Consider the following 72,089-nt stretch of genomic DNA (forward strand, 5'->3'; position numbering starts at 1 on the left):
AGGGAGTAGAGAATGGGTGTTAGGAGGCAGGAACGGGCTGGTTAGGTAACAGCTTGGCTGCTGCATTCTCTACTAGCTGCAAGCTCTGTAATTCTTTTGCTGGGTGACCCAGGTAGATGGCATTGCAGTAGTCTATGAACTTCTGAGGGAATGAAGTGCTTGATTCTGGCTATGGTCCACAGACTGAAGAATGAGGATTTGTATGTGGCAGATACCTGATGTCTGTGTCAGCCACATACCAGGACAACACAAAGATTCAGCACATGTTCAGTATTTTCAATTCTGAACACCAAACCATAAATCCAGATGGTTGGTAAAGCTGTAGTCTTGTCCTTTGTTGGGGAGCTTCTATTATGTTTCACAAAGAGTGAGTCACAGCCAACTGGTATCATCCACCCCTGGCGCTCAGCTAGACCATTTAGGATTGGTATTAGGTTCTCAGTACATGGAGCAAAAAGCAGGTAATCAGCATAGCAGTGGTAGACCAGGCCATGATGTCTGATTATATCACCCAGTGGTAGCATGTATATTTTATAAAGCATAGGAGATAGGATTCACCCTTGAGGAACATTGGACGACAGTGATAATTATACTCCAGAAGATGTCAATGGTTCCGTACTTGGGTAATGTCTAATGTGTTCAACAAGAGCGGATTTATTTCTCTCACAGCATGAAAATGGCCTCTCATCTGTGTGACTCTTCTGATGTGTAACAAGATTTGATTTATATGCAAAACATTTCCCACACCCAAAACAGGAATACGGCTTCTCACCTGTGTGACTTCTCTGATGTGGAGCAAGATCTGATTTCCGTGCAAAACATTTCCTACACTCAGAACAGGAATATGGCTTCTCACCTGTGTGACTTCTCTGATGTGTAACAAGAGCTGATTTCCGTGCAAAACATTTCCAACACTCAGAACAGGAAAATGGCTTCTCACCTGTGTGACTTCTCTGATGTCTAACAAGAACTGATTTATGTGCGAAACATATCCCACACTCAGAACAGGAAAATGGCCTTTCACCTGTGTGAGCATGCTGATGAATAACAAAATGTGATCTCTGTGCAAAACATTTTCCACACTCAGAACAGGAATACGGCTTCTCACCTGTGTGACTTCTCTGGTGTATAACAAGAAATGATTTAGTTGCAAAACATTTCCCACACTCAGAACAGGAATATGGCTTCTCACCTGTGTGACTTCTCTCATGTTCAACAAGAGCTGATTTCTGTGCAAAACATTTCCCACACTCAGAACATGGAAATGGCTTCTCACCTGTGTGAGTTCTCTGATGTGCAACAAGACGTGATTTCCGTGGAAAACATTTTCTACACTCAGAACAGGGATATGGCTTCTCACCTGTGTGACTTCTCTCATGTCCAATAAGAGCTGTTTTCTGTGTAAAACATTTCCCACACTCAGAACAGGAATATGGCTTCTCACCTGTGTGACTGCTCTGATGTCTAACAAGAATTGATTTCGATGAAAAACATTTGCCACACACAGAACATCGAAATGACCTCTCACCTGTGTGACTTCTCTGATGTGTAGCAAGAGCCGATTTATATGTAAAACATTTACCACACTCAGAACATGGGAATCGCCTCTCATCTGCTTTAGCTGGCTGATGAGTAATAAGGTTTGTGTTCTGTGCAAAACATCTGGCATCTATAGAACAGGGAAACACTGTATCTACTCTCAGAGCTGTAACAGATGCACCAATATCAGAGTGATCAGGAGAACATTTCCCAGGATCAGAGGAATCAGCTGATAGAGCTGGATGTATAATTGGGGTAATGGGGTTAGCTCCTGGAGAATCCTTTCTACTGTCATTATCGGTTATTTCAGAATCCAGGGATAATGTTAGATGTCCTTCTGAGATATTCCTGCTTGTGTGTCCACCTGCTGGAAATAAAATACATTATGGAAATATAAAATGAGTAGACAAGACCCAGGGTGTTACAGGATACAATATATAATTCTATAACTGACATTTTTTACCTGTAATCATTACTTTTATGTTTATTAAAACAAAAAGCTAGGATGCTTAGACAGGAGCTTGATCAACACTGAAAGCTCATGTGGGATTACTAGAGGTGACATGGACGCTCATGTGAGATTACTAGAGGTGACATGGACGCTCATGTGGGATTACTAGAGGCGACACGGACGCTCATGTGGGATCACTAGAGGTGACACGGGCGCTCATGTGGGATTACTAGAGGTGACACGGGCGCTCATGTGGGATTACTAGAGGTGACACGGGCGCTCATGTGGGATTACTAGAGGTGACACGGGCGCTCATGTGGGATTACTAGAGGTGATACGGACGCTCATGTGGGATCAATAGAGGTGACCTAGACGCTCGTGTGAGATTACTAGAGGTGACATGGACGCTCGTGTGAGATTACTAGAGGTGATGCTCATGTGGGATTACTAGAGGTGACACTGGCGCTCATGTGGGATTACTAGAGGTGACACGGACGCTCATGTGGGATTACTAGAAGTGACATGGACGCTCATGTGAGATTACTAGAGGTGACATGGACGCTCGTGTGAGATTAATAGAGGTGATGCTCATGTGGGATTACTAGAGGTGATGCTCATGTGGGATTACTAGAGGTGACATGGACACTCATGTGGGATTACTAGAGGTGACATGGATGCTCATGTGGGATTACTAGAGGTGACATGGACAATCATGTGGGATTACTAGAGGTGACATGGATGCTCATGTGAGATTACTAGGAGGTGACATGGACAATCATGTGGGATTACTAGAGGTGACATGGACGCTCGTGTGAGATTAATAGAGGTGATGCTCATGTGGGATTACTAGAGGTGATGCTCATGTGGGATTACTAGAGGTGATGCTCATGTGGGATTACTAGAGGTGACATGGACACTCATGTGGGATTACTAGAGGTGACATGGATGCTCATGTGGGATTACTAGAGGTGACATGGACACTCATGTGGGAGTACTAGAGGTGACATGGATGCTCATGTGGGATTACTAGAGGTGACATGGATGCTCATGTGGGATTACTAGAGGTGACATGGATGCTCATGTGGGATTACTAGAGGTGACATGGACATTCATGTGGGATTACTAGAGGTGACATGGATGCTCATGTGGGATTACTAGAGGTGACATGGATGCTCATGTGGGATTACTAGAGGTGACATGGACGCTCATGTGGGATTACTAGAGGTGACACGGACGCACATGTGGGATTACTAGAGGTGACACGGACGCTCATGTGGGATTACTAGAGGTGACACGGACGATCACGTGGGATTACTAGAGGTGACACGGACGCTCATGTGGGATTACTAGAGGTGACACGGACGCACATGTGGGATTACTAGAGGTGACACGGACGCTCATGTGGGATTACTAGAGGTGACACGGACGATCACGTGGGATTACTAGAGGTGACACGGACGATCACGTGGGATTACTAGAGGTGACACGGACGCTCATGTGGGATTACTAGAGGTGACACGGACGATCACGTGGGATTACTAGAGGTGACATGGGCTTTGCAATAATAAAACAGCAAAGAAGAGAAAGTGCTGTCCTGTTTGTTTATTAAGTACAGTAAAGTATGTAAGATAAATCAGTGATATATAAAACACAAAGGTAAATGTATAAAGGTGAATAAAGTAATAAAAATAACAAGTGTATTTGTTGTTAAACGTTGGCATGTATATTATATTGGGGGATAATTGATTCAGTGCTAATAATCCTGTTCAGTAAGAATATATTAATATATTACACCCATACGAGGATGGGATAAATTACACATTTAATAATATTGTGGCAGAGTTTCCTCCAGCGGTAATCTCAATGTAACATCATACTGTATGTATAAACATTTTATGGGGGGGGATTCAGTTCATCGCAAAAACTCCCTAACCAATTAGCCGCAAAAAGTTATTGGTGATAATTCTCCATAGGTTTTTTATTTTGCGCAGAAATGTCTGCAGTGCAGTGTTAGGAGGAACTCGCTTAAAAAGGCTTTTTAGATGTTTCCTACTGTATTGTCTTACTGACCAATAGTTTCTAACTGTATTGTCTTACTGACCTTTAGTTTCCTACTGTATTGTCTTACTGACCTATAGTGTCTTACTGTATTGTGTTACTGACCAATAGTTTCCTACTGTAATGTCTTACTGACCAATAGTTTCCTACTGTATTGTCTTACTGACCAATAGTTTCCTACTGTATTGTCTTACAGACCTATAGTTTCCTATCGTATTGTCTTACTGACCTATAGTTTCCAATCGTATTGTCTTACTGACCTATAGTTTCTTACTTTATTGTCTTACTGACCTATAGTTTCCTATCGTATTGTCTTACTGACCTTTAGTTTCTTACTGTATTGTCTTACTGACCTATAGTTTCTTACTGTATTGTCTTACTGACCTATAGTTTCTTACTGTATTGTCTTACTGACCTATAGTTTCCTTTTGTATTGTCTTACTGACCTTTAGTTTCCTTTTGTATTGTCTTACTGACCTCATTTTCTACTGTATTGTCTTACTGACCTATAGTTTCCTACTGTATTGTCTTACTGACCTATAGTTTCCTAGTGTATTGTCTTACTGACTTAGTTTCTAACGGTATTGTCTTACTGACCTAGAGTTTCTTACTGTATTGTCTTACTGACCTATAGTGTCTTACTGACCTATAGTTTCCTACTGTATTGTCTTACTGACCTATAGTTTCCTACTGTATTGTCTTACTGACCTATAGTTTCTTACTGTATTGTCTTACTGACCTATAGTGTCTTACTGTATTGTCTTACTGACCTATAGTTTCCTACTGTATTGTCTTACTGACCTATAGTTTCCTACTGTATTGTCTTACTGACCTATAGTGTCTTACTGTATTGTCTTACTGACCTATAGTGTCTTACTGTATTGTCTTACTGACCTATAGTTTCCTACTGTATTGTCTTACTGACCTATAGTTTCCTACTGTATTGTCTTACTGACCTATAGTTTCCTACTGTATTGTCTTACTGACCTATAGTTTCTTAGTGTATTGTCTTACTGACTTAGTTTCTAACGGTATTGTCTTACTGACCTATAGTTTCCTACTGTATTGTCTTACTGGCCTATAGTTTCCTACTGTATTGTCTTACTAACCTATAGTTTCCTACTGTATTGTCTTACTGACTTAGTTTCTAACGGTATTGTCTTACTGACCTAGAGTTTCTTACTGTATTGTCTTACTGACCTATAGTTTCCTACTGTATTGTCTTACTGACCTATAGTTTCCTACTGTATTGTCTTACTGACCTATAGTTTCTTACTGTATTGTCTTACTGACCTATAGTGTCTTACTGTATTGTCTTACTGACCTATAGTTTCCTACTGTATTGTCTTACTGACCTATAGTTTCCTACTGTATTGTCTTACTGACCTATAGTTTCCTAGTGTATTGTCTTACTGACTTAGTTTCTAACAGTATTGTCTTACTGACCTATAGTTTCCTACTGTATTGTCTTACTGACCTATAGTTTCTTACTGTATTGTCTTACTGACTTAGTTTCTAACGGCATTGTCTTACCGACCTAGAGTTTCTTACTGTATTGTCTTACTGACCTATGGTGTCTTACTGTATTGCCTAACTGATCTATAGTTTCCTACCGTATTGTCTTACTGACCTATAATTTATTACTGTATTGTCTTACTGACCTATAATTTATTACTGTATTGTCTTACTGACCTAGTTTACTACTGTATTGTCTGACATAGTTTCTTACTGTATTGTCTAACTGACCTATTGTTTCCTACTGTATTGTCTTACTGACCTATAGTTTCCCACTGTATTGTCTTAATGACCTATAGTTTATTTCTGTATTGTCTTACTGACCTTGTTTCCTACTGAATTGTCTTACTGACCTATAGTTTCTTACTATATTGTCTAACTGACCTATTGTTTCTTACTATATTGTCTTACTGACCTATAGTTTCCTTTTGTATTACATAGTAACATAGTATCTAAGGTTGAAAAAACTTAGCAAACGTGTTCGACCCAGACCAAATAGCTGCTCGGCAAAGCTGTATAGCCAAGACACCCCGGGCAGCTGTCCAGGAAGAGCCCACCTTACGAGTAGAGTGGACCTTTACAGATTTTGGACATGGCAATCCTGCCGTAGAATATGCATGCTGGATGGTGAACCTGATCCAGCGTGAAATCGACTGCTTAGAAGCAGGACACCCGATTTTCTTGGGATCATAGAGGACAGAGAGTCAGTTTTCCTATGACGAGCCGTCCTCTTCACATAAATCTTCAAAGCCCTCACAACATCCAAGGCCTTTGAAGCAAATGAGGAGTCAGTAGCCACTGGCACCACAATAGGTTGGTTGATATGAAAAGTGGATACAACCTTAGGCAGGAACTGCGGACGAGTCCTGAGTTCTGCCCTATCTTCATGGAAGATCAGATAGGGACTTTTACTGGACAAAGCCCCCAATTCTGACACGCGTTGAGCAGAAGCTAAGGCCAACAAAGTGACCGCCTTCCACGTGAGAAACTTGATTTCAGCCACCTGTAGAGGCTCAAACCAATCCGATTGCAGGAATTGTAATACCACACCAAGATCCCAGGGTGCCATTGGCACCACAAAGGGAGGCTGGATGTGCAGAACCCCTTTCAAAAAGGTCTGAACCTCAGGGAGGACAGCCAATTGCTTTTGGAAGAAAATGGATAAAGCCGAGATATGAACCTTGATGGAGCCCAATCTCAGGCCCATATCCACACCTGCTTGCAGGAAAAGGAGCAAACGTCCAAGTTGAAACTCCACCGTAGGAAATTTCTTGGATTCACACCAAGACACTTTTCCAAATTCGATGGTAATGTTTAGACGTTACCCCCTTCCTAGCCTGTATCAGGATAGGAATCACCTCGCTCGGAATACCCTTCCGAGCTAAGATCTCGTGCTCGACTGCCATGCCATCAAACGTACCCGTGGTAAGTCTTGATAAGCGAATGGCACCTGCAGCAGCAGATCTTCCCGAAGAGGTAAGGGCCGTGGATCTTCCAGCAGAAGATCCAGCAGATCTGCATACCAAGCCCTCCTTGGCCAGTCCGGAGCAATGATGATTGCTAGAACCTTTGTTCTTCTTACAAGTTGAAGAACTCTTGGAATCAGAGGAAGTGGAGGGAACACATACACTGACGTGAACACCCACTGTGTTACCAGTGCGTCCACCACCACTGCCTACGGATCTCTTGACCTGGAACAGTTCCCCCGCAGCTTCTTATTGAGGCGGGAGGCCATCATGTCTATGTGAGGAACCACCCACCAACTGGTTACCTCCTCGAACACCTCCGGGTGGAGGCCCCACTCTCCTGGATGGAGATTGTGTCTGCTAAGGAAGTCCGCTTCCCAGTTGTCTACTCCCGGAATGAAGATTGCTCACATCACCACTGCGTGCCTTTCTGCCCAGAGGAGGATTCTTGACACCTCTGACATTGCAGCCCTGCTCTTCATTCTGCCTTGTCAGTTTATGTAGGCCACTGTGGTCACGTTGTCAGACTGCACCTGAACAGCTTGAGCCTTGTAGGTGTGCTGCTTGAAGAAGGCTATTGTACACGGCCCTTAGCTCCAGGATGTTTATTGGGAGAAGGGATTCTTGATATGACCACTTTCCTTGGAAGGTTTATCCCTGAGCGACTGCTCCACAACCACTTGGACTTGCATTCGTGGTTAGAAGGATCCAGTCCTGAACCCCGAACCTTCGGCCTTTCAGAAGGTGTGGTAGTTGTAGCCACCACAGGAGCAAAATCCTGGCTCTTGGTGACAGATATATCCTCTGGTGCATATGTAGGTGAGATCCCGACCACTGGTCCAAGAGATCCAGCTGAAAGGATCGAGCTTGAAACCTTCCGTACTGCAGAGCATCGTAGGAGGCAACCATCTTCCCCAGAAGGTGGATGCACTGATGAACCGATACCCGGGAAGGCTTCAAGACATCCTGGACCATTGTTTGAATCACCAATACTTTCTCCACCAGTAGAAACCCCCTCTGCATCTCCGTGTCGAGGATCATTCCCAGGAAAGCCTCCTTGTCGGCTCCAGATGAGACTTTGGAAGGTTCAGGATCCAACCGTGCTCCTTGAGCAGATGTGTCGTGAGAGCAATGGATCTTAACAACTTCTCCCTAGATGATGCCTTGTCAGGAGATTGTCTAGATACGGAATTATGTTCATCCCCTGCTTGCAGAGGAGAACCATCATCTCTGCCATCACCTTGGTGAAGACCCTCGGTTGAAACTGATAGTGATCATCTAACAGTGCAAACCTGAGATAAGCCTAATGCTGCGACCAAATGGGAATGTGGAGGTATGCATCCTTGATGTCTAGGGACACCAGGAATTCCCCCTTCATCAGTCCTGAGATGACAGCTCTCAGAGACTCCATCTTGAACTTGAACTCCCTGAGATAAGGGTTCAAAGACTTTAAGTTCAGAATTGGCCGTACTGAACCATCCGGCTTTAGTACCACGAAAAGGTTCAAATAGTAACCCTTGTTCCACTGATGAGACGGAACTAGAACAATGACCTCGGACATTACCAATTTTCGGATAACTTCTATAAGAATTGCTCTGTCTGTGGCAATGCCGGTAAGCCTGATTTGAAGAAACAGTGAGGTGGGAGAGTTTGAAACTCCAGTCTGTAACCCCAGGACACTATATCCTGTATCCAAGGGTCCAGGCCAGACACCCAGATGTGGCTAAAATGCCGGAGTCTTGCCTCCACCTGACCTTTCTCCAGGCTGTGCGGTCCACCGTCAAGCGGAGGACTTGGGAGTATCAGAAGCAGGCTTCTTGTCTTGGTAGCAGGCTTTTTTCCTTTAGCACGACCACCTCTGAAGAAGGTGAAAGGCTTGTTCTTTCTAGGCCTCGCAGGCCGAAAGGACTGTGACGTAGGTGGTGTAAAAGCCTTTTTCGTAGCCGGTGTAGCTGAGGGGAGAAAAGGAGACTTACCCGTGGTAGCCGTGGCAATCCACGCATCCAGCACCTCCCCAAATAAAGCCTGACCAGTGTAGGGTAGGCCATCCACGCTTTTCCTGGGTTCCATGTCCGCAGACCATTGGCGCAGCCAGAGACCCCTGCGAGCCGAGACAGACATGGAGGAGATCCCCGCAGCCATGGAACCCAGATCCTTCATGGAATCTACCAGGAACCCTGCAGAATCCTGAATGTCACGCAAGAATAAATCAACGTCACCTTTATCCATCGTAGTCAAGTCCTCCTGCAGAGTGAGTGACCACCTGGCTAAAGCTTTAGAAATCCATGCACAGGCAATAGTAGGCCGCAGTATAGCCCCTGATGCAGTGTATATGGATTTGACAGTAGCATCCACCTTGCGATCAGCTGGGTCCTTCAATGCGGTAGATCCCGGGACTGGTAAAACCACTTGTTTTGACATCCTGGAAACAGGGGCGTCTACTATAGGTGGAGACTTCCACTTCTTTCTATCATCCTCTGGGAATGGAAAAGCAACCATGACCCTCTTAGGGATCTGGAATTTTTTCTCCGGATTTTCCCAGGCCTTTTCAAATATAGCATTTAATTCCTCAGAAGCTGGAAAGGTGAGAGGGGCCTTCTTACTGTCCGTGAAAAAGGCCTCCTCTACCTGCTCAGGAGGAGTATCCAAAATACGCAACACATCACGTACGGACTCATCAACTGCACCCCCTTAGCCAGTGATGCCGTCCCCCACGACACATCCCCGTCACCGTCTGCAGTGTCAGAATCGGTGTCTGTGTCATCCTGCATAATCTTGGCAAGCGCACGTTTGTGAGAATGTACCGCAGGGGACCCTGAGGGAGCAGTATCAGACCATACCACCATAGAGGATTGCAATACCTGAGTGACATGCTCAGATCTTGTAACCCTCTCAGAAATCTGAGAAATAGTCCCCCTAAGAGAGGCTAACCACTCCGGTTCTCTAGCTGGGATCTGCGCTACAACAGTGCAATCCTGATTACATGGGATGGGATCTTCCTGAGAAGATAAATCCTCTGCAGCATATGAGACAGTCTCTAGACATGTTTGCTGTTACACAGTACTCACCTCACATACACACAGGGTACTGGGCAGTTCCCCCCCCCCCAAGAATGGCAGAGACAGATAGAGATTGGAGCCAACCCACACACAGCGCTATTACAGGTATAGGGAGACCCTAAACCAGCGCTGACTGTGTCCCTTAACAGGTGACAGAGTCTTACACAGCCTCCCCTCCTTCTACAACCCCTGGTACCGTACAGATAGCTGGAGTTGCACTGGAGGGACTGATCTTCCACTTGCAAGCAGGAAAATGGCGCTGAAACGCTGCTGGGTCTGCTCTGAGAAGCTCCGCCCCTTAATGGCGCTGTCTTCCCGCTCTTCATAGATTATAGTGGCCTGAGGTTGTTTCTGCTGGCTTAGTTCCGCAAAACCCCGACAGGCTGGAATGGTCAGTGTAGGGTCAGGTGCTGGCTCAGGGCACCCCTCACAGCGCCACACCTAGGTACCGCTGAGCCGTCCGGGACCCTGTAGCCGCCATCTTCACACCGACCACTCGCTTGTTAGGGGGGGCTGTGACTCACTCATCACACTTCAGATCTGCAAGGGGGTGGCAGCATGCTGCTGGGGTGAGCGTTCTCCTGTGGTGGGGAGTAATCTAAACCCTCTGGAGCTCAGTGTCCAGTCAGCGGAGACAGTGGCTCAGACCCCGCAGGGTGGACACTGCTCCCCCCCCTCAGTCCCTCGATGCAGGGAGACTGTTGCCAGCAGCCTCCCTGTAAAATAAAAACTCTAAGAAAAACTTTTACTAAGAAAGCTCTGTAGAGCTCCCCTAGCTGTGACCGGCTCCTCCGGGCACATTTTCTAAACTGAGTCTGGAAGGATGGGCATAGAGGGAGGAGCCAGCCCACACTATTATACTTTTAAAGTGCCAATGGCTCCTGGTGGACCCGTCTATACCCCATGGTACTATTATGGACCCCAGCATCCTCTAGGACGTGAGAAAAGACAATTTGTCCATCGAGTTCAACCTATTTGTGGTTTCCTGTGCAGTATTGTTTTTGGACTAAATTTAGTATGATGCTGATGTCAGCCGTTGTGTTTATTCCTTTTTTTTTTAATAACTATAGTGCGTTACTACGCACCATAATCCTGAATTTCATTATCCATTAGGAATTTATCCAACCCATTCTTAAAGGTGTTGACCGAGTCCACCATTATAACTCTCAGGCAGGGAATTCCAAACACGTATTGTCCTTACCGCGAAAAAAACATTTCCCCGCTTTGTGCAGAATTTTCTCTCCTCTAACCTAAGCAAGTGTCCATGTGTCCTCTGTGCTGATCTTACCAAACACAGGTCCCGCGCAAGCTCTGTGTATTGTCCCCTTATATATTTGTAGATGTTGATCATGTCCCCTCTTAGTCTCCTCTTTTCCAGTATAAACATGCCTAGCCTAGCAAGCCTTTCCTCATATTCCAGAGTCTCCATGCCCTTAATTAGTTTGGTCGCCCGCCTCTGAACCTTTTCTAGCTCCAGGATATCCTTTTTGTAGTATGGTGCCCACAATTGTACACAGTATTCAAGATGTGTCCTCACTAGTGATTTATATAACGGGAGTATAATACTCTCATCCCTAGCATCAATACCCCGTTTTATGCATGCTAATATCTTATTAGCCTTCTTTGCTGCACTCCTACTTTGGGTACTACTGCTTAGCTTGCTATCTATGAGGACACCTAAGTCCTTTTCCAGTACAGAATCCCCTAATATTACCCCATTTAGTAGGTAGGTGTAAGTTTTGTTCTTGCTACCACAGTGCATTAACTTACACTTGTCTGTGTTGACGCTCATTCTCGATTGGCTGCCCATGCTTCTAGTTTAACCAAGTCGTTCTGAAGACTCAGCACCCCCCTCCGTTATTTATAACCTTACACAATTTGGTATCGTCTGCAAAAATTGACACCATGCTCCATAGACCTTCTGACAGGTCGTGAACAATAGTGATCCTGGTACAGACCCTTGCGGCACACCACTTAGCACTTCAGTCCAATTTGAAAATGATCCATTAACCACAATGCACTGCTCCCTATTATCTAACCAATTACGGACCCAAGTGCATATTGTGCTCCCTAGCCCTATTCCTTGTAGTTTATAGATAAGACGCATGTGTGGTACTGTGTCGAAAGCTTTGGCAAAGTCTAAAAAGATTACATCCACCTCCTTACCCTGATCAAGGATCGCACTTACTGTTTCATAAAAGCCAAGTAAGTTGGTTTGACATGATCTGTCCTTCACAAATCCATGTTGGTTCCTTTTAATGACCTTATTGAACTTCTGAATACTATCTCTTAGAATACCTTCCAATACTTTCCCCACTAAAGATATAAGACTAACTGGTCTATAATTACCTGGTTCAGCTTTACTTCCCTTTTTGAATATTGGCACTACAGATGGGTCCACATTTATCTTAACCTTTAATAGGAGTAACTGAGACTGGCCAGTCGGACTTAATCCCCTGCTGTAATTACTTAATCCCCTGCTGTATTGTTCTCTGTATTGTATTGCTGCTGAAAACAATAGATGAAGGGTTTATGCCAGGCCTGGCCAACCTGTGGCTCTCCAGATGTTGTAAAACTACACATCCCAGCATGCCCTGCCACAGTTTTAGCCTTCCCTACTAGCAAAACTGTGGCAAAGCATGATGGGACTTGTAGTTTTACAACAGCTGGAGAGCCACAGGTTGGCCAGGCCTGGTTTATGCTAATAAGTCATGTTGTGCCTAGGCGCAGAAAACTAGTCAAGATAACCGTGGATCCATCTGTACTTCAGCTATACGCCAGTCTTTGGGAACCATACCTGATATAACTGAATCTTTAAAGATCAAATATAGCGGCCTTGCAAGTTCAGAGTGAAGCTCCATAAGAACTCTTGGGTGAATTCCATCGGGACCCGGTGACTTACTAATCTTTATATTAATTAATCGGTCACAGACTACATCCTCACATAAATAAGCACTTAGCAGTGGGACATTATCTTTGGTGACATTGTGTGTTAGTCCCTGCATTTGGTCTTCTCTTGTACATACAGTTGAAAAAAAAACTAAATTAATTTGTCCGCTATGTCATTATCATTTTTGATTAAGACTCCCATTTTGTCTTTTAAAGGGTCTATATCAGGCATTCCCAAACGCGGTCCTCAAGGCACACCAACAGTGCAGGTTTTAGTGATATCCAGGCTTCAGCACAGATGGTTAAATCAAAATAACTGAGCTACTAATTAAGTCACCTGTGTTCAAGCCTGGATGTCACTAAAACCAGGACTGTTAAGGCACGTACACACTGGTCGATATATCGGCCGTTCTCTTGAATGGCCGATATATCATTGGACCGTCGGCCAGTGTGTACGGCGATACATCTGTGAACTCCGTCGTTCACAGACGTATTGTGTCGGCCGCGCAGTACAGCCGACAGCCAATATATCTACCGATATATTGACGCGTCGCTGTGTGTGTACGGGGCGGTTGGCCGACCGCCCGTACACATGCTGCGGCGGCCGGCAATGATTGACAGCTGGACTGGGCGGCCGTGTGTACATGCCCGCCCAGTTCATGACGTCAGTCCCCGACGGATCGGGCAGTGTGTATGCTGAACACACTGCCCGATCCGTCCATAGATATATCTGCAGATCAATTGATCTGCAGATATATCTATTAGTGTGTACCCACCTTTAGTGTGCCTTGAGGACCGTGGTTGGGAAACACTGGTCTATACTCTCCTTTAATCTCTTGCTGTTGATATATTTAAAAAAAATGGGATTTGCTTTGCTTTCCTTTGCTACTAGTTTTTCAGTTTCTACTTTAGCCTCTTATTTCTTTTTTGCTTATTTTGTTACAATCCTTGAGCCAGTATAGGACTGCTTATGAACGCTGATGTTGAATGAGACCATATCGTGGTCGCTGTTTCCTATGGGATCCCCTACTATAATATACCAATTCCCCATTGTTTGTTAATACCAGGACTAAGATTGCATTGTACCAGTTGGTTCCTCGATTAATTGAATGAAGTAGATATCATTTAGTGTGTGTAAAAACATATTGCCCCTAGTAGTATCACATGAATGGATTTTCCAGTTTATCTCTGGATAGTTAAAGTCTCCCATCACTACTATGTCTCCTACTCCTGCTGCTCTTTCAATTTGCTTCAGCAACAATTCCTCATCAGACACATTAATACCAGGCGGCCTGTAGCATAACACCAATAACTTTTTTATTGCTTTACCCCCTCATGCAATTTCTACCCATAACGTCTCAATAGTATTACAGTCCCCTCTTGAATATCTTCCCGTATATGAGGTTTTAATAACGGCTTTACATAAAGACATACCCCTCCACCCCGTTTATTTAAGCGGTCTCTCCTGAACAGCGTATAACCCTCTAGACTGACTGTCCAATAATGAGATTCGTCCCACCAAGTTTCAGTAATGCCTATAGTATCATACTGTTTGCTTGCTGCAAGGATTTCTAGTTCCCCCTTTTTTCCTGTAAGGCTTCTAGCATTTACATACATACAATTAAGATCAGTATTTCCCCCTGTGCTAGGGGCATCATTCTCTTTATGCAGCAACGGTGACCCATAATCATTATTAGCTAGTGTTTTGGTAAAAACTTTAATACCCAAGTTAATACTCTTGCCGGCTGCTCTTTCCCTACTCCCTACTCCTCCCCCCTTTCATTCACTACCGCCATCCCCACTATTCTCACTGCATTGTCTTACTGACCTATAGTTTCCTTCTTTATTGTCTTACTGACCTATAGTTTCCTACAGTATTGTCTTACTGACCTATAGTTTCCTTCAGTATTGTCTTAGTGACCTATAGTTTCCTTCTGCATTGTCTTACTGATCTATAGTTTCCTTCTGTATTGTCTTACTGACCTATAGTTTCCTTCCATATTGTCTTACTGACCTATAGTTTACTACTGTATTGTCTTACTGACCTATAGTTTCTTCTGTATTGTTTTACTGACTTATAGTTTCTTCTGTATTGTTTTATTGACTTAGTTTCCTTCTGTAATGTCTTACTGACCTATAGTTTCTTACTGTATTGTCTAACTGATCTATTATTTCTTACTGTATTGTCTTACTGACCTATAGTTTCCTACTGTATTGTCTTACTGACCTATAGTTTCCTACTGTATTGTCTTGCTGACCTAGTTTCTTCTGTATTGTTTTACTGACCTATCCTACTGTATTGTCTTACTGACCTAGTTTCTTAGTGTATTGTCTTACTGACCTATAGTTTCCTACTGTATTGTCTTACTGACCTATAGTTTCCTACTGTATTGACTTACTGACCTAGTTTCTTCTGTATTGTCTTACTGACCTATAGTTTCTTCTGTATTGTCTTAATGACCTATAGTTTGTCTTACTGACGTATAGTGGCTTACTGTAGTCTTTCTGACCTATAGTTTCCTTCTGTATTGTCTTGCTGACCTATAGTTTATTCTGTATTGTTTTACTGACCTATAGTTTCCTTCTCTATTGTCTTGCTGACCTATAGTTTCTTCTGTATTGTCTTACAGACCTATAGTTTCCTATATACATAGTTTTCCTGTCTATGTATGGTAGGTATGGAAGAGATACCTACCATACATAGACAGTATATATAAGCCTCAGCCTCTCCCTTATGAAAATGATAATGAATAAGGTGTATGTGTGGATACCATGCACATGTAACTGATTCTATTTACAGGAAACAATAGGGAGAGCCCACGGCTGTCTGGCATTGTTCTAGATGGTAAAGTATTACACATATGAATATATTTCTTCTAAATAAAATATTTTTCACCCTGATTGATATAATACTGATAGTAAGACAATTCAGTCAATAGTAATCTTTCTTTTAATTAAGTAGGATCAATTTATATGAATTTTTAGTGAATATTTCCTAAAGGTTATAAAGGTTATATTTTATTTGCAATTAAATTAACAAGAGTGCTCCCAAAAAAACGTCCGAACTTACAGTCTATGGACCCAAAGGTATCAAACTTGTCAAATTTCACGAACGTGTGGGCTGAGGACCCCGTCGCCGCTCTGCAAAGTTGAGTAATGGAATTGAATGGGAGCAGCATTTGGAAGGCATGCTGTTCCTTGTAGTGCCAATGGGAGATCCTGGGGGTGACTCCAGGGTAAGTTAGCTCTCTGTCTGGAAGTGTTTTAGTAATAGCCTTTATCATGAGGCCTACTGTGACAAATTACATGGCGCTATGTGGGCACTGCTATTATGTAGGTTAGGACTGCTGTATCAGAGAAGGCATGACGTGGCTCAGCAGCTAAACATGTGTTTGCAAACATTTGTGACTAATTCTCTGAATTTTATTAACAGATAGGTTCAGGTATGGTTACAGGGTAATTTTCAGTATGCGGAAGGGAATTTAGGGGAGGGGATTTGCACCCACTCCTCTTTGTCTGTTGAGTAGTGGAAACACGTCTGGCAGCCGCCCATGAGGCACCCACTGATCTGGTGGTATAAGCCCCCGTCTGAACCGTAACCTGTTTGCCACAGGAAATATAAGCTTGCCGAATGGCAAGTCGAATCCATCTAGACAAAGGCTGCTTAGATGCTGGCACCCCTTCTTTGGCCCATCATAAAGAACAAACAATGGTCCGACTTTCTGAAGGACGACGTAACTTGTACATATACCCTTAAAGCTCAGACAACATCCAAGGACACTTCCCCATCTGCGAGACCCTGAAAAGATGGGACCACAATTGGCTGGTTTACGTGAAACAAACCTTAGGAAGGAAACCTGCTCTTGTACGGAGTTCTGCCCTATCCTCATGAAACATTCAAAGGACTCTTACACGATAAGGCTCCCAACTCAGAAACCCGCCTGGCCGAAACCAAGGCAATCAATAATGTGACCTTCCAAAAGAGATATTTCAGGTCTGTTGGAGATCTCAAAAATTCCAACACCAAAATTTAAGTCCCATGGCGCAGTGGTAGGACGAAAAGGGGGTTGTATCCTCAGAACCCCCTGTAAAAAGGTTTGAACCTCTGGCAAGAATGCTAACCGCTTGTTGAAATAGTATAGAGAGAAACGAAATTTGAACCTTCAGAGGGCCTAGCCTCAGTCCTACATCTAGACCGGCCTGAAGGAAAAGTAGAAGTCTGGATAAGTGGAAGATCGTTGAATTCCACCCACATTCTTGACATAAGTCCATGTACCTCTTCCAAATCCTGTAGTAGTGCATGGCTGTGACCGGCTTCCTAGCGGCAAACACTGTAGGAATGGCCGTTCTTGGTATCCTTCTGTTTCTTAAGATCCGGGTTTCAATAGCCACGCCGTTAAATGCAGCCTGTGCAGGTGTGGGTGTTGGAACAGTCCCTGAGATAGCAGGTTCTCCCTCTGAGCTAACCGCCAAGGATCTTCCACTAGTAACCCTCGCAGGTCTGAGTACCAACTCTTGCGGGGCTAATCTAGTGCGATTAGAAATGCCCACACTCGTTCTCGTTTCAACCGTTTCAGAACCCTGGGTATGAGTGGGAAAGGTGGAAAAAATGTAAACCCTCCTGTAACACCAAGGAAGTGTTAATGCGTCCACTCCTTTTGCTGCTGGATCTTTTGTCCTGGACACATATCTAGGCAGCTGATGGTTTTGCCAAGACGCCCTTAGATCGACTTGAGATAGACCCCATCTCCTCACCACCATTTCGAAAATCCGTGGATGTAGGCACCACTCTCCCGGATGCATGTCCTGGCGGCTGAGATAATCTGCTTCACAGTTTTCTACACCTGGAATGAACACTGCCGAGAGGATGATGTTTCGCCTTTTTGCCCACAAAAAGATCTTTGTGGCTTCCTTTAACGCCATCCTGCTCTTTGTTCCTCCTTGATGGTTTATGTAAGCCGTCATCGTGACATTGTCCGACTGTATCTTTAAGTGTTGACCCATGACTAGGTCTGCGGCTAAGAGAAGCACATTGTAAACTGCTCTCAGTTCGAGAATGTCTATGGGTAGGCTGCTCTCCTGTAACGTCCATCCTTTATGTCCATGGATACCATGACCCCTCCATGTTCTAAACCCACAATAACTGGCTGGATTTATTCCATCTTGAATCTGCAAACCATTAGGAATTTGTTCCACTAGGACGGCACCGCAACCTCTTAGAGTGGCGTCCGTTGTCAGGATCCTCCAATCCCAAATGCCGAATCTCTTGCCTGCTGCGAGATTCTTGTGCAACGACATCCAAATCAAGTAGGTTCGTATGTGTGGTGGAAGCTGGATTCTTCGATGTAGAAGCCAGTGCGAACCTGCTCCCTGAGCAATGAGTTTCATCTGGAATGGTCAGGAATGAAGTCCGCCGTACCGGAGAGCTGCGAACGGCGCCACCCTCTTCTCGAGAAGTAGCACAGAGGTGTAGAGAACCCGTCTGTGTCCTTAGTACCTGAGCCACTAACCTCTGTGGGTCCTAGATCTAGTTCTCTGGTAGGAATACTCTTAATTGTATCGTGTCCAAGATGAAATCGAGGAAATGAATCTGTAGAGTTGGCATGTGGTTGGATTTCTGGAGGTTCACAATCCACCCATGTTGAATGAGAAATTGATGAGATGCCTGAGCATCCTTTATCAGCTGTTTCTGAGATGAGGCCTTGATCAGTAGATTGTCTAGATAAGGTATGATCGTGACCCCTGTCTCAATCCTGTCACCACTATTGCTTTGATCTTTATAAAGATTCTTGGAGCTGATGATAGACCGAATGGCAGGGCACTGATTCAGTAGTGATCCCACACCGGGGCAAATCTTAAGTAAGCTTGGTGAGGGGTCCAAATCGGGATATGAAGGTATTTTGCACTACCAAAAGTTTTGAATAAAATCCTGTTCCTCATTGAGGATATGGGACTGGCGACTTAACCCTTTGTATGCAGGAGTCTTTGAAGTTGCCTCCTGTAACGCTCCTGCTCACAACGGGCACCTAGGCCCTCGCGCTGCAAATAAATGGACTGTGTGGACGCTCTTGTAACTATCCTGTAACCCTGGGAAATATCTGGATGATCCAGACGTCTGGTGATGTTTTGGTCCAGGCGTCCCGAAAACCTTCCAACTCTGCGCGCCCCAAGGGGGACCCCAGGTGAGCAGGAAAACCATCATACCACGGGTTTGTCAGCAGGTCTGTCCTGCTTTTCTGGTGTCGACTGTGAATGACCTCTACCTCTGGTTCCACGAGTCTGTTGCTCCAAAACCTCTTCTGGCTCGGTACGACAGCGATCAAATGAATTTAAACACTGGTCCCGAGCAACCTCCTCTAACGTGTGACGTGGTGCTCGAGTAAGAAGTAGGTAGAAAGGTAGATGTCACTGCAGTTGCTTGCGAAATCCACTTGTCTAACTCATCAAACATCATCTAACCCCCAAATGGAATAGCCTCTACTCTCTATAAAAGGGGAGCGGCGGAGGAGCTGCGCTGCTAGCCTACCAGGTCTTAAGTTATAAGGCAGCAGCGTATGAGAAGCCGCTGCTGCTCGTTCCCCCGTCATCTTTTCCAGCCCTCCGCGCCCTCGTACTAGCGCCGATGGTGGGAGGAAGTGTGCAGGGGATATAGCCCGGGTCCCGGCGAGTGCAGGAGAAGCTGCGGCTGCAGCCATGAGAGATATGTCGTTTCAGCGGGCGGCGGCGCTCTTTTCAAGCGCCCCGCTGTGTGTTTAAGAGGCGGCGGTATACGCTGCTGCTGACAGCCGCGCTGATTCTCCCTCAGCCCTCTGTCGGTAGAGGAAGGAGGGCGGGGGAGCTGACATGAAGCGGGAGTGTATAGCCGGCCAGGGAGTGTTTCAGACCGATTGTTCTGTCACAGCGGCAGCGGAAGGAGGGGGCAGCGGGGAAGCTGCGCTGCTGAGTCCCAGGGCTAAGAGCCAGAAGGTAGCAGCGTTGTGTGCGGTCCGTGGGAGGAAGTCTGTCAAACTGCCTCCTGGATCCATGAAGAAGCTATGGTTACCGTATGTTTAACTGTAACTAGGGCCCCTTTACAACCAGTACTCACTGCTGACTCTGTGCTCCGGATTTTCTGAGGAGAGATGCAGATCCCCTTTAGTAGGGATCATTGTCTCTCTATTCTTAAGACTTTCGTCCCCCTTTACATTAGGTTAACTTAGTCTCAGTACTGAAATGGAGGAGGAGCTCCCTTCTTGTGCTTGTACCTCCTTGGCACAATTTTTCAAACTGAGGGATGTGAAGGGGGAGGAGCCGGCTGTGCAGACAATACTAATTTTTAGATTGTGCCACACCTCTGGTTGCAAGCTTCACACCCCTACTGTATAAGACTCCAGTGTCCCCTAGTGGATGAAAGAGAAAGGATGTTTACTTCTTTCTTTCCCGACCGCTTTTCTATGCAGAAGGGAAATATCTGCTGTTTATTGAGAGATGCTCCCTGTAAGGAATATAGAAATTTGCCACTTGTAGCTGAACTTGCAAAAGACCCCTCCCAATTTGCATCAGTTAAATTAAAGTCTCCCATGATTATGACTTCTCCCTTTAAAGCCATTTTAGTGATGTCCAACAATAGATTCCTATCCAAATCCTGCCCCTGGCCAGGTGGTCTACAGATCACCCCAATGCGAATAATGTCCTTCTCCACGGTTTCTGTGGTGACCCAAAGGGCCTCAGATTTTCTTCAATGTTTTGTATTAATTGAAGTAGCATTTATGCTTTTTTCCCACATACATTGCTACCCTTCCTCCTATACTGACCATTCTATCCTTCCTAAATAAATTGTATCCTGGTATAGCTATGGCCCAGTCATGATTCTCATTGCACCATGACTCTGTAATTGACACAATATCCAGGTTATCCTTGGTCATTATCACAATTAGCTCTGGAATTTTGTCTCCTAAGCTTCTAGCATTTACACACATAGCTATAAGAATTATGTCTGTGCATCTGTTATTAGTAGCCATGTCCAGACAGTACAAAATAAATGACAAGTTTAAAGTTGAAATTACCTGTTTGGTGATGTTGCTCTGTATTTGGCATTTGTTTTTTTAACTAATCAGGAATCACACTCTGTCCTTTACACCACGACTACATCTCGCTAAATGTAAAGATATAGTAAACCTGACCACAAATGGCCAAATAGGTCTACTATATACAAGGAGTTATTTAATACGTGCATCATCTAACAAAATGAAGGTTATTTAAGGTTGCTAAACTGAGAAATTTAGATCCCATACAAATTAGACGCTACACAAAAAACACAATACTACTTATATATGATCCCTAAAAATAAACTTCTGCTTGTTAACTTTTAATAACACTATAGTGATGTGTGTAATAACTCTCTTCATCTGATGTTTGTCATGGATAGCCTTGTGTTAAAAACACCCAACTGAGAACAGGGCTGATGGCGGAGGAGGGCGTAGAATAAAAGATTGCTGTAGTGACTGAGCAATGAGAATATGCGACTTCTGTAATAAGTGTTTATTACTCACCTGTGCTGATATCTGTAGGGATCACCTCCTCCTTACACTGCTGATCACCCCTCACATACGTCTCTTCTTCTCCCTCTGTATATTCTGCCTTCATATCAGTCACATATGTCTCTTCTTCTCCCGCTATGTCTTCTGCCTTTATATCAATCACATACATCTCTTCTTCTCCCTCTATATCTTCTACCTTCATATCAGTCACATACATCTCTTCTTTTCCCTCTGTATCTTCTACCTTCATATCAATCACATACGTCTCTTCTTCTCCCTCTAGATCTTCTGCCTTTATATCAGTCACATACGTCTCTTCTTCTCCATCTATATATTCTGCCTTTATATCAGTCACATACGTCTCTTCTTCTCCATCTACATCTTCTGCCTTTATATCAGTCACATACGTCTCCTCTTCTTCCTCTATATCTTCAGCCTTTATATCAGTCACATACGTCTCTTCTTCTCTCCTTATAGCTTCTGCCTTTATACGAGAAAGATGTTCTACCTAAATAACCCAGAAAATACAATGGCATTTGCATATTGTTTGATTAAATTGAGGTGAAACAGTATAATATTAATGTACTATACGCACACAGCTTCTCTGAACATCATATAGTGACAGTCACTTTGGTGTATTGGATGAGACCCTAAATCCCACCTACCTGATCCTCCTGTGGGGTCCTGTGATTCTCCTCTGTACAATCCTGGGAATACAGAGGACGGGGACATCTCTCTGGGGTATCTCTGTTACTGGGCCCATCTGTAGGAGACACACAGTGACTGAGAACAGTGTATATATGTGATTATCAGATGATGTGTGTATATAGGGGCCCCCATACCTGCTCTCCCCTGTACAATACATGACAGTCTCCTCTTACCAAGTGATGTGAGGGGGTGGTGATTCTCCATCATCACGTCCTTGTACAGACCCCTGTGCTCTTCTATATACTCCCCCTCCTGCATGGAGACATAGACAGTGACATCCTGACACCTTATAGACACCTGACACACAGTGATACAGTCATCACCCAGACACGTCCCCTGGTGTTACTGTATAATGTCCCATTCCCAGCAGTCACCTCTCCAGTCATCACCTAGACACGTCCCCTGGTGTTACTGTATAATGTCCCATTCCCAGCAGTCACATCTCCAGTCATCACCCATACACATCCCCTGGTGTTACTGTATAATGTCCCATTCCCAGCAGTCACTTCTCCAGTCATCACCCAGACACGTCCCCTGGTGTTACTGTATAATGTCCCATTCCCAGCAGTCATCTCTCCAGTCATCACCCAGACACATCCCCCGGTGTTACTGTACTCCCAAGTCTCCTCAGACCCCAGTCATGTCCCTGTATTATTACTATAGATATAAGTGATGTCACTGTGACACTCCCGATCCCCTCATCTCCCCAGTCATGTCCCTGTATTATTACTATAGATATAAGTGACGTTATTGTGACACTTCCAGATCCCCTCACCTCCCCAGTCATGTCCCTGTATTATTACTGTAGTACCCTAGTGATTTAAATGCCTTGGGACACTATGAGGGGCAAATCAATTAATGAATGTGTAGATCTATAAGGTAATAGAGATGCTGCCAACTGATGTATACCATATATGTGATAATAACTTGGATCTTTCTAGTGATCCAATAATGTATAGTGTGTTTACGCATGTTATTATTCTGTGCCTGCTGAAGGTGAGGGGACTCTGGTTAGCGCGCAGTGTGCGGGGGAGATCAAGGAGAAGCTTCCAGAGGTCCCGTGTGCTGAGAGAGGTGGCTGGGCGCGTGTAGCGGTGGTTTTGTTGGTGGGCTGACTAAGGGGAGAGAAAAAGGCTGGCGGCTGAGACGAGGGAGCTTACAGGAAGACGGTTCCCTGCGAGTGAGAGAGCCCCTGTGGGGGAAAGGAATTGGATGTCTCCCGCTGCGGGTGAGAAGCGCTGTGTTAATTTCCCCTGGTGGACGCCGAGCAGGGACGTCCCGGTGGCTGGATGTCACGGAGAGTGCTGGGAGGTAGAGCACTGGCGGGGCAGGCTAGTACATGGGAGGAGACCGCAGTGCAGGCAGCAGCTACCAGGAGTCCAGCAGTAGCAGACAGTTTACCCCCGAGGCAGAGCTGAGTCCCTCATCCCATCCAACCCACAGGAAGAGCCCGGTTGCTGGAGGAGGCGGAGTCGGAGGGAGGTCCAGACCGGGCACACTATCATTGTAAGTGCAGGATGCCCCCATATAAATCCTGCTAATCTGCATACTCCCCTATCATCCTTTAACTATTAAAGTACCAGCCCCCAGCACAGTAGCACAGGGACCAGCAGCATCGGTGGATCTGAGGAGTATAAATAGCACCTCTAGAGACTTCATATCCATTAGATAATGACCAGCAGGGTAGCAGTCATAGAGTGCGGTGGTGTATAATGATGAAAGCAGCTCGGAGAGGGCGCAGGGTCACCTAAACTTGGAAATGGTACACTGGGGAGACTAAGCACCCCTCACCTATCAGAGACAGGTCCCAATAACCAGGACTTCTGTATGTTCTGGAGCCACCCCCATGGATCTACAGTGGGGCTATACTTATACTGGGACAGGTAACACAGATCATCACCCCACTATATGTAACGAGTAGACCACGGGTGTCAGGGATTCCAGGGTGGAGAGCTCCACGTACTACCTTCCTGTTTCAGGTTGTCTAGGAGCGCTCCAATTAGATCTTCCATGGAAACCATGCTATTCATTGCCGTGAAGTAGGCATTGCTCAACAATTGTGAGGACAATTGCTCCAAGTGGATACCCATATAACCAAGAGTACTTCTTATACACAGACATGAAAGGGCCGCAACCGTGCACGATTATAGTAAGAGAACCCGGGTGGTTTTTCAAACGCAGCCCCACAACTTTCTTATGGAATCACATTTTTTATATTACATGCATTACCTTATGTATAGGTGGGGTATATTATTATGTATAGGTGGGGTATGTTATTATGTATAGGTGGGGTATATTATTAGAACGGTTCATGGTTTGAGCATTATATGATAGAACTGTATAAAGTGGCCTATAACTTCTTGCATATTAAAACTAGTATACTTACGGGTGGAACTGTCTCCGTATCTGTGGAAGAGCCTGAAATCACAAAGGAAAGGTAAGATAGGTAAATGTGCATAGTCCTATCTGGTTACATCACATACTAATGTTATAGGCGACCACTACAGGGGTAGTTTATTTCCTAAGCAATTAGAGTATTGGGCTCTGAATAGCTTGGGTGGAGGCACATTGCACTTATACACTGTACCCCCAGGTAAAAGAGGGGTTATATTACTATAGATATGTGATGTCACTGTGACACTCCCAGATCCCCTCACCTCACCAGTCATGTCCCTGTATTATTACTATAGATATAAGTGATGTCACTGTGACACTCCCAGTTCCCCTCACCTCCCCAGTCATGTCCCTGTACACTCCCAGGTGTGTGATATACATTTGCTTCATACTAAGCAATATTTTCAATCCCCAAAATTACATATAATAAAATTAATAATAATAACAACGACACTAAAGGCTGCACCCCAGTATAAAAATAATAACAGATGTCTTTAAAAGCAGGACACATCAGGCCATTCCTCCTGTATTGTAGGACATCACCAACACTCCCAATGTATAATAATAATACCTGGACACCACAAGCCGCTGTCCCTGTACAATAACCGTACACAAAAACCTGCTCCCCCTGCAGTAGCGGATCTTGCCACGGGCAAGCAGTACTTTTGCCCGGGGCGCCGCCTTCCGGAGGGCGCAGGGCGCCCTCCGGAGGGCGCCGCACCAGGGCAAGATCCGCTGCTGGTGTGTGCCCCTTGCTGCCCGCTGCCCCCGGCCGTTGCGAAGGTAAACTAGATGCGTACGCGTCTAGTCTCCCTTCCTGGAGAGGTCCTTTGCTGTGCGCGATGACGTCATTGCGCAACGCACATCATTTCAGCTGTACAGGGGGCGTAAATGACCACGCCCCCTGTACAAAGCCACGCCCCTAAAGCCGCCCGGGGCGCCACAAGCCCCGGAGCCGGCCCTGTCCCCCTGTATAACACTAATAGCAACAGGACACCACAGGCCGCTCCCTCTGTATAATAATAACAACAACAGGACACCACATGCCGCTCCCCCTGTATAATAATAATAATAATAATAACAGGACACCATAGGCTACTCCCTCTGTATAATAATAACAACAGGAAACCACAGGCCGCTCCCTCTGTATAATAATAACAGGACACCACAGGCTGCTCCCACTGTAGTAATAATAACAGGACACCAAAGGCTGCTCACACTGTATAATAATAATAACAGAACACCACAGGCTGCTCCCCCTGTATAGTTAGACGCCATTACCTGATCTCCACGGACACTAGGAGGCTGCAACAGTCGACGAAAACTCACTTCCTGTATGTGGAACGCACAGTACGGAAGTAAGATGGACCGCACAGACAGGAAGTAGGGTATGATTGGCACAGGCCGCTTACTGGTTGCTGGCCCCTCCCCTCCTTCACCCCGCCTACAGCCCCGCCCACTGTAACGATTTTACTGTACATATCATCAGTGCAGGAGGCCGGCGGCCATTTTCTTGTAGACCAGTCCGGCAGCAGCAATAGGTTCCCTGGCCGTGTAGTGACGTCAGGAGCGGCGGCCATTTTCCCCTGGTCTGAGCTCCGCCTTCCTTCTATCATTCCCACAAGGCAGCAGGAGCAGAGAGCAGCCATTGCTGTGTCTGGCAGCAGGTAATGATATTATTATTATTATTCTATAGGCTGAGCAGCTCTGGTGTCAGGTTCTGTACTACAGGGGGAGCAGCCTCTGGTGCCTTGTTATAGTGCAGCTGGAGCAGCCTCTGGTGCTGCATTATCCCTGTACAGGTGGCTGACACTCTAGTGTCCTATTACTGTAATACAGGTGGCGCAGACCCCGCCGTTACCGTAATACAGGCGGCGCAGACCCCGCCATTACCGTAATACAGGTGGTGCAGACCCCGCCGTTACCATAATACATGTGGTGCAGACCCCGCCGTTACCGTAATACAGGTGGCGCAGACCCCGCCGTTACCATAATACATGTGGTGCAGACCCCGCCATTACCGTAATACAGGTGGCGCAGACCCCGCCGTTACCGTAATACATGTGGTGCAGACCCCGCCATTACCGTAATACAGGTGGCGCAGACCCCGCCGTTACCGTAATACAGGTGGCGCAAACCCCGACGTTACCGTAATACAGGTGGCGCAGACTCCGCCGTTACCGTAATACCGGTGGTGCAGAGCCCACCGTTACCGTAATACAGGTGGCGCAGAGCCCGCCGTTACCGTAATACAGGTGGCGCAGACCCCGCCGTTACCGTAATACAGGTGGCGCAGACCCCGCCGTTACCGTAATACAGGTGGCGCAGACCCCGCCGTTACCGTAATACAGGTGGCGCAGACCCCGCCGTTACCGTAATACAGGTGGCGCAGACCCCGCCGTTACCGTAATACAGGTGGCGCAGACTCCGCCGTTACCGTAATACCGGTGGCGCAGAGCCCACCGTTACCGTAATACAGGTGGCGCAGAGCCCGCCGTTACCGTAATACAGGTGGCGCAGACCCCGCCGTTACGTAATACAGGTGGCGCAGACCCCGCCGTTACCGTAATACAGGTGGCGCAGACCTCGCCGTTACCGTAATACCGGTGGAGCATACCCCACCCTTACCGTAATACAGGTGGCGCAGACCCCGCCGTTACCGTAATACAGGTGGCGCAGACCCCGCCGTTACCGTAATACAGGTGGCGCAGACCTCGCCGTTACCATAATACCGGTGGAGCATACCCCACCCTTACCGTAATACAGGTGGCGCAGACCCCGCCGTTACCGTAATACAGGTGGCGCAGACCCCGCCGTTACCGTAATACAGGTGGCGCAGACCCCGCCGTTACCGTTATTCTATACATATAATGGCATTGTACTATACAGGGGAGCGCTATGTGTTGTCCTACTCTACAGCGGGAGCGAACTGTGTTGTCCTTCTATACATAGAGAGGTGCCTGTGGTGTCGTGTTAGTATTATTATATAGGGTGAGCGGCATGTAATGTCTTTCTATACAGAAGGAGCGGCCTGCGTTGTCATAATATACAGGGGTAGCATCCTGTGTTGTCATAGTATACAGGGGGAGCGGCCTATGTTGTCATAGTATACAGGGAGAGCGACCTGTGCTATCATAGTATACAGGAGGAGCGGCCTATGTTGTCATAATATACAGGGGTAGCATCCTGTGCTGTCATAATATACAGGGGGAGCGACCTGTGTTGTCATAATATACAGGGGGAGCATCCTGTGTTGTCATAATATACAGAGGGAGCGGCCTGTGTTGTTATAATATACAGGGGGAGCATCCTGTGTTGTCATAATATACAGAGGGAGCGGCCTGTGTTGTTATAATATACAGGGATAGCATCCTGTGTTGTCATAATATACAGAGGGAGCGGCCTGTGTTGTTATAATATACAGGGGGAGCATCCTGTGTTGTCATAATATACAGGGGGAGCATCCTGTGTTGTCATAATATACAGAGGGAGCGGCCTGTGTTGTTATAATATACAGGGATAGCATCCTGTGTTGTTATAATATACAAGGGGAGCATCCTGTGTTGTCATAATATACAGGGGTAGTATCCTGTGCTATCATAATATACAGGGGTAGCATCCTGTGTTGTCATAGTATACAAGGGGAGCAGCCTGTGTTGTCATAATATACAGAAGGAGTGGCCTGTGTTGTCATAATATACAGGGGTAGCATCCTGTGTTGTCATAATATACAGGGGTAGCATCCTGTGTTGTCATAGTATACAAGGGGAGCAGCCTGTGTTGTCATAATATACAGAAGGAGCGGCCTGTGTTGTCATAATATACAGGGGTAGCATCCTGTGTTGTCATAATATACAGGGGGAGTGGCCTGTGTTGTCATAATATACAGGGGTAGCATCCTGTGTTGTCATAATATACAGGGGAAGTGGACTGTGTTGTCATAATATACAGGGGTAGCATCCTGTGTTGTCATAGTATACAGGGGGAGTGGACTGTGTTGTCATAATAGACGGGAGGAGCAGCCTGTGGCATCCTACTCTACAGGGGGAGCGGCCTGTGTTATAATATTCCTTTCTTTCCTCACACTCAGTGCTTGACCCATTCCAGTCTGGCTTCCGTCCTCCCCACTTCAGTGAACTGCCCTTACAAAGGTCTGCAATGACCTCCATGCTGCTAAATCCTACTCTCTACTTATTCTTCTTGATCTCTCTGCTGCTTTTGACACTGTGGACCACCCTCTCCTACTGCAAATCCTTCACTCCATTGGTCTGCATGATACTGCTCTCTCTTCCTATCTGTCTAGCCGTTACTTCTCTGTCTCCTCTCATGACTCCACCTCCCCCTACTTCCACTAACTGTAGATGTCCCCCAAGGTTCTGTTCTTGGACCTCTTCTTTTCTCTCTCTATACGTCCTCACTAGGTAAGCTCATTCATTATTTTGATTTCTAATATCATCTCTATGCTGATGACACTCAACTCTATCTTTCCTGTCTCCGGACCTCTCTCTTGCTCTCCTCACTCGAATCTCCAACTGTCTCACTGCTGTCTCTGTTTGGATGTCCCAGCGCTTTATTACACCTAACATGTCTAAGACCGAGCTGATCATCTTCCCACCCTCCCGCATAACCTCACCTCCCACAATGTCATTATCTACTGATGGCACTACTATCTTCTCTAGCCCCCAAGTACGCTGTCTTGGTGTATTCCTTCCCTCCTCCCTCTCCTGTACTCTCCTCCTGACTGGCAGCCCTAACACATACATATCTCCACTCCAATCTACCCTCAATGCTGCTGCCTGGCTCATCTTCCTCACCAAATGTACTACGTCCACCTCCCCTCTCCTACAAGCCCTTCACTGGCTCCTGTTAAAGCTGATTAACTTACAGGACGAAAAAGCAACACCTTATTTCAATAAAGTTCCAGCCGCTGCGGCCGCTGAATATAATCCTTAACCTCTGTACTGTTTACGCACCTTACATACACAAGCTAGCACCGTGTATGCACTATGCGTACTCATGCCGAACGGGCGTAATAAGTACACACTTTGTGTACACAAGCCTACATGCTGTGAGCACAATGCAGCAGCCCGAGTGGCTGAGATACACTTTAAACCTTTAGCAGGAAAGGAACACGACACCAATTGTATTTAAAATATGTTGGGGTCCGACCCACCAACGGTTATTTACTAGCAGGGGGTTACAACAATAATACAAACACAATAAGAGAAGAGGCTACAATCAATGGTACATACGTTTGTTCGCCAGCACCACCCGGTCCTCAATCAATCAAGATAGATGACCTTCAGAGAATGTGTGTGGCCGGCCAGGCAGCTGGGTTTTTATACATTTGTCCAAAACATGATACAATGGAAACTGTAATCTCTTCACCTATAGGTCACTGGGATGGTCATTTACAGTACAGGAGGGGTCATAGGTCGGTTTGAATAGGTGGGCGATGCCTGGTCCGGGTGCAGTTACAGTTGTTCTCCAGTGGGTTCCCGCCGAATATCATGTGTACAGTAAGATATTAATATTCTGTTCCTGCGCATAATTATGCGCAGGAGCGTACTACCTTCTGCAAACTGCTATCGGAATATTGCTCTTAATTTACCTTACAGATGGATACCAAACACCACATCCTAACCTAATTCTGTCCCCTCATATCCTGTAAAGTCGAATCCCTTGTTGTTATACCTTTTACATAAATGAAACTCGCTGGTGTGGTGCATATGGGCTATGTGTAAATTCTGTGCTATGTGACTTAAATACAGAATATGTCTTTGAGGCTTTTCCATGCGAATGCATATGCTACCATAAATACTCATACCACGCGCTAACACGCACGATCGCGGGAGTGATCATACGCAACTTGCAAGTATGCGCACGCACAGTGGAACAGGTACCCGCACGAAGGCCATCTGTGTGAAGTTTTTACGTGATATGTATGGCTGTAATATATTCGACTTCGACACTCTCCTTCCCCTTCAGAATCCAATTCAAACTTCTCACACTCACTTACAAAGCACTCACTCACTCCTCTCCCATTTACATCTCTGACCTTATCTCCCTTTACATCACCACCCGTCCTCTTCACTCTACTAACGCACTTCGCTTCTCCAGCTAACTGATTACCTCCTCCCACTCCTAACTACAAGATTTGTCACGTGCTGCTCCCTTTCTCTGGAATTCTCTACCTCTCCCCATCCGACTCTCTACAAAACTTCAATTGAGCTCTCAAGACCCACTTCTTCACCAAACCCAGCCAACTATCCTCCTAACCCTCTTGTCCACGCTCGCAGTCTACCCCTTCTATGTCACCATGGTCTGTTAGCCCTTCACCTTTTAGATTGTAAGCTCGCAAGAGCAGGGCCTTCTCCATCATGTGCCTTGCCTTCTCTTACTTAGTGTTCACGCTAGGCTGTTTTAGCAGGGTGCAGCGCCCTGCCCGAATTTTTTTTAAGGGCAAAATCCGCCCTGCCATTTCTGTGGCGCCCTGCTAGAACAGCCACCCGCTTCCTGTCCTCCCAGTTTGTAAAGATGCCATGCGCATGCGCACGGCATACATTCGCGCTGTGAGAGAGCTTGGGGAAAGCCCAGCACCTCCATAGGTGCTGGGCATGCCCCAAACAGTGACGCCGCCAGCCGCTTACGCCCCATTTTAACATCTGTGGGCTGAACCACCCACTTTATTACGTGAAATGACCACACCCTTTATTTTGCATGGGCACACCCCTTTTTCAGCGCACACACTTCTGCCTCTCACTGTCCGGCGCCCTGCACAAATCCTAGAGTGAACACTATTACTTACACTATCTTATACTTCATACTCCCTTTGATGGCACCTAACCCCTGTTTTTTTGCATGTACCTTGTATTTGTCCCATATTGTCTCACACTGTGTTTTCTGCTCATTTGTTTATGTACTGTGTAATGGGCACTGCAGATCCCTTATGGCACCATATAAATAAAAGATAATACTAAATTGTTTTCTTTAACTGATAAAATTCACCATTATTGTTTCTTCTAAATACTTTGTATCCATTTATTGTTGAAACATTAGCATGCAAGATTTACAGTATGATCGTATCATTACAGTGACTAGACTGGGGAGGTGAGGGGATCTGGGAGTGTCACAGTGACATCACTAATATCTATAGTAATAATACAGGGACATGACTGGGGAGGTGAGGGGATCTGGGAGTATCACTGTGACGTCACTTATATCTATAGTAATAATAAAGGGACATGACTGGGGAGGTGAGGGGATCTGGGAGTGTCACAGTGACATCACTTATATCTATAGTAATAATACAGGGACATGACTGGGGAGGTGAGGGGATCTGGAAGCATCATAGTGACATCACTTATATCTATAGTAATAATACAGGGACATGACTGGGTAGGTGAGGGGATCTGGGAGTATCACTGTGACATCACTTATATCTATAGTAATAATAAAGGGACATGACTGGGGAGGTGAGGGGATCTGGGAGTGTCACAGTGACATCACTAATATCTATAGTAATAATACAGGGACATGACTCGGAAGGTGAAGGGATCTGGGAGCATCACAGTGATGTCATTTATATCTATAGTAATAATACAGGGCCAAGACTCGGAAGGTGAAGGGATCTGGGAGCATCACAGTGATGTCACTTATATCTCTAGTAGTAATTCAGGGACATGACTAGGGAGGTGAGGGGATCTGGGAGCATCATAGTGACGTCACTTATATCTATAGTAATAATACAGGGACGTGACTGGGGAGGTGAGGGGATCTGGGGGTGTCACAGTGACTACAAAGTGAGTAGTTCCGCAACAGGTTGAAACATAAGACTATAACCTTTGATGGATATTAGTCCCTAACCGACTATATTACCAATTTACACATGGTGTGTTGATTTCAAATGTCGGTGGTGTTCCCAGAGTCAGTAAAATGCATAGCAAACAGGAAAAAAAAAAAGAACAAGCCCACTTGAGGTGAAACGGTCCATTTGGTCCACGTGGGTATTGAGACTGCGCAGCCCATACCCACTCTAGGGGTTCCCCGGTCCAGTAAGCGCCCATTTGGGCTTATTTGATTGTACTCTATATGATTACTTTTAAGTGTAATTTTCAAAGTTGCTGATGTAACATTTGAGTAATTAGTAGATACTGAGAAGTCGTACAATGTGAATGTTTCTATTTGGGTATGATTAGTATCTCACAGGTTACCATTCACTCTCTGGTATAACAGACATGTAATACAACAGCTGATCATCACATACTCCAGGACAAAGGTCCACCTATAATTTTATTATTATCTCTTAACCCTTGTTGGTAAACAGCAATTCACCTGTAAGAAATAAGTGTTTTCTTCTTCTGCACTCGGACGATTAGTTTTTTGAGTGATATACCAGAATGTCTCTGCGGCAGGATAAGCCTCTGTTTTCAGTAAATATATCGGCCTCCCAATTATAGGAGCTGTCTCATTTATCAACCAGGTGCATCCATGGTGCAGATTTTCAACATACAGGGGTATATTTACTAAAATTCGTAATTTTCAGAATGAGGTTAAAGTTCAAACACGAATTACATCGAGTGTGTTAAACTGCAACTTTTTGAATTTTTTCCGACTAATTTACTAAGCTGTCGTATTTTACATTTTCGTGTTTTCCGATGTCGATGTCATTCGTATTTTCTGGCAGTGTTTTACGGGAGTGAATAGTAAAACACTGCCGACATTAAAACAATGAAACTCGGACGGATCTGTGAAATCCGTGCAGGGTTTCATTGTGCATCTTTAAAAAAATAAAAAATAGTTTAAAGTCGGAAAAAAAATGCGTGGGGTCCCCCCTCCTAAGCAAAACCAGCCTCGGCTCTTTGAGCCGGTCCTGGTTAAAAGAATATGAGGAAAAAAATGACTGGGGTTCCCCCATATTTAATCAACCAGCAACGGGCTCTGCGCCTGGTCCTGATGCAAAAAATACGGGGGACAAAAAGCGTAGGGGTCCCCCGTATTTTTTGAACCAGCACCGGGCTCCACTAGCCAGGTACATAATGCCAGAGCCGGGGGACGCTTTTATTGTGGTCCTGGCGGCCCTGGCATTACATCCCCAACTAGTCACCCCTGGCCGGGGTACCCTGGAGGAGTGGGAACCCCTTAAATCAAGGGGTCCCCCCCTCCAGCCACCCAAGGGCTAGGGGTGAAGCCCAAGGCTGTCCCCCCCATCCAAGGGTGGCGGATGGGGGGCTGATAGCCAAGTGTCAAAATTCAGAATATTGTTTTTAGTAGCAGTACTACAAGTCCCAGCAAGTCCCCCTGCAAGCTGGTAGTTGGAGAACCACAAGTACCAGCATGCGGTGGAAAATCCGGGCCCGCTGGTACCTGTAGTACTACTACTAAAAAAATACCCAACAAAAAACAGGACACACACACCGTGACAGTAAAAGTTTATTACATACATGCACACCTCTATACATACATACTTACGTCGTGGCACTCTCCTGATTGGCTGTGTGCTCCTGTAGTGTCAGTGAGCGGCACACGGCAGAGATACAATGTAGCGCCTATGCGCTCCATTGTATCCAATGGTGGGAACTTTGCGGTCAGCGGTGAGGTTACTCGCGGTCAGTTTCTTATATGATTCTTGAATTTAATTTATGTCACAATTTGGTCATTTTGTTGCCAATAAGACTGTGTAACCCTGGATTGCCAACCTCACGCATATCTTTACCCGTAAAACTTGGCTAGCTCCATTATCATCTTTCATTTTCTCTATTCTTCTTTCTCTTTTTTCTTCTCTTTTCTTTATTCTAAGCGTGCTCTCTCATCCGGTTGGACAGCAGAAGCTCTTGTTTCCTGCTTGGTAAGAGTACTCACTCATTCAGCAAAGATTACTGCCATACTCCATAGGATAAGCTCAATCTCTTCCGATCTTGGAAGCCAATCTCCGGTAGGCCTGGTCAGTAATTGATGGGGAGACCTGCAATGAATACCAGGTGCAGTAAACCTATATGCTGAACAGCAGAAGGAAACTACCCACCTACCATCTATTTTCCATCTAATTTTCACTGTCTACCTGGACACTCTATGTGAGACCTTCTTTATAAAAATACGAGGGGTATGTGATATGGATCCGTTTTAGGTATCATGAACCCCCACAACAAAGGGGATACCCCATACTAATTGCCCCCCTTCTGCAAGGGGCATTGAGAGATACGGGCTTTGTAACCAATGTCTTTTTGATGATCACACCTCAATAGTGTTCATTCTAGCACCCTGCACCTTTCAAATCCTGTGCAGTTCCTCTTTGCTGCCTGAGGTGTCGCTCTCTGCTCTGGTGCTTCTCAGCACACACAGGCCTGTATCACAGCACTGACTAACAGATCAGAGTATGCTGAGAAGCACCACAGCAGAGAGCGACACCCCAGGCAGGAAAGAGGAACTGCATTGATTTTGAGAAGTGCAGGGTGCTAGAATGAACACTACCTCAAGGAGGTACTAATCCTTTGAATTAAAAAGCCTTATGCTAACACCACTGTCTCAACGTAGAGCAGCAGGTGTTTAAGTACCCATAGAGGCAACACTTTTACTCACTGAGATCTATGACTTGTACCGTTGAGAGTGATAATAGTAAGGAATTATTTGCAACTATACAGACCGCTGAACGATGAACCCTGTGGGGATAATTAATCTGTCTTGTGATACTGAGTATAGACAGTGACATTCAAGTAATTATTTATTAAGTCAAATATTTTCACCTAGGCAGTTATTCATTATCAAGTGCAACTCCATCTATGGGGTGCCAATTATGCAAAATAAACTGTTAATTTGCATATATACATAAAATAACGCTTTGAAGTTGTGTGCTACTTAATATTATTTTAATATTGAATTAAAAGTTACGTTTTATTGTTTGACTACAATCATAAGAGTGCCCCAACACAGAGTCTTTCTTTTTTCTTTTTCCTTTTTGGTGTCACAGTGACATCACATATATCTATAGTAATAATACATTTACATGACTGGGAGGTGAGGGGGTCTGGAAGCATCACAGTGACATCACTTATATCTATAATAATAATAATAATAATAATAATACATAGACATGACTAAGGAGGTGAGGGGATCTAGAAGTGTCACTGTGACGTCACTTATATCTATAATAATAATTCAGGGACATGACTGGGGAGGTGAGGAGATTTGGGAGCTTCACAGTGACATCACTTGTATCTATAGTAATAATACAGGGACATGACTGGGGAGGTGAGGCGATCTGGGAGCTTCACAGTGACATCACTTATATCTATAATAATAATAATAATACATAGACATGACTAAGGAGGTGAGGGAGTCTGGGAGCGACACAGTGACATCGCTTATATATAGTAATAATACAGGAACTGGTAGCATCACAGTGACATCACATATATCTAAAGTAATAATATAGAGACATGATTGGGGAGGTGAGGGGATCTGGGAGCGTCACAGTGACGTCACTTTTATCTAAGGTAATAATACAGGAACATGACTGGGAAGGTGATCTGGGAGTATTTACAATGATATTGATGTTTCCCTCATTTTGCAGGATTACACAGTAGTGAAGAAGACATCCAGCAGCCGTCCCTGTGTATCAGGAGGACTGAGCAGGACCCAGAGCCCCATCACGGTGCCTCCACCTCATTTACTAATACATGAGAGACACAATGACCAAAAGATCTTGGAACTCACCAACAAGATCATTCAGCTTCTGACTGGAGAGGTGACTGCTGGGAATGGGGCATTATACAGTTACACCAGGGGATGTGTCTGTGTGATGACTGGAGAGGTGACTGCTGGGAATGGGACATTATACAGTATCACCAGGGGATGTGTCTGGGCGATGACTGGATGGGTGACTGCTGGGAATGGGACATTATACAGTAACACCGGGGGACGTGTCTGGGTGATGACTGGAGAGGTGACTGCTGGGAATGGGACATTATACAGTAACACCAGGGGATGTGTCTGGGCGATGACTGGAGAGGTGACTGCTGGGAATGGGACATTATACAGTAACACCGGGGGACGTGTCTGGGTGATGACTGGAGAGGTGACTGCTGGGAATGGGACATTATACAGTAACACCAGGGGATGTGTCTGGGCGATGACTGGAGAGGTGACTGCTGGGAATGGGGCATTATACAGTAACACCAGGGGATGTGTCTGGGTGATGACTGGAGGGGTGACTGCTGGGAATGGGACATTATACAGTAACACCAGGGGATGTGTCTGGGTGATGACTGGAGGGGTGACTGCTGGGAATGGGACATTATACAGTAACACCAGGGGATGTGTCTGGGTGATGACTGGAGAGGTGACTGCTGGGAATGGTACATTATACATTAACACCAGGGGATGTGTCTGGGTGATGACTGGAGGGGTGACTGCTGGGAATGGGACATTATACAGTAACACCGGGGGACGTGTCTGGGTGATGACTGGAGAGGTGACTGCTGGGAATGGGACATTATACAGTAACACCAGGGGATGTGTCTGGGCGATGACTGGAGAGGTGACTGCTGGGAATGGGGCATTATACAGTAACACCAGGGGATGTGTCTGGGTGATGACTGGAGAGGTGATTGCTGGGAATGGGACATTATACAGTAACACCAGGAGATGTGTCTGGGTGATGACTGGAGAGGTGACTGCTGGGAATGGGTCATTATACAGTAACACCGGGGAATGTGTCTGGGTGATGACTGGAGAGGTGACTGCTGGGAATGGGACATTATACAGTAACACCAGGGGGTGTGTCTGGGTGATGACTGTATCACTGTGTGTGTCAGGTTCCTATAAGGTGTCAGGATGTCACTGTCTATGTCTCCATGCAGGAGGGGCAGTATATAGAGGAACACAGGGTTCTGTACAAGGACGTCATGATGGAGAATCACCAGCCCCTCACATCACTGGGTAAGAGGAGACTGTCATGTATTGTACAGGGGAGAGCAGGTATGGGGGCCCCTATATACACACATCACCTGACAATCACATATATACACTGTACTCAGTCACTGTGTGTTTCCTACAGATGGGCCCAGTAACAGAGATACCCCAGAGAGATGTCCCCGTCCTCTGTATTCCCAGGATTGTACAGAGGAGAATCACAGGATCCCACAGGAGGATCAGGTAGGTGGGATTTAGGGTCTCCCGAATATACCAAAGTGACTGTCACTATATGATCTGTAGAGGAGCTGTGTGTCTTATACACTGATATTATACTGTCTCACCTCAGTTTAATGTGACTGTATGCAAATGTCATTATAGTGGTTTTTTTTTTTCTTTTTAGGTAGAACGTCTGTCTGATATTAAAACAGAAGATACAGAGGGTGAAGAAGAGACGTATGTGACTGATATAAAGGTAGAAGATATAGAGGGAGAAGAAGAGACGTATGTGACCGATATAAAGGCAGAAGACATAGATGGAGAAGAAGAGACGTATGTGACTGATATAAAGGCAGACGATACAGAGGGAGAAGAAGAGACGTATGTGACTGATATAAAGGTAGAAGATACAGAGGGAGAAGAAGAGACATATGAGACTGATATAAAGGCAGAAGATATAGAGGGAGGTGAAGAGACGTATGTGACTGTTATAAAGGCAGAAGATATAGAGGGAGAAGAAGAGACGTATGTGACTGTTATAAAGGTAGAAGATATAGAGGGAGAAGAAGAGACGTATGTGACTGATATAAAGGCAGAAGATATAGAGGAAGAAGAAGAGACGTATGTGACTGATATAAAGGCAGAAGATATAGAGGGAGAAGAAGAGACATATGTGACTGATATAAAGGCAGAAGATATAGAGGGAGAAGAAGAGACGTATGTGACTGATATAAAGGCAGAAGATATAGAGGGAGAAGAAGAGACGTATGTGACTGATATAAAGGCAGAAGATATAGAGGGAGAAGAAGAGACGTATGTGACTGATATGAAGGCAGAAGATATAGAGGGAGAAGAAGAGACGTATGTGACTGATATGAAGGAAGATATAGAGGAAGAAGAAGAGATGTATGTGACTGATATAAAGGCAGAAGATATAGAGGGAGAAGAAGAGACATATGTGACTGATATAAAGGCAGAAGATATAGAGGGAGAAGAAGAGACGTATGTGACTGATATAAAGGCAGAAGATATAGAGGGAGAAGAAGAGATGTATGTGACTGATATAAAGGCAGAAGATATAGAGGGAGAAGAAGAGATGTATGTGACTGATATAAAGGCAGAAGATATAGAGGTAGAAGAAGAGACGTATATGACTGATATAAAGGCAGAAGATATGGAGGGAGAAGAAGAGACGTATGTGAGGGGTGATCAGCAGTGTAAGGAGGAGGAGATCCCTACAGATATCAGCACAGGTGAGTAATAAACACTTATTACAGAAGTCACATATTCTCATTGCTCAGTCACTACAGCAATCTTTTATCCTACACCCTCCTCTGCCATCAGCCCTGTTCTCAGTTGGGTGTTTATAACAGAAGTTTATCCATGACAAATATCACATGGAGAGTTATTACGCACTTTACTATAATGTTATTCAAAATAACAAGCAGCAGTTAATAATAATAATAAAGGATTATGTATAGTAGTGGATGCAGAGGTGCACAGGTAACTGTGTAACACACGTGTAGAGAAATATATATGAGAAGACAATCTCTTGTAATAATGGCTATATGACACTCATTTCGTATGTGAATTGCAGCTTCTTAGTCAGTGATCTCATGAGACAATATAGTTAGTGGAGAGGAACAGAGCGCTGTGACCAGACGCTTCCTAAGGCCGCGCGTCCCACGTTCACGGAATGGGTTTAGGTCACACGGGACCTGGCCAATTAGAGGATTCACGCTTACAATCGCCTGTTACTGACTCCACCCATTGGACAGTGGGCGGGTACAATGCTGCCACCACCAGACTCCTGGTTCCCGTGGCTCGGTTCTGCTCCGTATACGTTGACACGCTATCTTACCACACCTGTGTGGCGATGATTGATCCCCTCTGGTCACCTGACCAGGGTTCTGCATGGTAGTTGTTTGAAGGCAGCTTGGAGATGCCAGGGTTACCCTGGACAGCAGAACGGGGCTACGTTTGGCATACCCCTGCTGGTCACAAGATGAAGCGGTCGTCTTGAGGCAAAAGATGTTTATTCGCTCAAATCAAGTCCTGAAAAGGCCCCTCCCTTCTCCCAGGGGATATCATACAGCCAGATGTTTACAGTAGAAGGAAGATGGTATAATACCTACACAGGGGTCACAGCACTCTATACAGTAATACACTATCTCCGGGGGTAAGCCCTCCATGTCTCTTCCATCCAATCAGGATGATAAATAAATTACACTGTAAAAGGAGATAACTGCATAAATCAGTTTCCTCCTTCCTGTCACACAGATAAAGGGGGGAATTCAGACCTGAGCGCTACGCAGCGAGTTTTGCCGCCCTGCGATCAGAAAGTCGCCACCTACAGGGGGAGGGTATTTTCGCTGTGCAGGTTAAAGGGTTCTAAAATATTCACTGCTCTATAGAGCTAGTGCAAATAGTCACAGATCTGTGAGCGTTGCTCAGTAACTATTACCATACTGTGGGCCTAATTCAGACCTGATCACAGCAGCAAAATTGTTCTCTAGTGGGCAAGACTATGTGCACTGCCGGTGGGGTAAATCTAACATGTGCAGAGAGAGAGGTTTGGGTGGGTTATATTGTTTCTGTGCAGTGTACATGGTTTTGCCCATTAGAGAACAATTTTGCTGCTGTGATCAGGTCTGAATTAGGACTTGTGTGCAGTAATTCCCTAGTAGCATTGTATGGTAAAGGCAAGGGTCACAAAGAGGCTGAGGCATCTCTGTTATTTCATGCAAGTCCTGTTCTGCAGGTGTGTCACATCAGGACATTATACAGGACGGGTTTTGTGCAGCTTGTTATAGTCCACCTACCTCAGTTTTGTAAAAACTGTCTATACTGGACCCTTTTGATTTGATCGGGTAAAATTCTGATTTATTTTTCAGTTTATCTCTACCCTTGATGTCAAACAACATTGGAGGAGTTTAAGAACTTATGCTCCAAACCACCTTCCACACAAAAAAACAATAACCTTAATAAGTGGGAAAGACAGGCGATTCAGAAACTAATGAAAGACAATACAATAATAATAAAACAAGCGGATAAGGGAGGTGGACTTGTTATTCAAAACAGGTCCGACTATATTATGGAAGCAAAAAGACAGCTTAATGACCCTAAGTTTTATAAAATTCTACCTAAAGATCCCACCACCACCTATTTGCTGGAGCTTCATGCTCTTTTGGATCCAGCATTAGATGTTGGTTTGATTTCCAAGGAGGAGTTCAGTTTTCTCTATAATTCACATCCCACCACACCAGTTTACTATCACCTCCCGAAAATCCACAAGTCACTACAAGCACCCCCCGGGAGACCTATTATTTCAGGTGTGGGATCCCTCACTTCATACTTGTCACATTATGTTGATATTTATTTACAACCACGTGTTTCTTTACTTAAATCACATATTAAAGATACAACACAATTTCTAAATTTAATCAAAGACATCAGGTGGAGGGACTCATTTGGATTCCTCACACTTGATGTTCAGAGTTTATATTCCAACATTCCGCATGAATTAGGCATTAGTGTGATAGCAAAGAAACTCAAAAAGGACAATGATCTCACGGACCCACACCAACAATTCATCTTGGATTCCATTAGGTTCATATTACGTCACAATTATTTTTCGTTTTTAGACACGGTGTACTTACAGGTGATGGGAACGGCCATGGGGACCAGGTTCGCGCCTAGTTATGCCAACCTCTACATGGGCGAGGTCGAAGACCAGCTCGTGTGGGGGGGGGGATTTGGCGCGAACCTGGTCCTCTACGGCCGTTATATAGATGATTTATTCATAATTTGGGATGGTGATATTAATTCAGTTTCACAATTTGTCACTTGTTTAAATTCCAACCCTTTTAATTTAAGTTTCACTCACACTTTTCATTCACACAAAATAGATTTTCTGGACATCTCCTTGGAGGTTAAAAATGGGAGGATTATGACTAAGAATTACCTGAAGGAAGTGGGGACTGATGCATATCTACACTTTAAGAGTAGCCACCATATGCCGTGGAAAAAAAGCATCCCCAAGAGTCAATTTCTAAGACTCCGTAGAAATTGTTCAGACCTCACCTCCTTCACTATACAAGCTAAAGAAATGTCTGAGGCCTTTGCCGCTAGAGGTTATCCTAAGTCATTAGTTAATTCGGCCTTGGAAGAAGTGAAAAATACGAGTAGGGAAGTCCTTTTGGAAACAACAACTAAAAAAGATATTACATCGGAGGCACAGATGGAGGACATATCTTTCATATGTACCTATAACACCTGCCACTCCGAGATTAAAAAAATTGTTTCTAAAAATTATGGTATCTTAAGACAAGATCCAATGCTCCTGCCTGTAATAAAAGAAAGACCTAGGTTCATTTTCCGTAAAAATAAATCTCTCAAAAGTATGCTAGCTCCTAGCTTCCTTAAAACTGAAATAAACCAGTCGGTAGAAATAAGGGAGAAGGATTGGTTGAGAACATATTCGAATACACTAAAGGGATGCCACAAATGTGGTGGAAATCGGTGTATAACCTGTAATTACATTGAGAATCGGGTAAAAAAAGTCATGATAGAGAGTACAAATAAATTATTTGAAATAAGAAGTTTCATTAATTGCAACACAACATACGTTATATACATGTTAACATGTGGGTGCAATAAAAAGTACATAGGGCGCACAACCCGTGCACTTAAGATACGTTTTTTGGAGCATAGACGTAATATCATCAAACGTCTACAGACACACAGTGTGTCAAAACACTATGATGTTTTCCACAAAGGAGACCCGGAATGCTTAAAACTTATTGGATTGGAGTCTGTACCCCAAACAAAAAGAGGTGGCGATAGATATAAAAGTTTATGCAGACAGGAGGTCTTCTGGATGTACCAGATGAATAGCATCTTCCCCGACGGTCTAAACGAATCAGTGGAACTGAATTCAATTATTTAGCCCTAGTTATCAATGTATACATCTCCTAAAAGGAGTTAACGTATCTCACTCCTACGGCCTTTCTACTCTTCCCTTCCCATTCTCTGCCCTCTCAATGATGGATCTATAACAGTATGGGTATTGCCATAAGAAATTGCAACAATATCAGCTATATTAGTAACTCTTATTACAGTGGTTAAAACAATAACGTTTTTATAACAAGGGATTGTCTCTTGAAAATCCTTAGATTATTTGTTTTGATGTACATATTTGATTGGTCGGGTAATATTGTACCATGCCGACCAGGTATCTATATCAAAATAGGGTCCCCGATAAATAGTGCACGACTGTGTAAATATGGTTTGTGAAACGGTGCTTTACAGCTGGATCTTTTCTCTCTCTCTCCCCTTCTACATATTGTAACCTAGCATTATCAAAGTATTATTTGAACACTAGAATTAAATAACAAAATGTAGTGGTATTGTTTATGCCAAAGCCCGAAATTTTAGATCAACGTATGGGCCATTTATTTAATTATTACTATCTTCCCTGCAGCCTTAATATAAGGTGGGTGGAAGTTTTTTATGTAAATTGTTATGGATAAACATAAATATAAGTAATAAAGAGTAAATATATAAATAAAAGATAACAATATGAAATAATTGAATAACGATTATATTTTCTTAAAGAATAAAAGAAAGAATAAGTATAGAAATAAAAAGCAATATAACAAGAACATAATGAATTTTTTAATAATTTGATTCACAATATGGTTTGTTGTGTGATTAACCAATTGTCAGAACCTAGGTTGCAAAGTATTTAATTATCATTCCACATCTCTGCAAAATCACGTGACCAACATTAAACCATATCGTAACAGCTAAGCTCTGAGCTTCCCCATGGGACTCCGTACTAGGGTCACATGATCGGACCCATTGAGTCAGGTGACCGAGAGCGGACAGCCGCGACGAGCCCATGACACAGTGGCTGGTCGATTAGTTATTCACTTCGCTACTAGGTCACATGATCGGACTTCCCGAGTCATGTGACCAGAAGCAGAGAGCTCTGGTGAGCCGCATGATGCTGCGATAGGAAATTATGTTATCTGTTTGCGTTCCATGAGACGGAAGGCAAAAAGACAGATATCCGGAAGTGTACCAGTGGAGAGGTTAAAACCATTCTAATGGTACACTATAGCTTATGAAATTCCGATTTTGAGCATCTCCATTTGTGTAGACCTCTATAGATACGTGACTATTTACACACTAAGTAAACGAACTGTTAAATATACTAAGAATTAGCTGATGTATTATTATGAAGTATATGTCACATGACCATTTTTAACCCGGAAGTTAATTCATACCTTTTATCACGAATTTTAATTATTACACTATATAGAATAGAAATGTTCTAATTAATGAGGTGAGTCTGTCCAGGAATCTTGAAGTAGAATATAATTATTATGGTATATGTATGTTTTGAACAATAAAGCAGTTTATTAGCATGATTGAGTGAACAGGTGCAGGAAGTTCAACCTATCAACACTGGTATAAATATCAGACCAGTTCAACCACAAACTTATCCTTTGAAAAAGCTGTAGGTTGTACAGTGAAACGCGTCAGGAACCAGGAACCACTCCATTGGGTCATCATCTGCCATTTTATTGCCTATATCCGGACCAGAACTGGACATTTGTTGCAGCAGATATACGGAAGAAACACCTCTCCAACATCCCGGTACTCATTGCCTTCATTAAGAGGACACCGCATTATATTGAGGAAACCCGGTTGGATGTACAAATACCACAATTATTCCCAAGGGACTCCACCTCTAGCGGCACGGGTAAAGTTGGAAAGTTAGACTGCGCCGTCAGTCTTTATTTCACAATTGGTTGTCTGCTTATCCAGTTCATACAAAAGGAACGGACTGCTTATCAAAGGCAATTTTAAATGAGACCCAAGTTTTTTAACTACTGCAGTATATTATCTGTGCACCTTTGTTTTATTAGGCATTAATTGCCATTATATTAAATTGTTATATATATTTTTTTCACTCAATCCTAAGTGTTGTTTAATTATTAGCGCTGCTAAAATTTGTTTGTGTTTTGTCCATTTTGGGTGTGACTACCCCAGTATAATTAGCAGCAGCTTTAGAGTTGCGGCAACCTAAAGCGCCCGATCCAATACCTATTGGTATATTCTGTATTTGCACTCTAACCGGTAGCTGGCTGGAAGCAGAGATGAAGACACTGGGTGCTCCCAGGACAGCCGCAAAATGGAGCTAGGTTTGGCTTAGCTCTGCAGGTCACAAGATGAAGCAGTCATCTTGAGCCAGATGTTTATTTACTCAAATAGCCTTCAAAAAGACTTCCCTATTGCTAGGGGCAACAGCAATACAGCAAGATGTTACAGCAGAAAGTAGTTGTTATAATAGAGCTCACAGGCCTCCTCGTTTTATACAGTGAAACCACACTGCATCTCAGGAGTAGCCCCCCCCCCCCCCCCCCCCCCCGAGTCCTTTCCATCCAATCAGGATATCTTACAAAATATTAATAAATTACATTTTAAAAGGATATAAGTACATGAAGCAATTTCCTCCTTCCTGTCACACACACAGTTTGGTGTCCTTTAAAGTCCAGTCCTTACCACCAGGGAGTTTACAATTCGCCTATGATACATTTATCACATAGCTTCAAGATACGGTTTGTATTTGATTTCCCAAACAAATGTTCCTCATCCTTCCTGCATATACCATTCAGGATTCGTATATCAATCAAACCAGCTACATAAATAAATACAGGTTCCAAACCCATACCAATCCATACCACTTTACATATTCACACAGTCTCAGCATTTACCTGCCGGGCACTGTCCAACATCAAAAAGGTTTTTCTGCTGCGGGGTACACTGGGCTCCACAAGGATAGACATTGGGGTGTAGAGTAGGATCTTGATCCGAAGCACCAACAGGCTCAAAAGCTTTGACCTTCTTCCCATGATGCATAGCGCCGCCTCCTATATCACCCCGCCTCCATGCACAGGAGCTCAGTTTGTAGTTGGTGCAGCTCTAGAAAAAGCTTTTTCTGAGGAAAAAAGAAGACTACAAGGGCTGCAGCAGAGGCACAGATTGTGCTGGATGTCAGTAGACATTGCCTGCTGCAGCTCCATCTCTCCCCCAGCGGCGCTGTACACTCCCGAGCCCTGGTGGCCGGGTACCTACAGCGGAGGCTCCGGTTTTCTTCACGTTAGACACACACGGCTGGGGCTCTCCGGGATCGCGTGGCCGCGCTTCGGGAGGTGGTAAGTGGGTCCCACTTGCGGGACCCGGTCTTTATCGCGATCTGGCGCGGTCAGTGGGAGGCGGGCCGCGCGCGCTGGCGGTGGACACTGTGGCAGTACAGGCGATCCCACTAGATCACCAGGGCATGGGCGCAGGTCAGGTTTTCTCTCTAAACCAATTCTTATATCGCCCACAGTACCCAGTGGTTTTGCCAGCAGGGGGATAGAGCTTAGACCTGAAGCCCCTCCCCCAGCCCCAGGGCGCCATTTCCAGCAAGTGTTCCCGCCCTGGAGCTGCATATCTGTCTCTCCCTCACTCCCTGGCAGTGTCTGTGGCGCCATTATCCCTCAGCTCACTGTTCCTGGTACTGCTTGGGCAAATCCTCCTATGTGAAGCCGCCTGGTTGTCAGCGCTGTGACTTTACATGACACTTAAGTATTCTACCTGCCTTTTTAGTCAGTGTTAGTAAGAAAGTGTGCATTTAGTCAGGGTTTTATAGTACAATTACCCTGTGATATACATCCAGTTCTTACTGTGTACTGTTATATCTATTGTTATATAGCTGTGTAAGCTAGTCCAGTGCAGTATTATTGTCAGTAATAACCTCTGCATTGTACAGACTGTGACTATCTGTGTGTGCATTTGATAGCTGAGTGGTGTCCATTTTGTGTCTTTCACTCAACCTGCTATCCCTATATTCTATAACCTGAGGGGGCTTGGTGCGTCAGGTGTTATCTAATATAGGATTTTCACAAAGATATACTGTATTACATATTTTCTCTGTGATTTAGTCACCATATCTCTCCTTTATCTCTGCTGGTGCTGACTACACTGCGCAGGGGTTTGGGTTTAGAGGTATAGTGCTGCTGATAATTGTACTGTGTTACCTGATACTGCAAGTTATATCATGTCTGCTTCTGAGGGTAACGGTTCTGGGGCTGAACACACTGCTGGTGTTGCTGAAGCCACAGGGCCATATGAGGAGAATATAGCAGCTGTGGGCTCTGGTTCTGGGGGATCCTTGCCCCCCAGTGGGACTGTGGCAACGGAGGCACATACTGACCCACCGTGGGCCGCTTTTTCCATGCTTCTGCATATGCTAGTTCATAAACTAACTCCCCCTAGGGGACCCCCAATGCTGGTACAACCGTATGTGGTCCCTGCAGCTAACCCGCCGTGGGCGGACGATTTATCTGCTCATTTAAAGAAGTTGAACCAGTCCTTGACTACTAAAAAGTCTGACCAACGCTCGCCTAAGTCCAAGAGGTCCTCTAAGCGAGCGCTTATCTCCTCACAATCCACTGCTGTCACTGACACCTCGTCTGATGAAGGCGGCACATATACTGACCCCTCAGGTTCTGACTCAGATATGGCTGATGGGGAGGGTAGTTCACATGTGGATGTTCCTGATCTTTTGGAGGCTATTAAGTTAATTCTGCAGATTACGGATGATCCCGAGCCATCCGTCCCTCCTAAGAAACCAGATAGGTTCAAGCGTCAGAAAGTGGTTAAACAAGTTTTACCTCACTCTGATCACCTAGTGGATATACGTCAGGAACCCTAGGAAAACCCGGGTACGAAGTTTGTGCCTCAAAAGAAGCACTGGCTCGCTATCCCCTCGCGCCAGAGCTGTCTAAAAATTGGGAAACACCTCCTTCAGTGGACTCACATGTAGCTAGGATGGGGGTTTCCTCAGCTCTACCTGTCACTACCGTCACGTCTCTAAAAGAGCCTACGGATAAACGTGTGGAGGGTTGTCTGAAAGCAATTTACACCCTCACGGATGCTGCACAAAGGCCCACTATTGCAGTTACATGGGCTGCAGAGGCTATTGAAGCATGTGCCTTGGAGTTAGAAGCTGAAATCTCTTCTGACCATGCTAGACAATGTTATATATTGTCACAGCTTCTTGATATATTAAAGAGGCGGCTTCTGATGCTGGTGTTCTGGCAGCCATGGCTTCTACTACGTCAGTCCTGGCTCGCCGACTATTGTGGCTGAGATCCTGGTCTGTGGATCTGGATTCTAGAAAAACCCTGGAGGTACTCCCTTTCAAGGGAGATATTCTGTTTGGGGAGGACTTAAATAAGATAGTGGCTGACTTGGCTGCTACCAAAACTGCCTGTCTGCCTAATACCGCTCCTTCTGTGTCGAAGGCTAAAGGTACGTCCTTTCGCCCCTTTCGTCCTTCAGGTAAAGCAAAAGGTCAGGCGTAGCATAAGCAGGCCCGCACTTCCAAACCTGGTAAGCCGAAGCCCAAAAGAGCCTGGGCTGCCCGTCAGCCAGTCACCAAGACCGATAAGCCTGCCGCATGACGGGGCGGGCCTCCCCCTGGGGATCCCAGGGTGGGGGGCCGGCTTCTGGGGTATACCCAGGAATGGTTGAAGACCACTTCAGATGCCTGGGTACGGGAAGTCGTCACTCGGGGTTACACCATAGCCTTCAAATACCGACCCCCTCATCGATTTTTCCAGACAGACGTCCGTTTGGACCAGACAAAGGCAAAAACTCTACACTTGGTGGTACAGACCCTCCTGGATACAGGAGTCGTAGTATAGGTGCCTCTTGCTCAGAGGGGCCGGGGGTACTATTCTCTGCTGTTTCTAGTCCCGAAACAGAATGGGTCCTCCCGGCCCATTCTCAACCTCAAGGCATTGAACAGGTTTGTGAAGGTTTCCAATTTCCGTATGGAAACCCTTCACTCTATAGTTCTGGCCTTGGAACCTGGGGACTACATGGTCTCCCTGGACATACAGGATGCTTACCTGCATATTCCTATAGCAGTGTCACATCAACAATACCTGAGGTTCGCTATTGGCAACCTCCATACCAGTTTCGGGCGTTACCTTTTGGTTTAACAACGGCTCCGCGAGTCTTCACCAAAGTCATGGCGGTGATGACGGTGGTACTCCGCCGTCAAGGGGTCAGGATACTGCCGTATCTGGACGACTTGTTAATCCCGGTCAAATTCCCCAGATCTTCTCCTACGTCATCTGGATATGCCGGTCCGGTTTCTACAAGCCCACGGGTGGCTCATCAACTGGAAGAAATCCTCCCTGGTCCCTGCTCAGAGCATGATGCACCTGGGAGCGTTATTGGACAGTCACAACCAGAGGTTTTTCTTGTCTCAGGAGAAAGTCCTGAAGCTTCAGGATAGGATTTGTTGCTTCCTTTCTCGTCCGAAAGTGTCGATACATTCGGCAAGGCGGGTGCTGAACCTAATGGTATCCGCATTTGACATGGTGGAGTATGCTCAATTCCATTCTCGCCCCAACCAGAGGCTGATTCTAGCCAAGTGGGACGGCCTGCCTCACCAGATCAGATCTCAAATGATCTTATTGACTCTGGAGGTCCGTCTGTCGCTACACTGGTGGCTCCGGGACCTACAATTGTGCAGGGGTCGTCCCTTCTGGATATCCAACTGGGTCCTGTTGACGACAGATGCCAGTCTAAGAGGTTGGAGCATGGTGCTGGAGCAACACTCCCTTCAGGGTTGGTGGACCAAGGAGGAATCTCTCCTCTCGATCAACATTCTGGAATTGCAGGTGGTCTTCAATGCGTTGAACCTGGCCCAGCATTTAATTCAGAACCATCCTGTTCAAGTACAGTCGGACAATGCCACCACGGTGGCTTACAGAAATCATCAAGGCGGCACTCAAAGCCGTTTGGCAATGAAGGAAGTCTCACGGATTCTACGTTGGGCGGAACCCCATTTACCGGCCATATCGGCAATCTTCATTCCGGGAGTCCTGAATTGGGAAGTGGACTTTCTCAGTCGTCAGGACGTGCATGCCGGCGAGTGGGGTCTCCATCCAGAAGTGTTTCAACTCCTCGTGGAAAAGTGGGGTCTTCCAGACGTGGATCTGATGGCGTCTCAACACTATCACAAGGTTCCGGTCTTCGGAGCAAGGACATGGGATCCTCAAGCAGCATTCCTGGATGCGCCTGCGGTGCCGTGGAGGTTTCGGCTGCCATATGTGTTCCCTCCGGTGTCACTCCTGCCCAGGGTAATTCGGAAGTTCAAGCAAGAAAAAGGAAATCTGCTTCTCATAGCTCAGACGTGGCCCAGACAGCACTGGTTCTCAGACCTTCAGGGTCTATCGTCAGAGCGTCTTATTCTACTTCCACAACGCCCAGACCTCCTTGTTCAGGGCCCCTGTGTCTACCAGGACCTAGCCCGGCTGTCTTTGACGGCGTGGCTCTTGAAGCTTCCGTCTTGAGGGCTAAGGGTTTTTCTGAAGAGGTCATTAAAACTATGTTGCGGGCCCGGAAACCAGCTTCTGCTCGGATTTACCATAGGGTCTGGCATTCCTACTTTGGTTCGCATCTAACAATTATGACGCTTCCAAGTTTAGTACAGCCAAGCTTTTGGCTTTTTTTGCAGCAAGGCCTAGAGTTTTGGCCTGCGTCTGGCCTCCCTAAAGGTTCATATTTCTGCCTTGTCGGTGTGGTTTCAGAGAAAAATTGTGACTTTGCCTGATGTTCATACTTTCACTCAGGGTGTGTTGTGTATCCAACCTTCCTATGTCCCGCCTGTGGCTCCTTGGGACTTGTCAGTGGTTTTGGAGGCGTTGCAGGAGCCTCCATTTGAACCTCTTGGTTCAGCTGACCTTAAGTGGCTTTCCCTTAAGGTGGTGTTCTTGCTGGATATTGCCTCTGCTAGAAGAGTGTCGGATTTGGTTGCCTTGTCTTGTAGTTCCCCATATCTGATTTTTCACCGTGACAGGACGGTTCTTAGGATTCGTCCCGGATATTTACCTAAGGTGGTTTCTTTGTTCCACCTTAATCAGGAGATTGAAGTTCCGGCCTTTGTGTCTCCTGATTTGTCTCCCAAAGAGCGGTCTTTGGATGTGGTACGGGCTCTCCGTATCTATGTAAAGAGAACTGCTTCTGTTAGGAAATCTGATTCTCTCTTTATTCTGTTTGTATTTCACAAATGGGGCTGGCCTGCTCACAAGCAGACTTTGGCCAGATGGATTAGAATGGTGATTGCACATGCTTATGTGAGGGCTGGTCTGTCAGCTCCTGCTCACATTACTGCCCATTCTACTCGGTCTGTTGGACCTTCTTGGGCGGCCCGCCGTGGTGCGACCCTTGTACAATTGTGCATGGCGGCTACGTGGTCCTTAGTGAACATGTTCATTAGGTTCTATGCCTTCGATACCACCGCTTTCTAGGATGCTTCCTTTGGACGCCGGGTTCTTGTGCCCGCTACTGTGAGTCCCCTCCCATTTAGGACATCCCCAATGTCTATCCTTGTGGAGCCCAGTGTACCACGCATCAGAAAACGAGTTTTATGGTAAGAACTCACCTTTGTTAAAACTCTTTCTGCGAGGTACACTGGGCTCCACAAGGCGCCCACCCTGACGCACTGAGCTTCTTTGGGTTGGTATGGCATTAGCCGCTGACACTTCTCCTGTCGGGAGAGTGTGTTTGTTGCAATTGGCAGTTGTCGTCTCTTTTACTTGCTACTACATTGGGCTGGTAACAAAACTGAGCTCCTGTGCACGGGGGCGGGGTGATATAGGAGGCGGCGCTATGCATTTTGGGAAGAAGGTCAAAGCTTTTGAGCCTGTTGGTGCTTCAGATCAAGATCCTACTCTACACCCCAATGTCTATCCTTGTGGAGCCCAGTGTACCTCTCAGAAAGAGTTTTAACAAAGGTAAGTTCTTACCATAAAACTCGTTTTTCATTCACAAGATCTGCTAGGAGAGGGCAATTATCAGCCCATTTCCTGGTCACAGAAGGTAGGGGATCATTATTCATTCCTACATAGTAAGTGCATTTTTCCCTTTAAAATACATGTGACCACATCTTACATATAAATACATGTAAACATGCAATCCTACAGCTGTGCACAGAGCACTACATATGACATGGTAAAACACATCATTAAACATATTTTTAAGCAGTCCGCGCCCGCCGCCCTAAGTACATTTCAAATATGGTGCCTAGCACCAGTTGTCCTTAAAATGGCGCTGGGCACTTAAGGTTTAACCCCTTATGTGCCGTGGCCGCCATTAACCATGTGGCCCCCAGGATCTCCGGCCACACTTACCTTTTGTTAATTCTTTCTTCGAGGTCGATAGGGTCCACAGGTTGCCCACCCTGACACACCTGGATTCTGTGGGCGACTCTTCGTAGTCACCGGTTCCCTACTCTTATCAGAAAGTGTGTGTTCTTGTGTGTGCCACAATCTCCCTTCTCTCCTGTCCTGCTCCTGCCTTGGGCTTGTTGGCAAAACTGAGCATGCCTGAGTATGGAGGTGTGGTATAGGGGGGAAGGACCAATGCTTCTTGAGATACCAGAAACGTAACTGCTTGTTGCCCAGGTCCTTCACCACCTGCATCCCCCATGGTAATCCCTGTGGACCCTATGGACCTCAAAGAGAGTAAACAAAGGTAAGTATTACCATAACTCTCCTTTTTCTGTAGCTTACTTGTTGGTTCTCTGCCACATGAAGGCAAACCGAGAACTGAGCTCACTACCGGAGATCACCGGTCCGATCTTTGTATCAGTCCTGGATGTCGCCAATGGTATTCTGCGCATGCATGCACAATGCACCATGGGAGGTCGCTGGCTTCAGGGGACTATACCGTAGATAGGACCCAGAACCGCTTCATAGTTCCCAATTTCTAAAGCAGAGTAATGGGACCTGTATGTAACATCTGTATACATTAAAGGATGAAGAAATACAAAATTGGTCCGTAAGGTACTGGCATTGCTAGTATAGAGACCTCATAGGTAGAGATTTGCTTCATAATTCATGAGGAAACCAATGATTATGGGGATTCTGTACGGATGTCCTGGAGAAGGTATCCAGACCATCCCTGTGTACAGAGTGGGGATCATGTAAAGAGGGAAAGAATTCCTGTTGGCGGTTTCTTTGAGCACCTTGTATTTTCGGGTCTACAGCATCCAGCTAGAGTGGCTATTGGAAGGGCCTGGCTATAGGCCTCTGGGCTAGGGGAAGGGCCTGGCTATAGGCCTCTGGGCTAGGGGAAGGGACTGGCTATAGGCCTCTGGGCTAGGGGAAGGGCCTGGCTATAGGCCTCTGGGCTAGGGGAAGGGACTGGCTATAGGCCTCTGGACTAGGGGAAGGGCCTGGCTATAGGCCCCATGGCTAGGGAAATTAACTGGATATAGGCCCCTGGGCTAGGGGAATGGCCTGGCTATAGGCCTCTGGGCTAGGGGAAGGGCCTGGCTATAGGCCTCTGGGCTAGGGGAAGGGACTGGCTATAGGCCTCTGGGCTAGGGGAAGGGACTGGCTATAGGCCTCTGGGCTAGGGGAAGGGCCTGGCTATAGGCCCCTGGGCTAGGGAAATTAACTGGATATAGGCCCCTGGGCTAGGGGAATGGCCTGGCTATAGGCCTCTGGGCTAGGGGAAGGGCCTGGCTATAGGCCCTTGGGCTAGGGGAAGGGCCTGGCTATAGGCCTCTGGGCTAGGGGAAGGGACTGGCTATAGGCCTCTGGGCTAGGGGAAGGGACTGGCTATAGGCCTCTGGGCTAGGGGAAGGGACTGGCTATAGGCCTCTGGGCTAGGGGAAGGGCCTGGCTATAGGCCTCTGGGCTAGGGGAAGGGACTGGCTATAGGCCTCTGGGCTAGGGGAAGGGACTGGCTATAGGCCTCTGGGCTAGGGGAAGGGCCTGGCTATAGGCCCCTGGGCTAGGGAAATTAACTGGATATAGGCCCCTGGGCTAGGGGAATGGCCTGGCTATAGGCCTCTGGGCTAGGGGAAGGGCCTGGCTATAGGCCCTTGGGCTAGGGGAAGGGCCTGGCTATAGGCCTCTGGGCTAGGGGAAGGGCCTGGCTATAGGCCCTTGGGCTAGGGGAAGGGCCTGGCTATAGGCGTCTGGGCTAGGGGAAGGGCCTGGCTATAGGCACCTGGGCTAGGGAAACAACCTGGATATAGGCACCTGGGCAGCAGATGCTTGGTCAAATAAAATACCTGGCGAATACCCGTTTATAGGGGCCCTGTCTTCTGGAGACAAATTAGGTGATACTAATCTTCTCTGGCAAAAGTGACGGTGTAATTATTCTCATTCTCCATCACGTCAGCATTCTAAAGACTTAAGAAACTATAGGTCAGTAAGACAATATAGTACGAACTATAGGTCAGTAAGACAATACAGAAGGAAGCTATAGGTCAGTAAGACAATACAGTAAGAAACTATAGGTGAGTAAGAAAATACAGTAAGCAACTATATGTCAGTAAGACAATACAGTAAGCAACTATAGGTCAGTAAGACAATACAGTAGGAAATTATAGGTCAGTAAGACAATATAGTTGGAACTATAGGTCAGTAAGACAATACAGAAGGAAACTATAGGTTAGTAAGACAATACAGTAAGCAACTATATGTCAGTAAGACAATACAGTATGCAACTATAGGTCAGTAAGACTACAGTAGGAAACTATAGGTCAGTAAGACGATACAGTAAGCAACTATAGGTCAGTAAGACAATACAGTAGGAAACAATCTAATAAACCCAATATTTGGAAATAAATGAGAGCGCAATTGCAATTAAAAATATAGTAAATACTTTAATACATGCACAACATATATTAGACAAAATTAAAAACAAAGTTATTCTAAAAGGTTATTCTAAAAAGTCAAATTGATTATTGGTGCTTGACACCCCCCCAGAGGGTTCCACAACCTGTAACCGATCCGGTAATTGCCTGTAAATCAATCACTGTCTCAAATGTTGGTAGCTTTTTCTACTATGTTTGAATAGAGTTCCACAGAATGATGGTTTTTTAGAAGTAAATCTGATGCTCACCGCTGCTGGAGTTCAATAGCAATAAACTTCCCAATATCTGGTGCAGCGGAGGGAGAAGGAGCATCCACCTCTCTGGATCCAAATGCCGTATGAAGAGAGGAAAGAGTGGCTGTCACAGTGTCCCTGTCAGCCCGTGCTCCGTACTCCACAATTATCTACAACAATCTGTGAGCGATGCATGTATTAAAGTACTTACTATATTTTTAATTGCAATTGCGCTCTCATTTATTTCCAAATATTGTCTTTAATTAGGTGATAATCCAAATCACCTGTTGGGAGCAGCAACTACAATTATTTATTTACAAGTGTTCAATTAGACTTAAGGGAAACTTGCGCCTGATAAACAAGTGTTATTGTTTATTATTGTTTTTTATAATCTAATAAACCCTTTCACATGAGTTCTAACACTGCACAACTGCACAGTACGGCGACAATTGCATGAGAAAATTAAACATTTGCACTAAAACCTTTGGCGAATTATCACTTTTTGCGGATAATTGGATAGTGTTAGGATCTCCTGTTCTGTGCTGCCACGTCACCATGGCAACCGGGAGGCAAGTGTTAGCGAAGTAACCTGAGCGCAGCTGATACTCCGGTCCGGGTTTTTACTGTGCAGTGGTTACAGGCTCTGTGCACGGCAGGGAATCCGGCGCTGGTTTTGTGCTCACAGTCTGTGAGGTCTGAGTGGCGCGTGGACAGCACCTGCTATATAAACCATCCTCTCAGGCTAGGCAAATGCTGCTGAATCTTTGTTTGTTAGTCAGTTCCAGAGAGTTAGCTAGTACTGTGTAGCTTTGTATTTGTTGTTGCTTACTGCGAATAGGCCTTTAGATTCGGTACTTCATTCTGCCAATCCAGACCTAGCAGTAAGACTGGAGTCAGTTGTTTAACCTGCTGGGGTTCTTTTGCTATTCTGTGAACCCAGCAGGTTTGCGGCTGTACTCTCAGACCTGCTTCCTTAATCCTCCCTCACTGTGCAGGGCGTCCAGGTGTCAGTTTAGTGGCAGTAAGCTGAACCTGTGCCCTGCAAGTGGGGGTTAGGATTGTGGATACTCTCCTTGTGTCTATATTTCTATCTCTGACCAAGGAGTTTATTCCCACACCCGTTGGTAATTTTCTGTTGCTCTTAGCAACATCATTTCGGGTGCTCCACATGTTAAATCACTACATCTCGCTTCATTGTCCGCTCTATTCCATCTGAGCATTCCTGACACTAGGGAGACACCCAGTTCCTGAGCCTTTGGGCTTCTCCGTTCACTTTGTGTTTATTAGTTATTCCATCACCTCCTGTGTATGTTATGTTATACTGTCTGTGAGTTCGTTTGCTTCGCATCCCTCTCTGTTCATACACCGGTATACTCCTGTTAGCACTGGTGTGCGTAACATATTCAGCAGCCCTACTCCTGTTGAAATTTTGTGAGCATACCCCTCAAAATACTTTGCAATAGGTGGTCGATCAGGTGCAGGTCCTGACTCGACAATTTAATGAGATGTCCATTAAAATGAATACCCCGCAGGCGGAGCTCCCGCAGCAACAGCGGCAAGTTCAGGGGTTAAGGAGCCGAAAGTAAATTTCCTGGATTGTTTTTCTGGAGATCGCTCGCAGTTCTTCTGTTTCAAGGAGAGCTGTAAGCTATATTTCAGGCTTAGGCCCCAGTCTTCTGGGTCGGAGATTCAGCGGGTGGGCATGGTGATTTCCTTGCTACAAGGAGACCCACAGGTCTGGACATATGGGTTGCAGCCTGACTGTCCGTCGCTTAAAAGTGTTGATGCTTTTTTTACGGCACTGGGCATTTTGTATGATGACCCTGACAAGATGGCTTCAGCCGAGGCTCAGATTACGGTCCTTAAGCAAGGGCGACGGCCAGCTGAGGTTTATAGTACGGAGTTTCGGAGGTTGGCTCATGATACCCAGTGGAATGACCCAGCCCTGAGAAACCAGTACCGAAGGGGCCTTTCTGACCAGATAAAGGACCAACTGGTACAATATCCCTCGCCTGATAGCTTGGATCAGCTCATGCAGTTATCCATCCCGGTGGATAGACGGCTGAGAGAGCATAGGCTTGAAAGGGAGACCGCAGTTTCCTTTTTTCCCAAGGGAACCTCAGACTCTGAGGAATATTCCGAGGAGCCTATGCAGATTGGGGCGTGAGAAGACGCGGAGGAGACAGCAGGGTTTGTGTTTGTACTGTGGGAATAAAGATCATGTTGTAGTATCATGCCCAGAAAAGCCGGAAAACTTCAGGGCCTGAGGGTGATGGGAAATATCCTGTCAGGCCAGAAGTCAGAATTTCCCAAAAAGACTTTTCTCATTCCGGTGACTTTTGAGATCCTCGGTCAAACTGTCAAGACTGAGGCCTTTGTTGACAGTGGGGCCGATGGGGTTTTCATGGACCGTCAATTCGCCCTGGAACACTCTGTTCCCTCAGTACCTTTGGCATCAGAGATTGAGATCTGTGGGTTAAACGGGGAACCATTATCCCAGGGTAAAATTACCTCCTGCACCAGCCAAATTCCTTTGTTTATTGGAGCCACACACTCTGAAAAATTGTCTTCCTATGTGACTGTCTGTTCTTTTGCCCCATTGGTTTTGGGGTTACCCTGGTTAAGGGCCCATAACCCTCAATTTGACTGGGTCTCTGGGGAGATTCTTAGTTGGGGTAGTGATTGTTTCAGGAGTTGCTCAAGCCTTCCAGTCAGGCTCTCGCAGCTAAGTTTGCCAGGATTGCCAGGATGTTATGCAGATTTTGCGGATGTGTTCTCCAAAAAAGTTGCGGAGGTACTACCTCCCCATCGCCCCTATGACTGTGCCATTGATTTATTGCCGGATGCTAAGCTTCCCAAGAGCAGGTTGTACTCCCTGTCACGTCCTGAGACTCAGGCTATGGCAGAGTAATTTCAGGAGAACTTGGCTAAGGGATTTATCAGACCCCCACAGTCCCCAGTTGGGTCGGGGTTCTTCTTCGTGGGTAAAAAGGACGGTTCGTTGCGACCCTGCTTCGACTTCAGGGAATTGAACCGTATTACGATTAAAAACTCGTACCCACTGCCTCTCATTTCGGTTTTGTTTGACCAGCTTTGTACTGCCACCATTTTTTCTAAGATTGACCTATGCGGTGCTTACAATCTAATCCGAATAAGAGAGGGAGATGAATGGAAGACTGCCTTTAATACCCACTCAGGGCATTATGAATATTTGGCGATGCCTTTTGGGCTCTCTAATGCCCCGGCAGTCTTCCAGGAATTGTGCTCAGGGAATATTTGGATAGATTCTTAGTTGCTTATCTAGATGACATCCTAATCTTCTCCCATTCCCTGGAGGAACATTGGAAGCATGTACGCTTAGTCCTCCAGAAACTCAGAGACCACCAGCTTGGGGCGAAGCTGGAGAAGTGCGAATTTGAAGTCCAGCAAATCGCATTTCTAGGGTATATTATCTCCTCAGAAGGTTTCCAAATGAAGGGTTCTGAGGTATAGGCAGTCCTGGATTGGGTGCAGCCCACTAGTTTGAAGGCGCTTCAGCGTTTTCTGGGCTTTGCGAATTTTTATAAACGGTTTATCGCTGGATTTTCATCTATAGTAGCCCCCTTGGTGGCACTCACTAAGAAAGGGGCGTATGTTGCTCACTGGTCTTGTGAGGCCAAAGCGGCCTTTGCCCGTCTCAAAAGGGCATTTCTCTCGGTCAAGGTGCTGCGACACCCAGATCCAGAGCGTCCTTTTGTGGTGGAAGTGGATGCCTCTGAGATAGGTATTGGGGCAGTGCTCTCTCAGATGGGGGTGTCTGATAATCACCTTCATCCCTGTGCTTACTTTTCCCGTAAATTTTCGTCTGCCGAGATGAATTATGATGTGGGTAACCGGGAATTGTTGGCTATAAAGGATGCACTCGGGGAGTGGAGACACTGACTTGAGGGGGCTAAGTTTATGGTCTCAATGCTCACCGACCATAAGAATCTGGCATATTTAGAGTCAGCGAAGCGGCTCAATGCCAGGCAGGCACGATGGGCTTTGTTTTTTGTTTGCTTTAATTTTTTGATAACATATCGCCCTGGGTCAAAAAACATCAAGGCTGATGCGCTCTCGCAGAGTTTTGCTCCAGTCCAAGAGACCACTGAAGAGCCATTGCCCATTGTGTCTCCATCATGTTTTAAAGTGGGTATTACCCAGGACCTCTTGTCATTAGTCCTTAGAGCACAGGAGCAGGCTCCTCCAGACCTTCCGGTAGGTCTCTTGTTTGTGCCTCCTAGGTTAAGACAGCGAGTGTTCCTGGAATTCCATGCCAAGAGGTCGGCAGGGCATCCGGGTATTGCCAGAACTCGGAAGTTGCTGTCTAGGGCGGTGTGGTGGCCCTCGGTGGCTAGGGATGTGGATCAGTGGGTTCGGGCATGTGACGTTTGTGCCCGAAATAAAACTCCTAGAGGGGTTCCTGTCAGCCCATTACATCCACTCTCTATTCCATCTAAGCCATGGACCCACATTTCCATGGATTTTGTGGTGGACTTGCCCAAAATTCTCGGGGATGACAGCCATTTGGGTTGTCGTTGACAGGTTTTCGAAGATGGCGCATTTCGTTCTACTGGTTGGGTTGCCATCGGCCTGATGCCTGTCTGAGTTATTTATGCAGCATGTTGTGCGCCTCCACGGGTTGCCACTTGATGTGGTCTCTGACCGTGGATCCCAGTTTGTGGCCAAATTCTGGAGGGCATTTTGTTCTGATCTCCAGATTTCTGTGAGCTTGTCGTCAGGCTACCATCCACTGTCTAATGGGCAGACTGAGAGGGTGAACCAGTCCTTGGAGCAGTTCCTCAGATGTTATGTCTCCAAGTGTCATACTGACTGGGTTGCTCATCTGTCCATGGCGGAGTTTGCCTATAACAACGCGGCTCACTCTCCCTTCCTTTGTGTGTATGGGCATCATCCTAAGGCCAATTCTTTTGACCCCCTGGATTCCACGCCTGGTGGTTCCTCTGTGGTTTCGGCTCTTAGGGTTATTTGGAGGAAAGTGAAGAAAGCCCTTGTGTCTGTGTCATTAGTGACCAAAAGGGTTTTTGATAAGCGGAGAAGACCATGGAGCTTCAAATTAGGAGACTTCGTCTGGTTGTCCACCAAGAATTTGAAGTTAAGACAGCCATCTCATAAGTTAGGCCCCCGGTTCATCGGCCCTTATAAGATCACCAGGGTTATCAATCCGGTGGCATTTCAGTTAGATCTGCCCCGTTCATTGGGTATCAATAAAACATTTCATTGTTCCCTTTTAAAACTGGCGGTTAGTAATCCTTCTTCCAGTGGAAGACCTTCTCCTCTTCTGATACGGGGTCAGAGGGAGTTTGTGGTTGAAAGGGTTCTTGACTCCAAGATGGTTCGGGGTTGGCTGTCATTTTTGGTGCACTGGAAGGGGTATGGCCCGGAGGAGCGGTCGTGGGTGCGCAGTTGTGATCTTCATGCCCCCAGACTGATACGCTCTTTCTTCTCGCAGTTCCCCGATAAACCTGGTGGTAGGGGTTCTTTGACCCCTCGTCAGAGGGGGGTACTGTTAGGATCTCCTGCTCTGTGCTGCCACGTCGCCATGGCAACCGGGCGGCAAGTGTTAGCGAAGCAACCTGAGCGCAAGAAACATAGAAACATAGAATTTGTCGGCAGATAAGAACCACTTGGCCCATCTAGTCTGCCCCTTTTTTTTTATATTTTTTTTTTTTTATCACTAACCTTATTTGATCCTTATTTCTTTGTAAGGATATCCTTATGTCTATCCCATGCATGTTTAAATTGCTCTACTGTTTTAGCCTCTGCCACCTCTGATGGGAGGCTATTCCACTTGTCCACTACCCTTTCTGTGAAATAATTTTTCCGCAAATTTCCCCTGAACCTCCCCCCCTCCAGTCTCAGTGCATGTCCTCGTGTCCTATTGCTTCTCTTCATTTGGAGAATGTTTCCCTCCTGGACTTTGTTAAAACCCTTCATATATTTGAAAGTTTCTATCATGTCCCCCCTTTCCCTTCTCTGCTCCAAACTATACATATTGAGTTTTCTTAGTCTTTCTGGGTATGTTTTGTGATGTAGGCCATGCACCATTTTAGTTGCCCTCCTTTGTACAGTTTCTAATGTATTAATATCCTTTTGAAGATATGGCCTCCAGAACTGAATACAGTATTCTAGATGAGGCCGTACCAATGACCTATACAGTGGCATTATTACTTCTTTCTTTCTGCTGCTGATTCCTCTCCCAGTGCAGCCAAGCATCTGACTAGCCTTCCTCATTGCCTTGTTACATTGCTTACCTGCGCACCTGATACTCCGGTCCGGGTTTTTACTGTGTAGTGGTTACAGGCTCTGTGCACGGCAGGGAATCCGGCGCTGGTTTTGTGCTCACAGTCTGTGAGGTCTGAGTGGGGGGTGGACAGCACCTGCTATATAAACCATCCTCTCAGGCTAGGCAAATGCTGCTGAATCTTTGTTTGTTAGTCAGTTCCAGAGAGTTAGCTAGTACTGTGTGACTTTGTATTTACTTGTTGCTTACTGCGAATAGGCCTTGGGATTCGGTACTTCATTCTGCCAATCCGGACCTAGCAGTAAGACTGGAGTCAGTTGTTTAACCTGCTGGGGTTCTTTTGCTATTCTGTGAACCTAGCAGGTTTGCGGCTGTACTCTCAGACCTGCTTGCTTAATCCTCCCTCACTGTGCAGGGCATCCAGGTGTCAGCTTAGTGGCAGTAAGCTGAACCTGTGCCCTGCAAGTGGGGGTTAGGATTGTGGATACTCTCATTGTGTCTATATTTCTATCTCTGACCAAGGAGTTTATTCCCACACCCGTTGGTAACCCTTTGGGGTTTTTTCTGTTGCTCTTAGCAACATCATTTCGGGTGCTCCACATGTTAAATCACTACATCTCGCTTCATTGTCCGCTCTATTCCATCTGAGCATTCCTGACACTAGGGAGACACCCAGTTCCTGAGCCTTTGGGCTTCCCCATTCACTTTGTGTTTATTAGTTATTCCATCACCTCCTGTGTATGTTATGTTATACTGTCTGTGAGTTCGTTTGCTTCGCATCCCTCTCTGTTCATACACCGGTATACTCCTGTTAGCACTGGTGTGCGTAACAGATAGGGAGATTTTATGATCAACTGAATTCCCCCCATGAAGTGTTTATACATATGACGTTACATTGTGATTACCGCTGGAGGAAACTCTGCCACAATAGAATATAACGTGTAATTTAGCCAGACCTGGTATGAATAAGATTTATTGAGTGTAATTTATTACTGAACAGGATTACCAACACTGAATCAATTAACACCCAATATAATATACATGCTGATTTCTAACAACAAACACACTTGGATTTTTTTTTATTACTTTATTCACCTCTTTATATACTTATCTTTCTGTTTAATGTATCACTGATTTATCTTACATACTTTACTGTACTAAATAAAGGTTATATATTATTTATTAGTGCGCAAACAGGAGAACACTTTCTCTTTGGTATTTTATTATAGCAATGTCCACGTCACCTCTAGTAATCCCACATGAGCGTCCATGTCACCACTAGTAATCCCAAAAGAGCGCTCATGTCACCTCTAGTAATCCCACATGAGCGCCCATGTCACCTCTAGTAATCCCACATGAGCGTCCATGTCACCTCTAGTAATCCCACATGAGCATCCGTTTCACCTCTAGTAATCCCACACGAGCATCCGTGTCACCTCTAGTAATCCCACATGAGCGTCCATGTCACCTCTAGTAATCCCACACGAGTGTCCATGTCACCTCTAGTAATCCCACACGAGCGTCCATGTCACCTCTAGTAATTCCACATGAACGTCCGTGTCACCTCTAGTAATCCCACATGAGCGTCCGTGTCACCTCTGGTAATCCCACATGAGTGTCCATGTCACCTCTAGTAATCCCACATGAGCGTCCATGTCACCTCTAGTAATCCCACATCAGCGTCCATGTCACCTCTAGTAATCCCACATCAGCGTCCATGTCACCTCTAGTAATCCCACATGAGCTTTCAGCGTTGATCAAGCTCCAGTCCAAGCATTTTAGTCTTTTTTTTTTTTTTTTAAACATTAAAGCAAACCCAGCACTATAGTACGAGTTACAGTGTTATCAATTGTACCCTATGACATCCTGGGTCTTGTCTACTCATTTTATAATTATTTGCCAATTTGAATTTCCATAATGTATTTTATTTCCAGCAGATGGACACACAAGCAGGAATATCTCAGAAGGACATCTAATGTTATCCCCGGATTGTGACATAAAAGATAATGACAAAATACAGGATTCTCCAGGAGATAACCCCATTACCCCAATTATACATCCAGCTCTATCAGCTGATCCCTCTGATCCTGGGAAATGTTCTCCTGATCACTCTGATGTTGGTGCATCTGTTACAGCTCTGACAGTAGATTCAGTGTTTACCTGTTCTATAGATTCCAAATGTTTTACGCAGCCCACAAAGCTTATTACCCATCAGCCTGCTAAGACAGGTGAGAGGCCATTTCCATGTTCTGAGTGTGAGAAATGTTTTACATGCAAATCAGCTCTTGTTTCACATCAGAGAAGTCACACAGGTGAGAAGCCATTTCCATGTTCTGAGTGTGGCAAATTTTTTACACGGAAATCAAATCTTGTTACACATCAGAGAAGTCACACAGGTGAGAAGCCATTTCCATGTTCTGAGTGTGAGGAATGTTTTACACTGAAATCAAATCTTGTTAAACATCAGAGAAGTCACACAGGTGAGAGGCCATTTGCATGCTCAGAGTGTGGGAAATGTTTTTTAAATAAATCAAATCTTGTTGCGCATCAGAGAACTCACACAGGTGAGAGGCCATTTGCATGCTCAGAGTGTGGGAAATGTTTTTCAAGTAAATCACATCTTGTTAGACATCAGAGAACTCACACAGTTGAGATGCCATTTGCATGCTCAGAGTGTGGGAAATGTTTTACACAGAGCTCAAATATGATTAAACATCAGAGAACTCATACAGGTGAGAAGCCATTTTCCTGTTCTGAGTGTGGAAAATGTTTTTTACGTAAAGTCTGTTTTGTTAAACATCAGAGAAGTCACACAGGTGAAAAGCTGTTTTCATGCTCTGAGTGTGGGAAATGTTTTTTAAATAAATCGAATCTTATTACACATCAGAGAAGTCACACAGGTGAGAAGCCATTTTCCTGTTCTGAGTGTGGGAAATATTTTTTTAGTAAAGCACATCTAGTTTCACATCAGAGAAGTCACACAGGTGAGAAGCCATTTTTCTGTTCTGAGTGTGGGAAATATTTTTTTCGTAAAGCACATCTAGTTTCACATCAGAGAACTCACACAGGTGAGAAGCCATTTTCCTGTTCTGAGTGTGGGAAATGTTTTTTATTTAAATCGAATCTTATTACACATCAGAGAAGTCACACAGGTGAGAAGCCATTTTCCTGTTCTGAGTGTGGGAAATATTTTTTTAGTAAAGCACATCTAGTTTCACATCAGAGAAGTCACACAGGTGAGAAGCCATTTTCATGTTCTGAGTGTGAGAAATGTTTTACACTGAAATCAAATCTTGTTAAACATCAGAGAAGTCACACAGGTGAGAGGCCATATCCATGTCCTGAGTGTGGGAAATGTTTTTTAAATAAATTAAATCTTGTTACACATCAGAGAACTCACACAGGTGAGAGGCCATTTGCATGCTCAGAGTGTGGGAAATGTTTTTCAAGTAAATCACATCTTGTTAGACATCAGAGAACTCACACAGTTGAGATGCCATTTGCATGCTCATGAGTGTGGGAAATGTTTTACACAGAGCTCAAATATGATTAAACATCAGATAACTCATACAGGTGAGAAGCCATTTCCATGTTCTGAGTGTGGGAAATGTTTTTTAAGTAAAGCCCATCTTGTTAAACATCAGAGAACTCACAGGTGAGAAGCCGTTTCCATTCCCTGAGTGTGGGAAATAAATCAGATCTTGTTGAACACATTAGACATTACCCAAGTGAGGAACCATTTTAATCTTCTTGAGTATAATCATCATTGCCATGCATTGTTCCTCAAGGATCAATCCTATCTCCTATACTTTTTGCAATATACATGCTACCACTTGTAGAAATAATCAGACGTCATGACCTGGCCTACCACTTCTATGCAGATGACTTGTCTTTTGCTCCATGTACTGAGAACCCAACACCAATACTAAATGGGATGGTAATGCTATCCCGGTGGACAGAATGCTGGCTGTCAATATACCAACAGTGGAATACCAGCAGTGGGGTGAGTGCAAAGAGTTCCCTTGCGGGCTCCCTGTTCTCGCTATGCTGCAGGCGCGGTGGCTCATTGTGTTCACCACAGGTATTATTCCCACTCTATGGGTGTCGTGGACACCCACGAGTGAGAATAGATGTGGTGAGTGCTGTCGGCATTCCCGGCTGTCGGGATTCTGAATGTCGGGATATTAACTACATCCCATCCTAAATGGTTGTCTAGCTGAGCTCCAGGGGTGGATGATGCCAGTTGGCTGTGACTCAGTCTTAGTGATACGTAATAGAAGTTCACAAACAAAGGACAAGACTACAGCTTTACCAACCATCATGACTTATGCTTTGGGGTTCAGAGTGACAAAATGCTGACTGCGGAAACTTTGTGTGGTCCTGGATTGTAGCTGACACAGACATCGGGTATCCGCCACATTCAAATCTTCGTTCTTCCATCTGAGGACCATAGCCAGAATCGAGCTCTTGATTCCCTCAGAAGACCTGCCTACAGCCATACATGCATTTGTATCCTCTCACACAGACTACTGCAATGTCCTCTACCTGGGTCTCCCAGCAAAAGAATTACACCGCTTGTAGCTTGTACAGAATGCAGCAGCCAGTCTGTTACCTAACCAGCCCGTTCCTGCCACATAACACCCATTCTCTACTCCCTCCACTGGCTGCCTGTAAGATGACAAATCTATTTCATAATGGGCTAACTGACCTTCCCAGCCCAACATTACATGGTCCAAGGTACCAGAAGCTGCTTCTGCCTCCTTACTGCGTCACTTGTTTATTTCTGCAGATAAAGGACTGTTACCAGCAGCACCAGGAAACTCCCATAATGCATTTGGGGGTCAAACTTTTAGCTGTGTAGCCCTGGCCATGGAACTTGCTGCCTCGCACAGTCCAAGAGGCCTCCACCCTAGAGCCCTTCACAAGCAGGCTGATGACTGACCTGTTACTCATTTCATTAATGCTCCTCTAGTTCTTACATATATCCCACATGCTTAGTTCTTTGTTCTGTTGTTTATTTTGTAACTTGTGCTTTGTGTGATTGTGTAATGCCAGTTTGTACTATCTATATTGCTGCACGACAATATGGCGGCCATAGGAACGTGTTTCCACTTCTAGTTTCCCATTCTTATGTCATCTGATCATCTTAATCAGGAGTGTTGTGGGATACAAGATCCTAGCCATATATATATATATATATATATATATATACATTACCATGTGCATTAGAGTCACCCGGGTTCCATCTGCAGTGGTTTGTTGTATGTTACATCTATATGGTGCGGATACTCCTCTGTATGATTAAATAATAAAATCTTTTGTTTGCAGCTAATTATTGCATTATAGCTTTTATTTCTGTTTTATATTCCCATCGGAGTAATTCCGCCTTTATAGGTCTAATCCCAGAGTGGACCCCAGAAGATTATGTGACCTCTATGAGTTTCCATCATTCTGTTTTGTATAATCATACGTGTAAGAGCTTGTATGGCGGTCACTGTCCGTCACATTGAGGTGGTAGAATGGAAGTGGGACTATCTGGACTGTGAGAGGGACGTGGACACTATGCTGCTGTTACTGTTTGGACACGTGGGGTGTGAGTCCTCCCTACAATATTACACTATTGTGTTCTTTATCTTTGTATGAAATACAAATTGCTCCCACGTCTGCATCTTGCAGGCTATTATATAAGCCCCTATAGCTGTTATAGATACATATAATTATGTGTAAGACTGAATACTGTATCTGCACTGTGTATGACACCCAAGCTATACGCCATATGTAATTATGGAAAGATAATAAGCATTAGAGGCTATTACAGATGTGTCCTCATACAGCCAGTCTCAATATACCACACAGTGGGAGAAGCCTGGTGTGAGTGAGATGACAGGTCTCGTACAACTCTGCTGCTATCAGGTGACTTTTATGCAGAGTAGAGTGGCACCAGGAGACTCTGCTGAGTAATGTGACACTTGTATATATGTGCGACTGAGTCTCTAGGGGAATCATATTTGCTGCAGGATGGATTTGCTCTGTGACTCCGCTGCACTTTATGGAGGCGGGGATCTTGCTGAAAAAAAAGTGCTCGCTGCCCGACAGGTATTGGTCACTTTTAGGTGAATTCGGCAGGCCGGGTGAAGGAGGTGAATCAGGCTAATTGGATTCCCCTAGATACGTAGCACAGCGCAAGTCGCACACAGATATACAAGTCAGCACAGTCCCCTGTGGGGTCCTGGCTGCGTCACGTTCGTGTTGGTGCAGCAATCGGATATAAGAGGTGCGCAATCCTCTCCCAGGTGTAAAGAACACAGAAACCGGCTTCACTCTCACTTCCAAATACAGCTACAAAGTCTAAATCCCCAAATCCCAGTATATAGAAAGGACAGTTCTATAATCTAGTATGTGTATCAGCCACATTCACTATAATGTGGTCGGTACACGGGGGCTTATTGGGATAATCATGTCACCCACTTACATGTCACATGACCTACTGCTTACATGGCTGTTGCTGATGTGTACTAGAGATGGAACCGCCGTTATCTTGGCTCTTTGTGTGACTAGGCACACCTAGTCACTGCGAGCATCTCCGTCTTGATGGGCACATGCGCCCGGACGGAGATGCGCACCATTCACTTGAATGTAGAGCATCTCCATCCGCGCTCCTCGACAGAGACAGTCTGAATGGGAGCGTCTCTGTGCACTCCTGGCCTGACTAGGTGGACAGATCGCCTAGTCACGCCTGGGCCAGCTAAGATAACACTGACTCCATCTGTATGTTACTATTCTAACCCAGGATATCGAATTCCTAATTTGGGTTTAGATTTGTTTTCCTTTCCAGGAAGGGAGAGTCAAAAATATTGCAGTGTTTAAATATTGCAACTTCTTTACACTCTAAGCCTAAAGAACTACTTTTATCTCAAAATAACCATGTACCAAAAATTGATTTTCTTCATTGCACTCCATAGTTATTTCACTAAAACAATAACATCCTTCATTCTCCCTTAAAATTAGCCCTCTGAACACATTGCCACCTCAATTATCCACTCCCCTCATATTAACACTCATGAGATTTTAACTTATCTTTCTACTTTGACAACAACATCCACAACCGGTCACCATAAAAAAAAAATCATAAATCTCCAACAACTGTATTTATCTCTCCTACTTCTTTTAGCTGGTGACATTTTACCAAATCTGGGAACCAACCACTTGTCCCACTCTCATTCACCTGATTCACAGCAATATGCAAACCCAGCCAACCTCATAAACACATGTCTCCCAATACCCTCCAAATCACTAAAATGTGCCTTATGGAATGCCTGCTCTGTAAGTAACATTAACATCCATACATGACCATTTCATAATTTATCAATTTCAACCTGATGGCTATAACAGAAATGTGGCTTATACAATCAGACATGGCATCCCCTGCAGCACTGTCACATGGTGGTCTCTACTTCACACACCTCCAGGCCTGATAACAGTAAAGGAGGCGGGGATGGATTATTACTTTCCCAATCTTTCACATACACAGTTCTATCACAGGTTCCATCACTCACTTTCACATCATTTGAAGTGCATTCCTTCAAAATTTACACTCCTTTTTCTCTGTATGATGCAGCTATCTGTCATCCACCTGGGCAGCCCAAACAATTTCTGTAAGATTTTTCTGCCTGGCCCCCTCACTTCCTATCCTCTAACATCTCCACTATCATCATGGGTGATTTCAATATTGCTATTGATAATATGAAATCTGCCTCTCATGCCTCCAAACTACTCTCTAACCTCCTCTCTTGGCTCTTCCCAATGGACTGACTCCACTACTCATCAGAAGGGCATTGTCTTGATCCAGTATTAACCAGACTGCTCACTTTCTGAATTCACCAACACTCCTTTCCCTCTCTCAGATTACATCCCTGGGCCTGAGTCAGATCCTGATGCAGATGTACTAAAATCGCTATGAAGTGATATTAGTACATCTGCGCATGCGCCAGTACACGCAATTGTAACGTCCTAAACGGCTTTCTCTTCAGAATGCAGTTTAATACCTGGAGGGGGTGAGAATAGGGCATTGACACGCCATTTAAGAGGGTGCAGTCCAGATAACGGAGGCATTTCTGGACCATTGCTGGGGCGGGTCGCGGTGGTAGCGTGACATCACGCAGCAGCTGTGACCCTTAACATGGCAGGTAGCCATCTGCCTTTGCAGCTAGGCTGCATAGGCAGATGGCTACTTGAAACACGCAAAAACACTGCCACCATGCAATGCTTTCGCACGTCTGCGCGGGGGGGGGGGGGGGGCTAGATCTGGCATGCGTGGCAAGAACTGTCCACCTCTCTGCAACAACTGCTCTCACTTTTTTCTGTATTTACTTCTCCTGAGACTGCTGTATCACACCTGAACCAGACTCTAGAAATAGCCCTTAGCCAAGTGGCTCCAGCAACCCATCACACTGCACATAGGCCTAGATGTCGATTGTGGCACTCTAAATTAACAAGACACCTACAAAAACTCTCACGGAAAGCTGAACGTCAGTGGTGTAAATATCGTATTCCTAGCGACTTTCTCACATAGAAGACTGTCTACCACTCTTATCGTAAGTGCCCTGGACTCTGCCAAACAAACATATTTCCAAACTTTCATCTCTGCTCAAGCCTCTAACCCCAAATGACTTTTAAAAACAATTATATCACTTCTGAAACCTCCCTCACTCAACCCACCAGACACTATCAAGGTGCAAGATCTTGCTCCTACTTCAAGGACTAGATTGATAAGATCCAATATGAAATGGTATGCTTTTCCTAATACAGTGACCTGCTCAATTCTCTATCTGGCAACTCTGGCACTCTCCTTATTTGATCCCACAAATGAAGGTGAAGTGTTAACACTCTTCTCATCCTGCTTCTCTACTACCTCTCCTCTTGAGCCTATACCCTAACAAGTAAGTAAATCTCTGTCTCCTGTTCTCATCCCAACCTTAACTAACATCTGTAATCTCTCTCTCTCTCTCTCTCTCTCTCTCTACTGGTATCTTTCATTCACTGTTCAAGCATGCACTGATTACTCCCATTCTAAAAAAACAAAATTCTGACCCTAACTCTCTCTCAAACTACCGTCCCATCTCTCAGCTCCCATGCCTCTCTCTACTTGAGAGACTTGCCTACACTCGCCTCACACTTTCTTAAATCACACAATTTATTTGACCCACTTCAGTCAGGCTTTCGTTCCCAACACTCCACAGAGACAGCACTGAGGAAAGTAGTGAATGATCTGGTCACTGCGAAGTCCAAAGGTCATTACTCACTTCTTATTCTTCTAGATCTCTCTGCTGTTTTTGACACTGTTGACCATTTTTTTCTCATACAAACACTACAATCCCTAGGTCTTCAAGACACTCTCCTCTTTTGGTTCCTATCCTACCTATTTAATCGCTTCTTCAGTGTTTGCTTCTCTGAATCCACCATCTCTTTGTTACCTCTTTCAGTTGGAGTACCAACTGAATCTCAATCTATACCTCATCTCTTGGGAAACTAATCAGCTCTTTTGAATTTCAGTATCATCTGTATGCAGGTGATACTCAAATCTACCTATCCTCCCCAGATTTGTCACCATCTGTATTGGGCCGTGTCACTGAGTGCCTTTCTGCTGTTTCATCTTGGATGTAATCTCGCACCTCAAACTTAATATTTCCAAAACAGAATTACTTTTACTTCCACCGGCCAATAGTATTTACCAACCTGATATCTTTTTTTTTTTTATAAACTTTTTATTGAGACATCATTGAAATCGCATTATACATTGTAGATGTACAAAGTGTGCACAATACAATATTATAAGAGGATTACAGTTAGAGGTTATATAGCAATTTCACATATAGCATACCACAGGGACTTTTGCATTAAAAGCAAGTGATCTGTATCTATAGGGGGAGCCGCCACAGTTGTCCATTCCTAAACCAAAGATAGAGGCTGATCCTGCGCAGCCATTCTAGTTAAATACCACGTAGTGTTCTTGAGGCTGTTATGAACGTGTAGCCGTGTAGTGGGGGGCAGAGTGGATATATAAGATTCCCAGAGATTGAAGAACTTGGCTACCTGGTTACCTCTGTCAACAATAGGCTCCACCCAGTCCATCCTGAATATATGGTGAAGTTTACTCAAAAATAATGGTATCTGTGGTGGCGTGCTATCCAACCACCCTTGTAAAATAGTTTTTTTCCTGGCCGCACTAAGGGCTATCAGTAGTTTTTTACATTCCGGTGGCATGCGAAGAGTGGGATCAATGATACCCAGAACTGCCCATTCAGGAGTAAAGGGCACATAGGTTATTAAATTAGCCTCCGCATACCTCCTAATGAGATGCCAAAAATATTGTACAATCCCACAAACAATGATATGTGTCAGCCTCGCTCTGGTGGCATCTTGGGCAAGAGTGTGTTTCCGACGTTCCCATATGGTAACGACGTAGCAGGGATAGATAAGTGTTATGATACACATTAAGAAATAATTCAGTGTACATGCTTGCTGGGAGGACCTTTAGGGAGTATAGTAGTGCTTTTTCCATTGTTGGTATGGTCAATCCAGGAAAATGAGCCAACAATTTGGACATGCCACCCGTCACAGTAGCGTGATCTAATATTGTCCTCAAAAAAGTGTAATGTATTGATATGGACTTGTGTTTCAGTACTGGGTGCTGTAGGCGGCTGTCTAGAGGGTTAGTCGAATCCCCCTCCGCAAAATGTGTAAGGATATGCCTAACGTAAAATTGTGTTTGCATAAATGGAAGGGGGGACGAGACCACCACATCATGTTTCGTTGAAACCTCTGAGAAGGTGAGCAGACGGTGGTCCTCCACCGATACCAATGACCGAATCGATATTATACCAGCCTCCCCCCATGTTATAAAGGGCTGGGCAGCCATGCCATCCAGAAACTCTGGGTTTTTAATTACGGCAAGTGTAGGGAGTAGTATTGATTCAATTTCGCGTTGTGGCGCAATATATGCCACATTTTCCTAGTAGACCACAGAAGTGGGTTAGACAGTCCGGGATCTCCCAATCGTGTTGATGAAGAAAACAAGTCAGACCCACATGTGCCAAAAAATTC

At 45.2% G+C, this 72,089-nt stretch overlaps 2 protein-coding genes across 2 annotated transcripts; one reads left to right on the forward strand and one right to left on the reverse strand.

The window, feature by feature from the left end:
* Positions 1 to 1,106: 1,106 nt before the first annotated feature.
* On the reverse strand, positions 1,107 to 25,858 carry LOC134984148 (zinc finger protein 3-like; the record flags this gene model as incomplete). Its single annotated transcript, XM_063949771.1, has 6 exons — positions 25,817 to 25,858; positions 24,591 to 24,622; positions 22,378 to 22,456; positions 22,158 to 22,259; positions 21,509 to 22,000; positions 1,107 to 1,906 (listed from the first exon to the last, which is right to left on the reverse strand). Coding segments are annotated over exons 3-6 (1,428 nt in total), but the record flags the coding sequence as incomplete, so codon positions are not given.
* Positions 25,859 to 62,923: 37,065 nt separating this feature from the next.
* On the forward strand, positions 62,924 to 65,037 carry LOC134984156 (zinc finger protein OZF-like). The gene has a single exon (XM_063949781.1). The coding sequence runs from the start codon at positions 62,962 to 62,964 to the stop codon at positions 64,498 to 64,500; it is 1,539 nt and encodes a 512-aa protein (XP_063805851.1). The 5' UTR covers positions 62,924 to 62,961; the 3' UTR covers positions 64,501 to 65,037.
* Positions 65,038 to 72,089: the final 7,052 nt, after the last annotated feature.

The sequence above is a fragment of the Pseudophryne corroboree genome (assembly GCF_028390025.1).
Source record: "Pseudophryne corroboree isolate aPseCor3 chromosome 3 unlocalized genomic scaffold, aPseCor3.hap2 SUPER_3_unloc_39, whole genome shotgun sequence".
In the NCBI taxonomy this organism is placed as follows: Eukaryota; Metazoa; Chordata; class Amphibia; order Anura; family Myobatrachidae; genus Pseudophryne; species Pseudophryne corroboree.

Excerpts from the sequence above, each read along its gene's own strand:
- LOC134984156 (XM_063949781.1), top strand. The coding sequence starts at position 62,962 with ATGTTATCCCCGGATTGTGACATAAAAGATAATGACAAAATACAGGAT.